The sequence below is a fragment of the Carassius carassius genome, chromosome 7, assembly GCF_963082965.1.
Source record: "Carassius carassius chromosome 7, fCarCar2.1, whole genome shotgun sequence".
Taxonomy (NCBI): domain Eukaryota; kingdom Metazoa; phylum Chordata; class Actinopteri; order Cypriniformes; family Cyprinidae; genus Carassius; species Carassius carassius.
Window position 1 is genome coordinate 4,219,170 of NC_081761.1, and position 72,089 is coordinate 4,291,258.

The window sequence follows — 72,089 nt, forward strand, 5'->3', positions numbered from 1 at the left end:
CGTCTGTATGCATTTTGTCCACTGCTTCCTCTTTATCTTTACAAACGTGTATAAGCTTTTGTTTGGGGGGCTTTGGTTGGGGGCGATTAGACAGCCAAAGGAGAAAGACAGCTGTTTCTTCAAGAGGTACACTTGGAAATAATGTCAGAAGACTTATTTAGGACTAGTTAGGTGCAAGTATTTTTGCAAAGTCAGACAGCTCAGTAATTTATTATTTTGTTTTGTTTGCTTGTTTGTTTTATTATTTTTTTATGATTATTTTTTATTCTTTTATTTTATTTTTGGCATTCCTGTGTTTTGTTATGTTTTGTTTCATGTTATTAGGTGACCCTCAACATGTATCTGGGGTATTTTTCACTCCAAAATCTGAAGAAAATATTATGACTAATAATTATGAAATAATAATAATACAAAATTCATACGTTTTATTTAAACTTAATAGTCTACTTATAGTCTACAGTTTAAATATATGTAATAATAACTGTCGGTCACACTTTATTTTAGGGTCCAATTCTCACTATTAACTAACCATTAACTATGACTTTTTCCTCAATTAACCCCTTATTTGCTGCTTATTAATAGTTTATAAGGTAGTTGTTAAGTTTAGGGTATCCGGTAGGATTATGGATGTCATGCATTATATGTACTTTATAAGCACTAATAAACAGCCAATATGTTTATAATAGACATGCTAATAAGCAAGTAGTTATTAGTGTGAATTGGACCGTATACTAAAGTGTTACCTTTTGTTTATTTTTATTTTTTTTTACAAGAATTGTCACAATACAAAATGTATGCAACATTTTGTGTGCTACATATCATTTTTTTATACGACCCATACATTTCTGGACAGTCTCCATGAGCTTCCCCTAACTATCCGTCATGTGTCTTTTTCTAAAAGACTTTTCCCTGCATCCCAGTTCAACCCCCTTCTCCCATTTCCTCATGGAGCCCATTGACAATGTGTGACCAAGGGAATCTGGGCGTTCTTGGGCAATGGGAGTCCCCATGACCAGGCACAAAGCCCCCTGTCAGTTACCTTTTCACCTTTGGCTGGTGAAAAGGAGGCCCTGAACAATAGGGCCCGCTCAGCTGGAGATGGTGGAGTCTCATGGGTTTGGGAACTCGCTCACTCTCAGCTCATTTCCTCTTTGACTCTCCATGTTCATTTGAGGCCACCTCAAGGTGCATTTGTTCACCCCCTCCTTCTGATAACACAGAAGCAGCCTTGCCTGTTATTGCCTTGCAGCCTTTTAAAAGAAAAGTTGCTAGAGAGACAGACAGACAATGTGTCAAGGGGGGTACTTGAAGAAGCCTACATTCTCCTGTGGGAGTACTTCCTATTAGCCCACAATGGTCCATACATTATAAAGTGGCTTTGTATGGAAGCTATTTCCATGTTAAGTAAACTTGTTGTATTGGTTTCTTTCATCCTCTATCACTGCTAGATCAGATTTAACTGCGGATCAGACTTTTGTTTGCATTTTCTCTTTTATATAACAACTTTTACTTAACTGTTGTGTTTGTCATATTGCCTATTATATTTAAGAATTAAACAATATGTAATTAGATTTCTCAACCTGACATCAGAGCATTATGCATATGATTTCCCATTGACTATGTTGATATTATTGCTGCTTAGGTAATCATTCACTATGCATTTCTGGTTCAAATGTAGTATTTCTGGTCATAATTCAAGAAATAAACATGGTACTGTTGTTAGCTTCTCATGCCACTAGAGAGCAGCAATAGGCCCAATGATTTAATTTATTTATTTTATTGTATTTTTTATTGTATTTTTTTTTCATTTCCATTGAGTTTATTAATAATAATAATAATAATAATAATTAGAAGAAGAAGAAGAATACATTTAATTAATTTAATTGATCTTTATTTTGTTGTTTACGTTTTAATTTAAGGCACAATCAGCATGTGCACTTTGAATTGTGGATTAAAGGCAAGGGGAAAATGTAAATGCATACATGGGTGACCAGAACAACTTCATAAAGGTAGATTGTTCGATTTTTAAGGACATACAAAGTTGAACTCATTGTAATCTTCCCCACTTACAAATGTTGGTCAGCAAAACAAAACAAAAAAAAACAAAACAAAAGAAAGTGTTAAAGTTATAAACCTAAGTGTCAACAGTGGTTGAGCAACGGATAAGCTCTCCTGTGAAAATGTTTAGGCTGTGAAAGCATGAGGCAGTGTTCTCTGTAGTGATATCTGATTCGCGAAAGAATCTTTTGAATGAACAGATTCATTTGAATGATTCTGTTGAACCGATTAACAAACCCTACCGTAAGAGATGACTTTGAGTACGAGTTTTGGTTTCGAAAAACGACCTTGACATAAACTTTTTTTTTAAATAGACACAGATTTCTCACCTGAAAGTCGGTGAATAATTTGCACAAACTGCGCCACATTGGGGATACCCTATAAAGCGTTTGTGATAAAAGGGTTTGTGATAAACAGCTAATTTAGGCTACTCTAAGAATACACGCAAATGTCCCAGTAAGACGCAGGAACCGTTGAAAAATTACTCAAAATAATTGTCGAGTCGGCTCTTTGAACTGGTTGATTGAACCAAATCTTTCGAGTGAACTGATTCGCTCAAATGAATCAGTCGTTGGTGTGTTAGTGTTCGTGACACACACACACACGCACACACACACAGGGAGTGAATGTTGAGTCCTGTAGAGCCAATGAGCTGGGACCGGATACGATATATCCTCTGGGACAACAGCTACTCTGTTCACCCCCTTCACTTCCACATGACGCCATTTACAGCATAAACCCGACCTCCTCTCCGGAAAGAAGAAAAAATAAGAGCTGAAAAACTTGAAAGCAGCACAGTGTGTGCCATGCAGCCAATCATTCGACTTGCGAGCCGCAACCCGTCTTCTTGAAAAGTCTTGAGCATTTTTTTTCAGTAAACTCCGCTGATTTTGTTGGATTCTGGAACTTATTTTCTTTTGGTGTAATTAGCGGTTTTAACAGAGTAAATTAAACTACACTGCGTTCTACTTGGAATAAAATTCTGATGTTACCGTTTCGCGCGAGTTGTGCGGAAAAGTAGCGAATACGAGGACGCGCGAGTGTTTGCCATCATCGGGATTTTTGTGAATGAATCAACAAATGAATTGAGGACTAACCAAAGAGAAATTCCTACTAGTAGGATATACTCTTCACAACACAAATAGGGGGTTGAGGTGGTGAGATCACGGTAAGTGACGTGTATTACAACTTTTTTTTAAGTGGATTTGACAGGCTTTTATTTTAGTTTCGTTTTTTGCTTATGTTTTTTAGTCGTGCATTTATATTATAGTTGTTCGTGTTCTGCATGACTTTTTCCAGTGCTCATGCATGCTCCGCGCCATTCTTGCAGCTGTGCAAATAGTTGCCATACGGATCTGTTCTCTACGTACTTACTTTGCCTTACTTTTCATTTAGTTAAATTCGCTAATCTCTATTGAAAAACGTTATCTACAGCTGCACGATTGTTTTGAAAAAACCCATTCAACGACTCCCAAAAGATTTAAAAGCTTTACACATTTTCATTTTTTTCGCAATTATTTAAAGTTGCCATTAGACATTTACAAGCATAATCAAGACTTACAGGATTTTTCGCTTTCCTTCAATAAGAACTAACACGACGTTTCATTAATTATTTTACTACTAATAATAAAAACTTTGGCTCCTGTTGCAAAGGGGAAAAATGGTTCTGTACTTTATGCCAGGTTCAACCAAGTTAAGTATTGTCATAAAGTATGCATGCTGATAACCCAGATCAGAAGTTTAAATAGCAGTGAGGAGATAAACAGATGTTTAACAGACATTTTGTTGATGGGGCCTCTCTATGGAAAGAGAGATTGTGCATTGATATGGTAATTTGGGGTAGTGTTATTTAGATTGAACTCAACTGGTCCTGAGGGTCTAGCCTGAAATATATGGTTTCATGTTTTTTTTTTTTTTACATCAACATTTATAAATGTTTTGCATGTACGTTTTTGTCATTAGAGCTCCGCCCCCGTTGATAACGTCATAATAAAATTGTGGACGTCATGTTACTCCTATGCATGCCAGCTGCTAGATATTAAAATTGGCGATTTGAAATGAAAACTTTACTATTTTACTTTAACAACAATACTATGAAAATGTGTTACAGTGAATGTAAACTTTGATATCAAAACACTATGATGGCCTAATTCACGTACCAGACCGCCATCTCTGTCTAGCCTATAGGCCTATATAAGTTGTGCAATACTTGCATTTTCTTACTTTTTAAAAATTGCATTTGCTTATGATTTTGGATCATTGCGACTAAAATAATAGCTTGTACCACAAAGCAAAGTGAAGCTGGGTGTACTTTTTATTTTTTCTAAACCATATTTTACAAATAAGTTTTAATGTGCTCTGCAAGAACTGAACAGTGGCAATGGTATTTGCAATGTTAAAATAAACACACACACAAAATCAATTATTTGTATTTCAGTACACATTGTACTTTATAATTCCCCAAAAGCTGTTTGCATAAATGTACAGATAAGTGAAACACTGTCATTTATAAGATTTGTGTATATAAGAGCACACTGGTCTCAAACATTTAATGAGGATAGATGTTGGTAGATTTTATTCTGCAAAAAGATTCGTATTTATTGTTGATCTGATAATGTTCAGCACCTGAGATACTGTAGAGAAAAAGTGAACTTGAGTCTACTAGATGTTCCATGAACTTGATAGCTGCAGGTGGCCTGCCCCATTAATGATCAGCCTTCTAGGGCTGTAGAGGTGGGAAGTAGTTGGGAGATTTGCATTAAGGAGCCTGCCTTCTGCCTTGCCTTTTTGCCTAGTTGTATGATTTACATATGGTTAGTTTATGGGATTTTACTTCCCTGTACGCCCTCGTTTAACTATCTGCCTTTCCCATAGGACTTCAGATGTGTTCAATGCCAGCCGGAGAGTTCCCACTTCAGAGTAAAGATGGAGACAAGAGCTCAAAATGGCGGCAGCGGCTCCTCTGGCTTGCTGCGAGCTTTGCGTGACACTGGCAGACCCCAGACTGGGGACTCGGAGCCTTGGGAAGGTCAGGTGCTCTCCCTGGACCAGATAAGAACCATCCGCAGCAGCAATGAGTACACAGAGGGCCCAACTGTGGCGCCTCGTCCACCGGCCTCCCAGCAGAAAACAGACTCGCAATCTTCTAGCCCGACTTCCACCAACTCCATTGAGCTCTCTGAGCATAGAAACTCCCCCAGGGTTCAACGAGCCGGACAGCAGATTCCTCAACAAGCCCCTCAGTCACCAAGGAGCGGCGTGAGCAGATCCACCAGTGGCACCAGTGAGGGGTCACACAGCACTGCCAGGGCCAGCACAGGCAGCACCTCATCGGAGCAAAGACTTTTGGGAAACGAAGGCGGGACGAGCGATCGGGTGGTGAGGGCACAGCCTAAACGTTCAGAGCTGAAGCAGGAGGAACTGAAGCCCTTGGCCCCAAGCCCGGGCCAAGCCGGCAACATCAAGCACTCGAATCGCTGCGAGGACTGCGGCCGCTGCAAGTGCGAAGGGTGCACCTGTCCTCGTACCCTGCCATCCTGTTGGATGTGCGGCCGCAGGTGCCTTTGCTCGGCGACAACAGCAATGGACTACGCCACCTGTGTCTGCTGCGTCAAGGGTCTCTTCTACCACTGCTCCAGCGACGATGAGGATGTGTGCGCGGACAAGCCCTTCTCTTGCACCCAGTCACACTGCTGCATGCGGTGGACGGCCATAAGCGTCCTGGCACTTTTCCTGCCCTGCCTGTTTTGCTACCTTCCGGCAAAGGGCTGCGTGGCATTGTGCCAGGCGTGCTACAACTGCACCAGTCGGCCAGGATGCCACTGCAAGAACAAAGGCGTTGAGAAATAAACAAGGCTTGGTTCCTGGAGTAGCACTGGGAAGATAACCTTATCTGGGACTATCTCGAGAGCAGTGGAAAAATATTCGCAAATTGTTGTAGTTTTGGCACTGTAGACCAAGAGGTGACATTGGATTGGCAAAAACTGGTTTGAAGTGGTTTGTTTGTCTGTTAGTTTTTTTTGCTTTTCTCTTATCCACGTTCTCTCTTTCTGTTTCACTCTTTAAGGGGCTGGAGTTTGTCGCAACATCCTTCCAATGTTCTTTTCATTTTAAACTGAAGTCCAGAATGTTAGCCCTATTGACATTCAGTAATATGACTGATAAAGGTGACAGACTCCTCTAACTAACTGTTTGTGAATAGTATCTGCAAAGTATGTAAATTAGCAAATGAGCTCTTTTTCCAAGAGATTTTATTTTTGTACATATAATATTTCAACTGTGAAAAGCATTGTGCCAAACCAGTGGCACCTTGACAGATCCATATATATGATGCATATATAAAATGTGTATAGGGCTCTACATTAGTTTTGAATGTTTATCAATCACTCTTTTGATATTTTGCCTTATAGAAAAGAAACCTTACACGAATTATCCCTACAACTATACTTGTAAATTGTACAGTGACCCTAAGAAAAACTTTATTTTCTAATTTCAACACATTGTTTAGTGTAAAAATATTTATTTGAAGTTTTAATTATTTTATAAAGTAATATTTATTTTGAGAGGCATCTTTATAGGCATCACCCCAACTTTGAGAAACAAAACCTCCTCTGTTGTTGCTGCAAAACAAGGGTGTCAAATCTGATGCATATGTTCACTATAAAATAGAAAATATATTAACGTTTTGAAATTAAACAATGCATTTTTCTGTGTTCTTTCTGGCCTGCTGTTGACCTTGTTTTTAGCCTTTGAGCACAAAGGCCCATTTCAGAAGATCTACTGTGTTTTCAATCGTCTTTGTTTACCCAATGGATCTTCTGTCGGGGTTGCATTTCACTTAGCGTTTATGATGAAAGCGATGATGTTCGCAGAGCTTCAGTTTCGAGGTCATCTGAAAATAAAGCAAGGAAAGTGATAGTGTACAATCGCGAATCAGCAAAATAGGTGCGTTACGGAGAGATTCTATCGATGAGATCTTCCTGCACAAAGGAGATCAAATGAAGTTTAATATAGCTCACTAGAAATGCAACATTTAGTACTGGTGACTGTTATTTCATGGATGATCTTCCTTTAACCAGGACCATTTGGAGATATGGATAGGCATAATCTCGACTGGAAAATTGCAGAACTGTGTTAGTTTGTGTTGTTCTGGTTGACCAAGAAAACTAGACAAAACTGTAGTCATGGAATAGTCACACTAAATTAAGTTATCAAGTTATGATTACCAATAATTAACACCAGTACATGGAACTCCAAATTGCTTGCCTGATAAAACCACCCAAACAAACTGATCTCAGATCAAGATAGACCCCAGTTCCTTTACAAAAAAGCCCTGATCTCGAGCCAGACCTTCAGGGGTAACTTCCAGCCTGCGCTGCCAGCAGCGGATACTGGCTGCATTTACTTCCATGGGAAACATCTGGCACTGGTTTAATCATTGAAGTATGCAAACCACTAGTTGACATCAGGAGGATCAGAGATTGTTTCTGTTGGCAAGTCGTTGTTTGCAACTCTCCCTCCAATCCTCACTTGTGTTATGGAAACTGCACTGTGGGAATATTAAGAGTAGATATGGTATATGCAAGATGCCATATCAATTCAGCTTTTGAGGAAATTTTCATTCTGAGTTGCTTGTATACATTTGTGTAAGTTGCCATCTTTAACCTTTTTGTATTAAGATACTTGATTGCTAAAACATCGCAGATAACCCCGTTTGAATTTTCACAACTTTATTTGAATATGGCATGAGAAAAATCACTTCAAAATCAAAACTAAATATGACTTTAAAGTTCTCAAATTCAGGTCCCAGATTTTACATTCCAAATAAAGTGACATACATTTGAACCAAAAGTCTAACTTGTATGTGCAAATATATGGTTAATTTCAGTTTAAGTGGTTTTCGGAGTACAAACCATCAGTTGGGAATCTTTAAAACTAAAGCAATTTAAAATGTCAAGGTCATGGCATTGATTTTTTTATACAGCAAATGTTTTTAAAATAATACATATTGATCTTGCAATGCATGCACGCCTCCTTTTGTATAGTCACAAAGTAAAAGGCCGTTACTTTTTTCCCATTTTCTTTTCTGTGACATGATATGCGCTACTGGCATCCGCACTGTTGGTTCAGCGTGTTGCCGCATGTTTGTTATTTTGCTGAGGGTTTGAGTGACAGACAGCCAGCTTTCACCCCTTGGTAGGGATGAGCCCCCTTCCCCATTTAGGCGGCAAAAGATGGAAAAACAAAACCGTCCCGATCGCTCGAGTGCGTCGTTTTCCGGCTTGCCTCCCACCCATTGTTTTAAGCTGTGAATGGCAGGGAAGCGACGGGGGGTTGGTTTGCTCAAGAAAGCCCTGCAAAGGGTTAAAGACATTACTTTAAATGACAATGGGCCAACAGTTTACCCCCACATTCGAACCCTTGTGTATTCACCATCTTTTCAATGGTCTGCAGTTATTTCACCGCCTCTTAAGCCTCTTCAACTACCTGCTTGGTATTCTCACAGGGCAACCTTTAAGTGCGAGTGTGTGTGTGTGACAGCACGCACGCGCATGTTTTCTGCTTTGCGTGCGAGTGTTTAGCAGCCGCTAAATGTGTTGTTATGGGTGCAGGCAGCACAAAAGAAGGATAGATGGGAAAAATGACACCCTTTTGAAAGAACTGCAATTGCATGCCAAGTTCAAGAGAAATAGAGAAATATAGATTTCTCCATTGAGCAGAAAAATGGGTCAGATAAAGGCTGGGAGGGTTGACCTCAATAAACAGACAACAGATGGGACGGAACTTACTTTGTCTCAAAAATTAAAACTAGTATTATATGTTCACCTAGACCGGAACATCTAGTGATTGGAATGAATTAGACCAATGGGAAGTTACTTCATTTGTCGTTGAAGACATTATGTACCCGCCTATTGATGTTTGGTATGTTTTGAAAGGGTATTGATTACTTCCATCCTCATTCTAAATTTAACAGTGTCAACGAGGACAAGCTACACAGGCAAAGAGAGATAACCCTGACTGGTTACCACAGGACTAAACAGGCAAACAAAAGTGCAAGAAAAAAAACTGATACCGTTTAAAGGTATAGTTCAGCCAAAAATGTATTTACCTTAAGAAAAAAAAAAAATCACCATCAACAGGCTGTCAAAATATGGTGCATGATATTAAAAACAACATATTCATGTTTGGAGACGAAAAAAAAACTGAAAATGGAAAAAACATTGTTAAAAAAAAAAAGTTAAGGGGAAAACCGTTCGTAAAATTTATCCTGTTGTTGAACACAAATAAATCTAAACTCTAACCAAGAAATATATATATATAATCTTTTTCATTAACACACCCTCAGTTCCGGAGAGACACCCCCATTAAGCAAGAGCAAGAGAGTCTGTAAAAAGAGAGTGCGCATTTGTGCAGAAAAAGAGTGAGAGAGAGAGAGAGAGAGTGAGAGAGAGAGTAGGCAGCAGAGCAATTGGAAAAGCCCCCAGAGCGTCTCTTTGTTGGTTTTAGCTGGGCCGCGGTGCTCATGCCCTGTTCTGAAGCCCAGATCTATTCAGTCTGCTCATCAAGGCAGAATGCTCAACAGGAAGGAAGGAAGCGGTCCTTTCTTTATACGCCCATTGTCTGACCACCGGGCTTAAGCAATCAAACAGCAATGTGCCGAGAGAGAGAGAGAGAGAGAGAGAGAGAGCAGGATGAGGTGCTTGTGGGGGCAGGGAACGAGAGCCCATGGTCTGTGTTCCATCCTGAAGTTTTTATCTGCGTCTCTGGCAGTCAGCGGCTTCCCGATTTCTTCACAGTCACAATCTGTATGCATTTTAAAACATGTTCTGATTATGATTAAAGACAACATTGGCTTTGTGCACATTTTGAACTTAGGGATGGAAACATGCTTTACACAAGTATGCAGACGTTGCACATGTTCTCAAGATAGAGGGATTCAAGTGCTTGCACCAAATGAAAGTGTTATTATTAAGCAAATTTTCTTACGTTATATCTTTTTATATATATATATATATATATATATACATACCAGGATTTGACTTAAAAAGGAAACTGACTGTAGAAGAAGACAGTTCATGCTAATGTGCGCTATAGTGCCCCTAGTGTGACGCTGAGAATGCAATGCACTCGTGTGGTCTGGCACTATATTTCATACCTTTTTGTAAAATGAAAGACAATATTAGACATTTGCGGTAAAATCAGAAATAATACAGACTTTATGAGTGTCACAATCTTACCTGTTAAATGTGATTCCTCCACTGTAAACTTATACTGCGACATTCTGCAGCATTCTCTCGCTCTCTCTTGCTACAAACTCAAACTACATTCTAAACCTCGTCCTGACATTCCTGTCAGAATGAGCCTTCAGCTTTACCCAAAGGCAGGGGAAGATTACATTTCCGAGAGAAAGAGGGATGAAATTCCATAATTGCATGGTCCTTTCTCTTCCACCCTCCTCCTGCACCTTCCCACCCTTTATCATTTCAACAACAAGCACCAGATCTTTCCATAACTTAACATGAAATAAATGAATCATGAAATGCAATAATTCATAGTTTTATTTTAAAATGGCACTATTCGGAAATTACATTATACTATTAATATTTTGACTTCAAAATAAATGCAGGCTTACGATATTAATAACCTGTGTTGCTTAATTGTGTAGAATTGACAAGTTGTTCATTTAATATTGAAATAAGTCAAAGTTTTATAATATTTTATATACAAATTCTCAGAATTTTTTATGAGTTCTGACAGTATACACTTTGAGGAGAAATATATAATTTTTCAAAGCAATTTTATCACCTGGTAGAATATAAAATAAGAACAAATAATACATTAATGTAATTTAATTTATCTAAATAAAATAAACAATGCAATTCAATACAACAGACTTACACTGAAGTCATATAGAAATCAGAATATTTTTTTGTTGAGCTGTACCAATAAGCAATCACCTAGAAACCACCCAGAACACCATAACAACCAGCATTTTAGTGGTGATTTTGCATTCACATTTTCTTGCTTAAGTGTCAACTATATTACATAATATAGTCCTCATGGGAACTTCAAGCTTTAAATTGTTCAGTTTAATCGCAATCTTAAATTCAGTTTCAAATCACGACCAGCATGTAGGTACACTGACATTCACACACACACACAGGATATGGACACGATTCAGCGACGAGAAAGCACCTAACAAGTGTGTTTCTGCAAAGCTTGTCTGCCATTTCCTGTGGAAACTAACCACACAATCCATCCACAGACAAACACGGCAATGAATAGACCACACATCGCATTGCATGCAGTGGCCCCAGAAAGTATTTGGACACTTAACATTAAAGTCACACTTAAAAAATGTCATTGCATTAGAACAAAGTTCTCTAAACAATACTTTCTGAGCCACTTTGTTCTTTGTCTCAAGGTGAATTTAAGTGCATGTGTTAAGTTCACACAAGTGAAATTTATTATGTTAATGTTTCACAACCATAGAGTGTCACAATGTGTTTTGCCTTAATTTCAAACAGTGGATCTATTGTTAAATCATTCAAAACCCGTCAAAAGCGTGCTTGTGCAATCTTTCTTCCTCTTGTTTTGATGTTATCCAATGCAAAGCCATTCACAAATTTTAAGGCTGACACGAGTGTGCAAATATTTTTTTTTTTTTGGCCACTGTATAAGCTGACTTTAAAATCACTGAGAAAGAAAAGATAAATCTGCTTTAAAATAATTGCAATGCGTTAAAAATGCATATGTGAAAACTTTAATGCTAAATCTTTTTGCAAGCAATTATTATGCATTAATGTTTCATTTTGCTTCAATCTTGTTTTCACCTAAGAAGGTTCATCTTTGCACATGCACTCACTTGCATTCATATTTCTGCACATAAAAAAAGCATGCACACACAAAGAAAACCTCAAAATGAGCATGCACGGACACATGGCCGTGCACCGGAATCATCATGAATCCAGGGCATATCAATTATCTCTCTATAAAAGAGAAAAGAGCGGAACCAGCTCAGGAAAAAGGTGAACGCTGGGACAGCGGGAGAAGAAATGAAAGAAGCCTCTTTAACTTATGTAATAGGCGTCACTGCGCATTAGGACTGTGGAGAACTTCCTAAATGAACAATCCAGCCTGAAGGCAAAAGGAAGGAGGGATGGGGAGGCTGGGGGGAGAAAAGACGGATAGAAGGGCTTGTGGTCTTGCCTTGGGGTTAATTGAGTTAGAGGACATGAAGGAGCCCTGGAAAAGGCCTGCATGGTCATTAGGGTTGGTTGGGGTACAGGACTAATTAGAGAGGAACACAGACAGTCAGAGGCTGGAAGCCCAGCAGGTTTCTGGAGAGCGGGATCACGGATTGAGGAACGTCTGGAATGAGCGAGTCGAGGAATTTTTGTTTGCTGATCTGTTTACTGGTCCTTAAAGGAGGTAATTTTTGATTGCATCTGAGAGATATGATGAAATATGAAATGTTGTTAGTGCTATTCTCTTTAATACACATTAAAAGAACTCAACTACAATGGATTAAAACCTCTCTGATCCCCTTAGAGACTGAAAACACTGAAAACAAGTCAGTGAATACTCTAGCAATGCTGTACTATACAACTCCACATGCAAAAGCTCACTTTAAATGCCCAAAGACTACCCAGAACACCTTAGGAACATGCTAAAAATCACGCAAAATACATGAGCAACACCCTAAAAACTCCATAGCAATGGACTAAAAACAATGCATGCCAATGTTCACCCGAAACAGAATGGTTAGAAACCATTCAAAACTACTCAGAAACTGAATAGAAATATGTTAAAACCACCTAGCAATATCCTAGTAACCACCAAGTACACCCTAGCAACCACATAGCAATGTGATGAAAAAAGCCCAGAATGTCCTAACAACTGCACAGCACAGAAAAACATTGCTGATATTTTCTTCAGAAAGTTTAAGCATGTCGTTCTGTATGTTGTCGGGGTATCAGAGTGAGGAGAAAGCCAGCACCTCGGCTGATGTAAACAGTGTACTGGGCGTGAAGCCACACGTCTGCTGGATGGATGAGGTTGTTAGCCAAAGTGTAATCAAAGTACAACACCAACACAACAGGAAAAGCAAATGCTACACATGACTCCAACCGCAAACACGACAAATGTTCACGAGGCCCTGCCGACCTGCAGCACGTTGACACAGTAACACATGACAAATCGCAACAAATTATATTGTGTCAATTTTATTGACACATTTCTCTGAACGTGCTAAGAGGAAACTCTTACTCACAGGTTACTCTATAATTGCTCAGGAGACTTAAACACATTTATTGTTTCATGTAAGTGTCATGAATCAGATGTTAATGTTTTGTTTTGTTTTGTTTTTGGAGGAGGGGTTGTTATCATAAAATAAATATATAGTTTTATAAAACTAGATTTGTATACATTTTCTTTTTTTTTACAATTTTATGTAATTTAATAATATTAATAATGTGCTTTATTTATTTATATATATATATATATATATATATATATATATATATATATATATATATATGTATATATATGTGTGTGTGTGTGTGTGTGTGTGTGTGTGTGTGTGTGTGTGTGTAATTTTATATAATATATTATCAAGTCTTTTTTTGTCTCTTTCACCAGATCTTTTTCTCATAGAAGGATATCACACTCAACCTTAAAGTCTAATTTTGCTATGAATTTTATCTCATTACTTCCTGAGAAATAAAATATGGATATGCAAATGCTCATTTTCATTGCATACAAAAATCTCAAATGAGCTCTCTGAACTCTGTGATTATTTAGCATTCTTTTTTTTATAATTTCAGACAACATTCAAGATTGCTCAAAATCCCACTACAGGAAATAAAAGTCACAAATGAGATTCCAAAAATCCCAGTTGTTTCTTCTAGCCAGTAATGAGGCTCAAAGGAAACTGAGGCCTTTTTGGATTCTTTGACTTTTCTCAGAATAGCATTTTCTAAGTGTTCTAAGTGCGTGCGAGTAATAAAGTCTAAGATGGGATCATTTACCGTGGGTCGTCCATACAAGAGGTGAACGACTGCAGAAGCTCACAAGACCCCAAATGACACATCGTATAATTAATGACCGACTGTAAATACCCCCTCCCAGCTGAACCCATTCACTCACTCCCAACAACCAGCCAGCGGCACACAATGGTGTCCACAAGAGCAGGACTAACAACAGCATTTAACATAAACCCTTCAACAGGAACAGAGTGCTTCAGCAAATCATTAACCAGCCCGTCTCCGTCGCGATGCTACCGGGATAGGATGTGCTCTACAGCTGGTCTGAAAGCAGTAGCCATCTCTTTTGCACACTTCTGCACTATCGACCCCCTCCCTCACCCCTGATTAGCACAGTCTCCATCTGTTTCTAAACAGCAGCGACAGTTTTTGGATCCCTTTTTCCAAGTAAAGGCGCGCCTTTTTATACATTCATTTGGGCCAGACACAATTTGACTCATTCACTGATGAACAAAGTTGTTGGTGGGGTGTCACATCTAAACCTTTTATTGCCACTTTAAAGTGTTAAAATAGTCCTGCATGGGCCTTTGTACCAACTTTTCATGTTTGTCCTTATCTTCACAAGAAAAAAAAGGGCTCTGATGTTTAAACAAGGTTGTTAAGTTTATAGGTTCAGACCCGAGAGCCAGGGCGCCAACTGCATCATAAACGACAACTTTATCTCGCACAAAAAACTTTAAATAACGCTTTTTTTCTTCTTTATGTGAGTCATGGTTGCTTAAGAATAATGATGCCCATAGGGGAAAAAAATCACACATGAGAATATCTCAAACTATTCTCAGATCCTAAAGGAACATTTCTCATTACATTATTCCTAGATCAAATGATGTGAGCTATGAATTCACATTAATTTTATAGCATTATACACCTACTTTCTCCCGACAATTATATATATATTTTTTTTAAAGAAAATAAGTATTTCTTCTTCTTCTACTGCTATTTACTATATCTCAGCAAGGCTTATTTGTTTATATAAAGTTTATCATTATCTATTATTTTGATCATTATTATTTTTGTAATTGTGTGTGTGTGTGGTTATTATTATACTTATTTTATTGTTAACCTGGGTGTAGGGAGTTAGAAAAGTAATATCACACAAAACGATGCAGTAAGATTCATGTCCGTGGTATAAATGGTTGTGGGACAAGTTAGGTACTGAATTTAATAGTTAGCTTTCAGGTGTTTTTCAAAACACTAAACAGCAATAGTAATAGTGGTACTAACTAGCACTAACTATAAACTGCAACTCGAAATACAAGCTACAAACATGAAGCTTAGCTTGCAAAAACATTTGCATGAATGCAAATCTACTAGCTATGAAATCTGTTAGGGATGTAGGACACATGCTGAGATATGCAAACACAACCTCAGAGTACGAAACCCCTCTTTCAGTTTGAGATCACTGTTCTGTCTCTACCAAGTGAGCGTAAGTCACAACGGCTGCGTACAAGTACCCTTTAAAAAGAGCCATTGAGACACGAGTTATAAACTCGAGGTACACAAACCTGCAAGCCAAACATGGTCACATAACCACCACTGTCAGAAATTACCTTTTTAAAGCAATGTTGAGTGATTTGCTCAGACTAAGAGAAGGCGTATGTTTAGTATAAAACAGGTTGTGTTAAATGTGAGTTGGGCAGCTGCGATAATGAAAATATCCTTCATCACAAGGGCAATAAAAATGGGTCAGGCCACATTTCTTTAACAAACACAGAGACAGACAGCCACCCAGTCATTCAGCGAGTAATACACACACAGATTTTCTTCCAAATGTTTCCCCATACAAAGTTACTTTCCATAAAGTATTGCACTAAGCTTTTTTTCTTAAACGGATTTCCCATGATCTAAACTAAATTCAATTAAAGCTCCATAAATCTCGGAAACTGGGATTAAACTCAAACACATGATTAATGGATCTATTTTATTAGTGGTTTCTCCGAACAGCTGTGGATCCCTCTGTCAGCCAAAGTTTAATAATTGTGTTTGCTAAGACAAGCATCGCTATTACTATTGTTCATAGGGTCAGGGATTTGAACCAGTCCCTAAGTATTATGCATTTCTGAGTATTAAACTTCAGCCTGTAACTGTCTGCAACTGAGTGTTGCATATATTGTGAAGCTTCTTGGGAAGGTGTGCTGTAACTTAAACAATAATAAAATAAAAAAATTAAGAAAAAAAAACCTTTTCCATGTCTTACGATATAAAACACCCAAGCAACCATAAAGCAGTGTGCATAAAACTGCTCAAAACACCTTAGCAGCTGCATCGCAATGCATTAAGAAATAATTCAGCAACACCTTACACCCTAACAACTGCATAGTAACACACTAATAATTACTCAAAACACCTTAGCAACACCCTAAAAACTGCATAGCAATGCACTAATAACAACTCAAAACACCTTAAAAACTGCATAGCAATTCACTGATAATCACTCAGAATGTCTTAGCAACACCCTAACAACTGCATAGCAACGCACTATTAAACACCCAGGACACCTTAGCAACACCTTAGCAAGAGCACAGCAATGCACTAAGAATAATTCAAAACATCTTAGCAACACCCTAACAGCTGAATATATAAATATAAAATATTTTCGTATCACGAAATTTCGTATTCACAATATTGTGGATTTCCTGAAATCATTCAAGAAAAAAAAATAATAATGAATAAAAATATAAGTTAAACCTCATCTTGCATCATTTTTTAATGGTTCTGACTTGACGAGAAAAAAAAAAGAAAGAAAACCCCACTCTAATGTATATGAGGGTGTAACAAAAACCAGATGCAGCAGCAGCAGGAAGAGCAGAGCAGAGCAGTCTGGGATAAGGGATTAGAGAGTGTCACACCATTCACCACTGCAAGAGAGGACCTGTTAGTGGATTGGAAACATGTCCTCATTCAATAGGTGGAAGGATACTGGGTGGAGACCGATATGTTGGGGGTATAAAACCAAGCATCAATCCAAAATCAAGCGTAACACAATTATTTACCAAACAAAAAGGTTGTATTACTATAGTGACTCTCATATGACTGTTAGTGTCTACACTTATTTCAAATCAATATGTATTTACCTTAGCAAATGGTACATCTCTGATTGCAAAACAAACACAACACACACAAAAGTGGATTAAAAATTAGATTTTAATATGAATAATAATTTTGGTGAACAGTTTTGGATACTGAATGAAATAGAAGTACATTTATTATTTCTCATGTCTGCCATGTTGAATTTTTGTTTCACCGAGCTTGTTGCAACCATGCTGAACTTGACTTTCTAATGAATGTCCGGAAGATTTTCTTTTTCTCTCTCTCTCTCTCTCTCTCTCTCTCTCTCTCTCTCTCTCTCTCTCTCTCTCTCTCTCTCTCTCTCTCATTTTTACATAAAAGGTAAATGAAGTGTGCAATGTTTGTTTGCATTTCAATGCAACTTTTAATTCAGTGTCCATTTCCTGCTGAGTTAACTTAATCTATTCAACCTGTCAGTCTAACTGTCACCCTTATTGCTTTTGTATATAATATCTAAGCAGATTAAAAAAACTAAATTAATGAATTAATTAAAATGCAGAGGTGGGTAGAGTACCCAAAAACTGTACTCAAGTAAAAGTAAAAGTACTTCTAGAAATATTTACTCAAGTAAAAGTAAAAGTACTAGTCTTGAATAGTTACTTGAGTAAGAGTAAAAGAGTATTGGATAAAAAATCTACTCAAGTACTTAGTTACTAGTTACTTTGGGTCATATATACTGAGCCTATTTTTATTTAGATATATAGATAAAATGTATGTAATGTATGTGTGCGTGTATAAATGTATATATTTCATCAGCCTTTACTCCAATTTATGTAATTTATTATAAAACCCTGTCTGTTTACTTAAGTAACAGATATAGGTGTCATGCCATAACATATTTTTAATACGGCTGACTTTATATTAAATGTGAATTTAACATTGAAAGTTAATGTGATATAAATATTGCTACTAATCTTTCATTGTTCAGAAAGAGAGCAAATAACATTTACATTATTAAAGATAGTTTTCACTGACAGTCTAGATTTCAATCACTCTCAGAAACTCCCATTAAAATCACTGAAACTGTTAACACTGTGAAATCAATATCTTAATTAAAGATTCATACACACATCTGCACTTTGTTGTTTCTGACGAGAGAATTCGCCAGAAAGAGGTATTCGGTCAGTGAGTGAGTGAAGGAAGCACCGGCATTTTAGCGATGACTCATCGGAACACCTTTGATTGGCCAATGCTTTAATAAGCTCAAAAGAATCGTGTGTGATTGGTTATAATGCGCAGCGCTGTATAAACGCATCTGTCTCTGGCTAAGCGCCAGCAAGCAATCACAGATCTGAATTTAGCAGCTGATAATATGACTCGCTTAACGTACTTGCACCAGTGTGATTGTATTCAAATTAATAAAATCTTAATCGGCTATTTTTTGTCTTTTGGAAGCTGCATTCAACTTGACTCCCCTCTGTTATAAGCCACACACGTACAACAAACTAATGTCACAGTGGTATCGTGTACTGTAATCGAATGTAGCCCAAGTTATTACCTGTTAAACAGTAGACAGCACACGCGGTGTTCATCTAATAAGGATCTCCATCGCTAGCAAATAATAACCTTTGCAGATTTCAATTCAGTGCAGTTCCAGCCACGTTTTCAACGCTCTTTCTGTTCTTAAACGTTATAACTCTGAGTGAACCGCTTCAGACGCTCAGCGCGTGCGGCAGGGAACTGAACGACTCATTCAAACTGATTCATGAACCAATTCACTCGTTTGCCAATTGGTTTGATCAAGCCTTTGAACAGAATTGACTCAAAAGAATAAATCATTCGCGAATGGGCATCGCTCATTGTCCAGAGAAAAGTAGACGGCGCGTTTGGATCAAACTGAAGCATTTATAACATTTATTGCATTAAGATAAAGTAACGAGAGGAGCGTCGCCCACAGTAACGAAGTAAAAGTACAGATTTCCCCCCAAAATTTACTCAAGAGTATAAAGTACCCATCTTTAAATATACTCCGAAAAGTATTCGTTACCCCAAAAAATTACTCAAGTAAATGTAACGAAGTAAATGTAACTCGTTACTACCCACCTCTGTTAAAATGACCGCTTAAACTATAGAAAGAGGAAAATAAATTGTAATTTAATTAAATCTGAAATTTTAATGCGAGCCAGGTTTCCTTGTTTGGCTAAATAGCACAGTCACTGATTGGCATGAAGTTACATGCAAAAAATAGAATAAAATAAAATAACAGTTTAATGTCTCAACTGTTGAGTCTATCAAAACGAGTTTCCTACCTGCATTTCTGACCTGTTGAAAGTACCTGCATCAAATTCTTTCACTCACACTCCTCAGTTATTTCCATACTACCACAAGAAATCTGGTCTTAATGAAAATGACTACATATTATGCCAGAGGCTCTACAAATCAAGCAAGCAATTAAAAAACCCTTAATGTTGATGTTGTCTGGATCTGCTAAACCTCATAATTTCATCACAGGAAACTGACACAACCCACGCACACTATAACAGCTCTTGCTGAAGGGCATGGCATTGTCTTTTCTCGTGATAGTGACAACAATTTTTTTTTTCATAAAATGTACAATCAAATTCTGATGCAATAATAGCAAAATGTAAATAGAAATGTAATTTCTATGATCCTCAGAGGTGCAATATGTGACTGATTGGACAATAAAGCCAGGACAACACACAACCATGCACAGCACAAAAAAGTGACGTTTCGAGTGGTTTCCTGTAATGTTATTATATCAAACCAGCAATTTCCGAGAGGATTTGGGGCTGCTTCTCTAGGTCCTCAGGCACCAGGGAGGTCCTGCCAATATGGTCTGCGGGGAAAGCTGGTCCGAGTATCTGCACACATGAAAACATTCCTCTGTTGATTTATTTTTAGACCTAATCTCAAACAGATTTCTACGTTGAGCAAGTCGACTGGGACCAAGAGCGGCTGCACCCAATCCGTGGAACCATGGCCCCTCTGAAAATTAATGTTATTCTGTTTTCCTTCTGGGGATTTGAATTCTGTCACTTTCCGCTCGTTTAGTGGTAAGCCAGCTAAGCCTGAAAAAGCTGTATTTTAAGGGACAAGCAAGCAAAAGATTTGTTTGTGACACTGAGAAAAGATTACTGGCATGTTGGAATGTGTAAAGTACTTTATTATTCCCACAACCCCATGAAATATCCTTTCACAGCCTAGTGTCCGATTGTTTAACACACAGGACAGTAAATTTCTTCAGACACAATAACAACATTTTAATAAAGAAAACGGTTCTTGCTTGTGCAAAATGTGCCGGTACTGTTCTAGGGTCTTCTGGGTGGTCGCTCAGGGATTCCTCACTGATCCAAGCCCACCTTCGAGCCACTGTGATATTCTGATCCTTAGATATGCCTTGGGTCCCTGCTTCAAAGAAAGGAAGTGGGACTTTTTACCTTGTTTTATCATCCTCCAAACAAAAATCGTAAAATCATCCTCTCCTTGACAAGCCACACAATTTGAGGTAGCATGCATGCCTATAGCTCAAACAGTGCAATATGAGTTATGCACAAAAGTTTAATACTTGGGGCTAAAGATTTGTTCACATAAGTTTGAGCAAGCAACATTAATAATAATTGGCAGTCAGAAGTGCTAAATACGACCCCAGCTACCCTATGTCCTTTGCCCCTCCAGGCTAACCTTGTCAGCCTCCCAGACTTGGAGGCAAAGCTGTGTCAGAACAGCACTCATGCCTCCAACTAGAGGAAATTGATCTCTCAAGTCTGTCACACAACTATGAAGGGGCCAGGGGCTCAAGTGTCAGGTTACCGGAGGCAGGTGCAAATCCACCACTGGGGCCACGAATGGCAAGTGAGGTGAGGAAGCGTGACTTTCCTGGTTAACATTCCCTGCTAAGTATCCTTAAACCTAGTCAAACCCCCTAAACCCCTACTGGTGCGGCATTTCCACTCGGTCGGCCCTGCAGAAATAAAGTCGTTAATAGTATGAAACATGGCCAACATGCCTTGGATTTCTCCAGCTCCGGTATACCTGAAGAAGGAGAAAAAAAGGACCCTCTCCTGCCAAAGGTATCGTCTGCGAAATTAGCACAGGTGCAAGGTTTCGCACAACAAAGGGCTCTTTGTGAGTAGCCATGATCATGTTTTGTGACTAAGTTTCAATTTAGGAAAGAAAATGTAATATCTTAGAGAACAAACATGGTTAGTTTGAAAAGCATGGTTGCATTATCTGGGTAGTGTTAGACTGCAGTTAACACCGGTTGTTAAGAAATAAGTCCCGGATTACAATGTCATCCGCACATTTGGGAACAGAAGCATGGACATTTCTGGAGAGAAGCCAATCCAAACAGAATTCCTTTTGCTTGGCGTTCCAGCTTGATTACTACTGAAGGTAGGGTCAGGTGGTAAGGTTTACTGCGCAAATATAGTTACACAAATGGCAAGACATTTAAAGTGCATAAGTGTGGTTCTTTCCCCGACAAATGGTGCCTGTCAGCATTAGATTTGGGCATTTAACAGGACTGTCTTTAATTTCTGTTGTTTTTACACTATGCTATGATCAATAGGCGTGCAGCTAATTCAGCCAACAAGTGGTAAGTGTTCAATGTTTCTCCGCATTGACACACATGGACCAGAGTTCCACGATGTGGCTGCTTCTAACAGCTGTCTGCAGCCAAAATAGAAAGTCCCTGTGGCGAGACAGCCCCATACGCTCAGGCTGGAAAACCTCTCAACAACATCCTGTGGTCACCTGGACACTATGACCCAGAATAAAGAACTCTTTAGAAAGTGGCCCTAGCAGCAGAGTCCTGCCTGAGGGCCCCTAAGGAGGAGAAAACCTGCTATTCGGTGCGTGGAAAATGAGGAAGGCTTTGTAAATAACATCCCTGGAATCCCTGAGCATGCTTTCTTTGGAGTGCAATCCCCCCTACCAAAAAGGCTGAAGGGGAAGAATCTGATCACAGGCAGTCTTGGGTTGTCACCTGTCTGGGAAGTCAGGGGGATGAATGAAGACTTAACAGAAAATTAAAGAGAAGGAAGAGGGAGTAAAAGAGAGAGAGAGAGTCAGAGATGGAGAGATAGAGAGAGAAAACCTCCCAGGTACTCTGGTACTTAATTACTTCTCAGAGGATAAATATTTCTTTAGTTACAGGGGTAGAGAGACAAAGAATGAAGAGCTGTTCCAGGAATGATTATCTTTCCGTTTCAGGTGTTTTTGAACATATTAAGAGCTCTCATGTTACTGCCGGATAGCTTCCAGAAAAAATAAATAAATAAATAAATAAATAAAACACACTACTGTATGTAAGTGGAGATTAGAACAACAAACTGGCCAAATGCAGATACATAGCCCTTTGAGGCTCAATTTGCAAGGAATTGCTCATCCAAAAATTTTAAATCATCCACATTGCTGAATAAAGCTTGATTCAACTGCGACAATATTTGCCTCTCTAAAAATGAAAGCATAGCGCCTGGTGGTCCTGTCTGTTTAACACCGTCACAAACCAAGTGAGCATCTATGATTAAATTTAAAGAACAACATTCTCACCGTCTGTTCATGCTAGCAGGCCCCCGTGAGGGACAGGCATTCATATGGAAACTGTATACAATTATTTACAATCCAAACCTATTCAGACTTGGGTGGAAACCATGTGTTGGCCCCCCATGGTTTAAAGCTTCCCCTTCCTGTCCACACTAATAGCCTATACATCGTAATATGTACCTCAGAGACTGTTGGCTGGGCTGTTATTGGCCTTTATGAAAGTAAAATGAACAAGGCGGATAGGAAACTATAGTGGGCTGCCGGTTTGCAGAGGTCCAACCTCATTGTGGTTTTTTTTGTGCAGGTTGGAAACATTACTCTTTGTGAGATGTTTCACGTCTTGCCATTTCATTTGTTACAGCAAAGATTGTATTTGTGATAGTCAGCAATCTTCGCAGCACGTATTAATATGTTGCATGTTTTAAAGAATATAAGACGTTTACAATTTTTGTAAATGGTGCAAGAGTTGCTGAAAAAGTCAATGCAAAGGTTTTTAGGGTAGATGTCAAGGCTTGCTAAATAGTTGCCAAGTCATTCTTGGCGGTTGCTCTTAGGTTCTATGGTGTGTGTTTTTTAGCATTTTGCAATGTACTTCATGGTGCTCCTGGTGGTTTCAATTGTGTTGAATAGGTTGCCAGAGCACTGCTAGATGGTTGCTAATAACGTGCTATGTGGTTTTTAGTGTATTGCCATGCAATTGCAAGGAGGGTTGTACACTATTCAGAAATGAATTGAGAAATGCTTTTAAAACTCCAGTTCTAATCCTAAATTGAAACTGAATTTGAATTCATGTGACAAACTGAATACAGAATTACAAATGTCATGTTTAAATGTAATTCATAAAATTCAAAGAAATCCATTCAAGTAGATATCCAAGTTTCCAAGGAGTTATAAATGACGGCATGTCAAAGAATAAAAAACTACAAAAAAGAAAAAAAGAAAAAAAAGACAATGGCCGAAGGACTATAAGAGCTATGTTAAGATTCTCCTCTCTGTGAGAGACTTTACTTTTTTTGTGCTGTGAGCTAATACAAGGTCCTCAGGGATCAGAAAGTGTGCTGAACCATCTTTACAGGACAAAAGGAATTCAGAATTATAAAAAAAATGGACCAGAGCAAACCTTTTCTCTCCTCTTCAACTCCCTGCACTTCTTTGGACGTTCCGAATCGGCTGCCCTAAAACGGGGACACCAGATGCCGGAACAAACCGGCCGCTTCATTCTCACAATGCTACAGATTGTTGGTGCCCATTGCTTCAGAAGAGAAGGAAAAGGATTGGGAGAGGGGGGCATTGGGTGGCAGAGACAGGACTCTGCCAAGTGGTAAGGCTGCCAAGTGTTGGTCTGGTGATGGGCGGAGCTTGTCACAAAAGGTGGGCAGGGACATGGTTCCAGTGTGGAGAATAATGCTGATTTTCAGAAGGCCTGTAGAGGCCATTGGTGGCATTTGGGCGCATCTTATGAATGTCCACAACAACATAGTTTCAGACTAAAGGGATGTGTAATCTTTTGCAATAACTGCTATTAGAAATGTGTTGCATGGAAGCATTACTGTTACCGATGCTCACATACTTTAGGATTTGGGATTTTAATAACTTCCTAACCCTAAGTATTGAACTTTAACTTGGGAGTAGCCACAAAAAGTAGTTGCAAGATATTTAGCCAAGTTCAGGTTCAGTACGTTAAATCACTCTCTCTTTGTACATTACAGTGATGGCGCATAACACGAAAGCTAATTCCTCTGAGTGAATCTGAAAGGTGTAAGCCCAGACCTGCTGTACAGTGGGACTTATGCAAACGGAGGTCCTGTTCTCTTCCACCCTGCCCTCCCTCCCCAGCTGCCGTTCAAACCTCTCCATGCTTAGGAAGTTACTTATTAAGAACCAGCGTCAGCATGCAGTGCCAAGCTCCTTTTTTCTACTCTGCCGCTTTGGCTTCTTTTCCCGTTTCAATACCCACTGTCGTTGTCTTGTGTTTTTTTGGGTTAGGAGGGGCGGTTGAGGGGGGAGTGCATGCCTGGAATGTTAGTAAGCGTCCTATTCACTCTAGGGGAGTGTTGTAGAGCAAAAAAGAAAATGAACGGAAAAAAGCAAGAGAGAGTTGGAGAAAGACAGAGCGAGGGAGGACAAAATGCCCACAACAGACTTGATGTTGATCGCATTAATGCATTGGAGTGCTGGGTATGGTGTAAATGATTGAAAGTGCTTCCAGAACTTTTGCCGTTGGCGTTGACAAAGCCGGCTCTGTTTCCTCCCACTGCACTGCAACCCCCTCCCCCGAATGCGCATACACACACACACAGACACACTTGATGGTTGTTTTCTCTTCAATGTTTTTTTTTCAGGAGGGAATGGATGCGGTGCACAGTGAGGGAATAGAGCCAGGGTCTGTCCGCCAGGGATCGAGCCAGGGGCCTCAGTCAGGGGAGGGTATGTTGGGGGACCTTTTTCGAGATGCTGAAGAGTGAGCAAATGAGGCATGGATGGGTCAGATGGGTTGAGAGAGGAACCGGGCTTGCCGAGAAGGAGGGGAGATTACAGGTCAGGGCAAAGAGTTGGAATAAATTAAGTTCCACCGCGGTACAGAATGGTACATTGTTAGCACCAACAGACAGACAGCGAACAAACAATCTTAGCTTTGTGTCCGGTACTGGCAGAAGGCAACCTCTCTCTTTTTCCCCTGATTTCATTCTGGATGAATCCACTTTGGGATCCCGCTATCTGTGGCTGCATTTTAGCGTTATAGAAGAACCAGCTAAACGAGGAAGAGAGAGAGTGAAAAAAATAATAATAAAAACTTTTCATTAAAGTGCAACGATCTGGATCATCAAAATTATATTTAGTATAATTATATATATCTAGTGGTGTTGGCAAAGGCAGCATCATTCTGACTGTCATATGACCAAATTAGACTCTTAACCATGAATATCAAAGGGGTTGGTTTACCCTGAAATGAATTCATCCTTATGTTGTTCCAAACCTGTATGACTTGTGTGGAAAAGAAGATATTTTGATGATTGTTGAAGTCCAAACAACTTTGGAACCCAATGGCAAAAAATATCTTCTTTTGATGTCTCAGAACATCTTTCTATCAACTCTTTTGCATGTTTTGTAAGTTTTGCACTACAAATGCATTGGAACTGTACAAAAATCAAGCACTAAATCTTAAAATACAATGCAGTGAAGTGTATTGTTAACATATCATTAGATTTGCATGGCGTATGCACGCAAACCGCAGCTTTGGTTTCTGAAAACTGAAAATGATGTAAGCTACAGCCAGTTATTGTACACTGTAATTTTTTCCATCCTCTAAAATGATAACCATCAGCGCCACAGCTGCTTTTGCATATCCTATGCAAAATGCACACCAACTGTTACGCCACGCATGTTTGCATGGTTGCTTTCCCGACCAGTACCTTTGACACACCAATTCATTTGCATTATGGAAAATAACTCGGTGGAATCAGGGTCCTCAAACAAATGACACTTCAAGGCTGTATTTGTGTGTGTGTGTGTGTGTGTGTGTGTGTGTGTGTGTGTGTGTGTGTGTGTGTGTGTGTGTGTGTGTGGACTTTGCTATCCCTTCTGTATAAACACATTGTGTCCTTGGGTGCAGACTACATGCTTTGTCTAGGTTCAGGGCAAATGTCTTCACCACATGGAGTCAATATCATTTACTGGAGTCTGTTACTCAGGCAAGTTGTGTAAAAGTTCATTTCCGCCCACCGATTAAAATGTTTTATTTGCGAGATTACAGCTCACAGTTCTGATTTTATAACTCACGTTTGCTCGTTATGAAGTTAGAATTGCAAGTTTAGATCTTGCATAACTTTGTAATACGCTATTTATAAATTTGTCGTATGATATTTCAACTTTATATCATACGACTTTTAATGTATTACTTTACAACTGCAATTTACTTCTCACAATTCTAAGGGGGGAAAAATCTGAATAGCGATTTATAACATCAGAGTGGTGAGATATAAACTTGCAGATGTGAGAAATAAAGTCATAATTGCGAGATAAAAACTCAGCATTCTGACTTTTTTTTCAGAAATGCATGATATAAACACAAGTGTGAGTTATTAAGTCAGGATTGTTTCTTGCAGTTGATGTCTTTTCTCAGAATTGTGAGATATAAACCCGCAATTGCAAGTTTTGAAATCCAGTTCTGAGAAATAACAAGACTATTTTCTTACAATTGTGAGTATATATCTCACAATTCTGCATTTATAAATCGCAGTTGCTTGTTGTAAAGTCAGAATTGTGAGATATAAACAACGCAATTTTGAGAAAAAAAGCTTCCATAAAGCAGAGATCCTTCTTAGAGGAAAAAACTTAAACAACAGTGCTATCCAAGTGTGCACGAAAGACGGCCACATTTTATGTTATATTGTTCCTGTCATTTCCTGCTGAGAAAGATGTTGTAATCATTGAGAGAAAGCAAACAAATATTTGTATGCATTTATTAAGTTTTCATCTTCGTGCAAATCAGTGGATTTATTTTGTGGTCGATCCACAGGTTTATGAGTCCACATTTCATAAAATCGTTTTGGATGTACAATGTGCAAATGGAGTCTTGACAATGGTATTTCCAAACAAGTCTTCACTATATTTTTTTTCTCAAATGCACATCTGGTTAACACATATGTTCCATGTTCATTTGTTGCACAGATGAGGCCCTCTGCGTAGCACGTGACAGATGCAAGTCTGAACGCAAATCACAGTTCACACATTATTTATTGCAACCAGCCGCTGGCATACTTTTGCATTGAACTCACTCACATGTGCTTAACATGCATGAATACAGCACACGCAGTTCCCACACTGATTATAGGAAATCTACTAATAAAATTCCCAAAAGAGAAAATCGTACAATAATAAATGTCTCAAAATCAAAAGATGCCAGATGCCAAGTCTCTAGAGAACATTCCAATAGACAGTAATAGATAAAGTACTTGCTCATAAAAACAAGAAATTAAACATTTCTAATTATCCGTAAATGTATAAATATCATATTCATGGGGAAATTATTTTAATTGTTTACTCATCCTCATATTATTCCAAACTGTGTGACTTTTGTTAGTCTGTTTAACAGAAAAATAGACGATTAGACAAATGTTCAAGGCACTCTTTTCTATTAAGATCACACGGTTGGCGTAGTTCAAATGCCCATCAGACAATTTTACATGATTCTGACCCTATGACCCCTCCAGGGTTTAGGAAAAAAATAAAGAAATTCTTTACTTTTTTTTATGCAAAATACATTCATACAGTAATTATCTGCAAAATCTTATGATACACTCTTAAAAATAGGGATGTTTTTTTTTTTCTTTTTATAGTGCTTTTCATGATGCAAATCATTGCAAAGCAGCTTTACAGAAAGGTTTCTACATTATATTTAGTAATAGTTTATCAGTGGTCACTATCTCAAGTTGATGTCCATATAGCAGAAATGTACGGTAAAAATCAAGCAGTTAAACCATTTAGGGGCTTAAAAGTAAGTAGCAATATTTTGTAACTGATACAGAACTTAATAGGTAGCCAACGCAGAGAATGTAAAATTGGGGTAGTAAAGGACTACAGCAGCTGTATTTTGGACTACCTGTAGCTGGTTTATTGAACCTCTAGCGATGCCACTGAAGAACCTTTTTTGGTTCCCCAAAGAACCTGTCAGTCAACAGTAAAATAAAAAGAATTTAAGAGCTTTTTTCCACCATAAAGAGCCTTTTGTCCAATGGGAAGGATCTATGAATGTTAAAGGTTCTTCATGGAACCATCAATGTCTTAAAGTTATTTCAACATAAACTCTGTAGCCTATTTTCCTGTCATTAATCTTGTTGGAAGTAATTAATCTGAACGATATGCTCCTTTTATCTTGACGTTGGTGGAGATGCTGTTATAAAACTGATAACCCTTTAGCCCTTTTTAGGGCATTTCCCTTGTCTATTGTCCTAGACTTGCATAGCCCAAGGGAATGCTATTGTGCAGGCGAGTTCAATAAAGAAAAATCCTGCTGTTAACCTTATTCCAACCCCAGTGTGATGAGCACTCTCAGGTCATCGCTGGTGTGTAACTAACCTTTGAGCTAAACAGGCAGATTTTTATCAAAAACAATGTGTGACCAATGTATTGCTCCTCTTCTTTGACTTGGTGAAATAACTTCCATTGATCATCTGATAAGCATGTGGTTGTGTTTCCCAATTAGACGCTACAAGCTTTTCTTCATTAAGGGGCTGTCAACCTTTTGACCTCAGCAGTACATATGCTGATGCCTTTCTCACCAAAAGCACATGTTGTACTAGAACACATCCTTAAGCAGCTCTGAGCTCTGGGTTTTGTAAGAAGCAATAAAAAGTGGGTTTGTAATCTCATGATCCAGAAAGACTTACAAGTAACTGAATATGGGAATCTTGAATATATTTGTATATTGTAGTAATATAGTAATACTTTTATTTAGTCCGTATTTTAAGTCTGTATATTCATTAAGAGTCAGTAAAGACATCTAAAATGTTTCAACAGATTTATATTTTAAATAAATGGCAGTGCTTTTGAACATTGAATTTATCAGAATCCCGAAAAAAAAAAAATATATCACAGGTTCCACAAACATATGAGGCAGAACAACTGCTTTCAAATGGATAATAATAATAATAATAATAATAATAATAATAATAATAATAATAATAATGTTTCTTGAGCAGCAAATCATCATATTAGAATGATTTCTAAAGGATCATGTGAAACTAAAGACTGGAGTAATGATGCTAAAAATTCAGCTTTGCATCACAAGAATAAATTAATTCATTAAAATAGAAAAATATGAGGAAAAAAATGCATTGAATGTCAGTAAAACCTGTTTGAAATGCCCCGGGGGAGGAGGGGGCAGAAACCGTGGGAAGGCAGATGGAGGAAGTTGAAAGTGAAAATCCAAATCGAGTGAACGGCTGCGCTTGGAGCTTCTACAAACACACAAACTATACAGTCATAAGGAGGGTGAATTATACAGAACGTAACTTTTAACTGTTCTACCAAGAAGTTATTTTCAGTGGCTGGTAACTAGAAAGCATAGATTTTGTCTGACAGATAGTGATAGTGAATTGGTGGGTTTTTTGTTAAATGTGAGCCAAAATCATCACAATAAAAAGAAACAAAGGCTTCAGACATTTCAAACTGTGTGCATTGAATTTATTTAATACACAAATTTGAGTTGAATTACAGAAATAATTGAAATTTTCCACAACATTTTTATATATAGAGATGCACCTGCATGTGGAAGTTAATTTTCCAAGTCATTTCTGCAAAAGGTCCAGTTCAACGAGATCTAGGTCTCTTCCCAAACAATACAACTGTTTGGAGGAAGCCGGGGTGGATATAGCTCAATGACAACAGGCTGTGCATGTCTGTGTGTCTGAAGGGTCACAGAGACCCCTCTATGACCAGTCAGCCTGGAGAGCAGGTGGTCCTTATCATCGTCTTTCCAGTTTGACTGGGACACTCGCCACATTGTGCTCCGCCAAGTTTATAAGCAGCACCTGTGGGATTGCTGGCCCCCCGGCTCAAACATGTGGTGGTGGAGTAGATCTTAGGGGGAAGTTTCACAAATATGTTTTGGAGCAGTTTTGCTTCAGCTGAACTGTAACTAAATGAAATGAACAATAACTCAAACAAAAAAAACTATATTGAGTGTAATCTAAAACTAATGTATCACTACAATCAGCAATATGTTATTTTAAATGTATGCATTTATTCATTAATTTTTCTTAAATTGTATTTACTTAAATTTAAATTATTTATTGAAATAATTTCGTTAATTGGTTTATTGTGGCCCATAGAACACATTCTCAACACATTCAAAGATTTGGAAGCATCATCATGAGTGTTTGCACATCCTTGCATAATTACATAATTTGCATATGACACCTCTCTCATGTTCGCATTCATGGTCACAGTAACAAATCTCGAGTCTCTAACTTCCATTAAACTGGAAGTTCTAATGCAGTAGCTTCAGAAATGTCAATTATAACATTATTATATTATATATAAAAATAAAATTTTGCTTTACAAATTGCATTCAGGCACATATCTGAATGCAATGGCATGTGAAATTGCATAGCAATTTTGCATAGCAAGAACGTTTTGCATGCACGTGTTTGCACAGTGTATGTTTCAAGCATAAAATGTTCTTTATATGTTCATCCATATATGAACATTTGCTGAAAATTAGGTCATCCAAGATGTAAATGAGTTTCTTCATCAGAAGAGATTTGGAGAAATATAGCATTACATCACTTGGTCACCCATGGATCCTCTGCAGTGAATGGGTGCCGTCAGAATGCGAGTCCAAACAGCTGATAAAAAAATCATCACAATTATCCACTTGACTTCAGTCTATCAAATGTCACGTTACATTTGACGTTTTCACAATGTGACGAAGAAAATATATGTATTTGTAAGAAACACATCTATCATTCTAATTTTAAACCATCACTTCTGGCCATTAATCCTGAGTCCATAATAAATAAATTAAATAATAATAATAATAATAATGCATATTTGTAAAAACATATTTGATTACAACTGACTGTTTTCACTTGTAAACAGGGCTTGATCTTTGCATATTTCCCTATTGATTCAGATGAGACAACTTTTTTCACTGGAGAAAGCATTATTATGGATATAGGACTTATATGTTGGCCCGAAGCGACAATTTAATGTTGAAATATTTTAATGATGGATCATCTTCTTTTTTTTTTCGGCATGAGGGAGGGTATTTTCACATTTTCAGCACTGTTTTCATTTTTACTATAAAAAAAAATTGTGGATTTAATCAACTTTGGTCTGACCTTTTAATCACAGTCTGCCTTTGTAGATACCAACCATACCGATATGCTTCCTAATCATCTATCATCTCAAAGTGTTTAGATGCTAAAGAGCTAATTTTCTCCGAAAAGTATTTTTCATACTTCATATCATCGCAACACTTTAAATGTCACACTGTACGACTCTTCTGTTGATCCAAACGTGCCTCGCTTGTTCACCTCAGCTCTCTGATAAGTGGAAAACTGAGTTGAGGAAATTAAGCCCAAGTTGATTTTGGGTATTTTAGCACCTCCATATAATTGGTGTTCATCTGGTACCATAATTATGCTCAGGAAAGGACAAAAATAGTCATACTTGTCAAATTATTAATGGCCCTATAAGTGCGAAGATAAAAGTTCCCCTGTTCAGACTGTGTTTATTAAGAAAACAGAGGTGGGTTGTGAAGGGCTTAGCCACCAACACCACGGCGGTACAAGCGAGCCTTTGCCACGCGTTATGTTCTGCCTCATAAATATTGTTACAAGCCAATGATCAGCATTCAACTTTTAGGTTTCCTGTGTTATTTCAAACTTTAAAAATAAGTTAAATTCAGCATCAGAATGTAGGTTTGTTGAAAATGTATATTTTTCGATTTCACAAGGGTGTGAAACTGAATGACGTTCATCAAACAAGGGCTAGACAATATTTTGAATATTCACAACATATTTATATTTATTAAAAAGTCAGTTGCAAAAACTTTTGATAAGTTTGATTAATTCATTGATAAGTTAATTCTGTCAGATTGAATGTTCAATTAACACTCATTTAACAACAGAAAATGATCCTGGAAATCTCAGTGAGGCAAAATAAAATAAAATAAAATGTGTAGAAAAAAAGTCAAAATGCTGGACATCTTTAAACAGATATCTTTATGTCATATTTAAAGCTACATATCTAAAGCTGCATGATCATTTTTACCATCTAAAATTATATTATATTATTATATTAGAGAACAAATTAAAAAAAAAACAATAACAAGAAGTCACTAGCGACTGATCTATAATCAGTATTTCCTTTCACACTACTCACACAGTCTTTTTTGTGTCTCTAAAGAGTTGCAAACTGAGTTGTGGGGAAGTGTGAGTCAATAAAGAGGGTAAACGGAATGGTTTTCATGTGTGTTTGTGAAATATCACACCCGATAAAAAAGCAATTCATAAACTTTCTGGGAAATGAATGTAGATGTTGGTCATAATAAAGCTTACCACTGGAGCTCTGTGTCAGCAAGAGTCAATACACTGAAATACAACATATTTCAGTCAATTAATAAAACATTTTTATATTATATTATATTATTAAATGTATTATATATATGTATATAATAATGTGTGTGTGTGGGGGTCAAATGAAAATTGTACCCTAAAAGTATCAATATTAAGGCCTCATTAATTCCCTAAAACAGTTTAGTCAGTACTATGCTGATTCAAATTGCAAGTGTTTCCTTTAATAAAAAAAAAAACAATACTTACAAAAAGCACAAAAAAAAAAAAAATCAGCAACAATTAAAAGCTTCCAGGCAGCATTGGGTGAGCACACAAATGATGTTGACTCTTTTTGCATGTGCTGAACTAACCAAACTGTTGCCATTACACTGCTTACAAACAAAGAAAGAGCTACAGGATTGTGGTTTTTACTGTGGATTTGGTCTCCGCCAGTGATTCATTGTTCCTGAGAACATATACAACACCGCAAGTTGTTATACAGCCTTGGACACGTTCCACAATGATGTCAGACAATATTCATTTATCTTCTTTGTCAATACAATAATGCCTGGCGAGTGGGAGGTTTGTGGCAAAGGTTGGCCAGGTGGCGTCTTCTAAACAGAGTGTAAATGTTTACAGACGTTATGGCCTGTTCGCTTAGCATTACTAGCGAACGTACACTAAACAACACAACTGCTTATTTATTATTCTATTATGAGATTATTTCATGTCCTATTTTGTCCTAAAGTTGACCCAGCTCGACCCAAGTGCCTTCGAATCCCCAGAAGTCGGAGAGAACTAATTGAAGAGAGACAGGGAAAGTTGTTTTTCTTGGGACAGCTGCACCGAGCTGGTCTGCACTGTCTGTATCAGATGTCCCCCCACACATCCTAATACAAATATTGTGCAGCAGTTGCCATGGTCATGACCAGGCAACAGCTGGCAGGATTCAGTTCACCTAGAACCTGTTCCCGTTGGCGTGAGTCCAGACGCTCCGAGCTGGAGCTACTTACCGCTGAATAGGAGATGCCACAGAATATTTGTTCTGCGTTTCATTTTTTCCCTCCTGTTTTTCTCGTCCGCCGCCTCTAGATGTCTGCTGCTAATTTTATTTCTTCTGAGACCAATCATTATATGATTATATTTTTGCTATACTACCAAATTTTTTGTTTATTTGTTTTTCTAATGCACTTATTTAGGAAGAAAAAAACAAACAATATAAATAACAATCTAAATAAAAATATGAATAAATAATAAAACTAAAATATGGCAACTTCCACTTAATAAGATAGATAGATAGATAGATAGATAGATAGATAGATAGATAGATAGATAGATAGATAGATAGATAGATAGATAGATAGATAGATAGATAGAATATATTACTACATTAATTAGAATATATAGTTCATTAAGTGCAAATTTTCTTTTCTTTTTAATTATTTTTTCTCAGGCTCCTATGTTTATTCTCAGTTATTTCACTTTAATGGCAATGAAATATACCTATTTATTGCCATTAACGTGAAATTACTGAACCTACACACAGGATAATAAATCTGATAAAAGTCTGATAAAACTGCTCAATTTAGAAGAATGTTTTAAACGGCACTAAGGGGCTTTTGCTTCTTTTGCATCTGAACTCTTCATATTATATATATAATGAACACAGTTAATGGAACAGTGTTTATATATATATATATACATATACCGTATTTTCCGGACTATAAGTCACACTTTTTTTCATAGTTTGGCTGGTCCTGCAACTTATAGTCAGGTGCGACTTATTTATCAAAATTAATTTGACATGAACCGAGATAAATGAACCAAGAGAAAACATTACTGTCTACAGCCGCGAGAGGGCGCTCTATGCTGCTCATTGCTCCTGTAGTCTACCACTGAAATCATAGAGCACCCTCTCGCGGCTGTAGACGGTAATGTTTCCTCTTGGTTCTTGGTTCTAAATAAATGCGACTTATAGTCCAGTGCGACTTATATACGTTTTTTTCCTCATCATGAAGTATGTTTGGACTGATGCGACTTATAGTCCGAAAAATACGGTATATACATTTACTATTTTAAATATTTATGTATTTATTTAATATTTATATATATATATTTAGTCAATGTTTTGTGTGTTTAGCAATAATAATAATCATCATCATCATAATTCAACTATTCACAGTTGCAAATAGCAACTTATATAAATTCTTTAAAGGCACAATATGCAATTTTTTCGCCGCTAGAGGGCGTGTATTCAAAACAAAAGGGAAAAAAGGCGTAGTTTGATGATGCTGTGACTGATGTCGTCTTCATCCCCACAGCCAATGCAATCCGATGGGACAGAAATCATGTGCATGGATGAGGTAATGATTTTTTGTTAACATAGTAGAATGAAGCAGGGTGAGGCTGAGAGCCATCGAAGTGAAATAAGGCCACTGAACGAGCACATCACACAGCTCGAAAGCAGCAAGATTTTATTATGCCACAGTCGACCGCTTCCGCTTCTTCCGGGACGGTCCGTGTCACTAGTTAAAATTGCTTATTTTTCTGGATTTAAACATTCTTCGAAACATTTGGGAGCAAAAAGTGAAAAAAGTCAGCAAAATGTATAAAACTGTTCTAGTGTTTTTTTTTATATTTTAATAAAAACATCGTACATATTGTGCCTTTAGCTAACCAACTAACAACACTGAACAATGTTACATTTGAACCAAACATGTACACTTTTTTTTTTTTTTCACCAGATACTCATCATTCTCCTTCTCTGTCTGAAAAGTGTCCAAGTAATGAAAGTATTTGAGGAGGTGCACGCACGTTCCTCTCCACAGCGCGCAGGGTTCAGGTTATGGTTATCGGAAGGAATCTACGAAAAAAGCAGAGCCAAGCGCAACTGCTCATCATCAGGACAGATTAGCATTGTCAAGCGGGGGTGTACCAGGAAGTGAGGGGAAGAAAGAAAGAAAGAAAGAGAGAGAATGGCTGGCAAGCTGGCTCCACTGCTAACTCAACACCACTGAGGCCTTTCCTCGCTCCTGAGGGAGTGCAAGCACGCGTCTTCTTTTACAGCCTCTTCTGTGCCATTACACGTGCATATCCTCCCAGAAAATATGCGGGCATTACACCCATCTCTCATTCAGCCCTGCTTTATTTTCACACTGCTCTCGTAGCATAATATTTTGTTCCATTTCTGTTGCTCAAGAGGTTATTGGTCCACTTTATCGCTGCATGAGTACATGCCATAAAGTTGCAATTCATTCATCAACAGGAGTTAAAAACACTTTGGCTCGATTTAAGATGTTTTATACTTTATCTGTAACTAGTGGATTCTTATCTATAGATTTTTTTTCCTTTTAATTTGTTGAATTACTGTTTTTCTTGACAGAATTTGGCACTCCAAGTACAGTCACTAACATATTTTTTTATGGCATACTTGTGTAAATCTACTAAAAAGTAGCCTAATAATGAGTGATTATTTTGTACCATCTCATAAAAAGTCTACTTGCAAAGTGATCAAGCACCGCACCAGCGTTAAAATGAGCCATTTTCTCTAAAGACCTAAACATGACCTGAAATGAAGTCGTAATTAAGGAAAAGTAAGGCTTTCTTAAATTTTAAGGCTATTGAAATGTTGTAGCCTACCTTTAGGGCAACAATAAGTTAAGAAATCATAAGTTAATTTCTCAGGAAATCGCAAACACTTTGAGGCTAAATTATTACATTAGTAACGGTCTCAACCAATGGTGTGTGTTTGGGGCGGGGCTAACTATTAGCCTAACAAATGACAGACGGAAGTGTTTGATGAAGGTACAGACGTTGAAATAACACACTTTACCTTTGAACAACGTAGCTGATGTTCTCGCATCATTAATACAGTTACACTGTGAAATATTATAATTTGAAATACAATTATTACGGTCATGTCAAGGCTGATTTTTAGCATCATTACTCCAGTCTTCAGTGTCACGTGGTCGTTCAGAAATCATTATCCTGATTTGCTGCTTAATAAATACTTATTTTTATCTGTTAAAATCAGTGTACTATTTCTGTGGAAACTGCCCTACTCCTCCCCTTCCTTGTGTAACATTATAAATGTATTTCCTGTCACTTTTGATTAACTTAATGCATGCTTGCTGAATAAAAGTATTCATTTATTAAAAAAAATAAATGACTGACCCCAAACTTTTGAACAGTAGTGTGTACTAATAAGCCATTATAAACAGACCAACCTCCGGAACTCCAAATCTTTGATCACATTTCACACCAAACTGCAGAAATCTTGCCAAAGTGACAGGATGAACCTCAGGTCAGAGTTGTAAAAGCTCTGGCTCTGGGAAGTGGCCTCTACAGTCTCCTGTCGAGCGCTGGAAGCTTAGAAACACACATAAGCAAAGCTTCGCATAGCAACAAGTCGAGTCTTTAACATTAGCAGAGCTGAGGTGATTTATTTAATCCAACAGCTGCTTTGCCTGTGATGTCGACCTAAGCAGATCTATCCAAAAACTGTAAAACAATAAATTTTTATTTGTTTGCAAAATAGCACGTTCCTCAATAGCTTTGAAAAAAGTGCTGGTGTAACATATGGCCGGCGTATTTTTAGACATATGTCTGACAGAGCACATTATGGAACTACTGTAAACATGGACTTTGAGGCACAAGTTTAACAAATCTGGTGGGAAATATGATTCATAATAGGTGATGAGTCCAAAACTCCTCATGTGCCCTTAACGTTTTAGATATAAATGGAAATTAAGTTCTTCATGCATCTCTGGAGATCCTTGGAGTAAAATTGAACTTTCCTGATCTCATACTGAAAGCAGGCATACTGCCAAACGGTTTGCGGTTTTCTGTCAATGATCTAGAAAAGGCATGGATGTCCTTGCCAGAAAAACAAGTGAAAGCCAAGCCACTGTGGTGCTTTTCTTGCCCACTTGAAAGGCAGTGGATCTGCTCTTCATCTCCACCCCGGTGTTCCCGGAGACTTCGAGAAGGCATGAAGGTGTCAGGGTTTTAGAAAACTACATCTACACAGCAACGCATTTAACGTGGTTTACTATTTAATTTGTTCCTTAACCTACGTTCTGTTATTCATCAAGATGATAGGTTTTGTTTTCAGCCTGTTTTTCATTGAACGTGCCGTTGAATGAGTCTCAACGAAAGCCTCTTGCGAGAAGCGTGTTGAAAAACACAGGTGGAAGTTTTTCGAAGCATCTGACAGGCCGTTGACAACGTACAAGAGAGGTGTGGCACCGTGCCATGCTGGCCCCGGGCGGCACTTACTCTCAACCCATCAACTGTGCATTCAACACACACACACAGAGAGAGAGAGACAGAAAGAGAGAGAGGGAGAGGCATTCGTTAAAGGGACAGTTCACTCAAAATTGAGTAAAATAATAATTGAGCGAAATATGCCTTTAAAGAAAAAAAAAATATATGCAACAACAACAAAATGAAACAATCAAATAGATAGTCAAATAAAAAATTTGAAAAAAAAAATTGAAAAGAAAATTATATATATAAAGGAATTAAAGTCATGTTGGTGGCTTTTTTACTTTTATATAAATAAATATAAATAATTCTTAAAAATACGTTTTTTTATACAATTTTTTCATGGCGTTTTTATTTACGCACATAACTAGCATTAGAATGCAGCAACTAACCAATAAGAGCAAGTATGTAATATTTAACATTTTTTATGGAAGAAAAACAATGATACATGATCAAAAATATAATTTTTAAAAGGGCATTTTTATTTTACTTTATGCAAATGAGCAGCATTACAAGGCAGCAACTACCAATGAGAGCAAGTAGCTTTGCTTGATGGCAACCAACTTTACATCAATCTTGACCAAAGGGAAGAGATGTGACAAAGCTGCATTACTTGGTCAGTTTGTCACTATAAATCACTTCAAACATCCATTAACCCTATGAGAGCAAGCATCGATGTGTTCAAATTTTCTGTGACTGCCTTTTTTTTTTTTTTTTAATCAATGAATTTTCCTGCATTGAAATTGCAGTGTAGAGTGGGAGTCATCCCTACAATGCCTCTACACTATAAGTAAAGGGAGCAATGTGACCAAACTAGATAGATTTGTTAATTTTGCTTTGTTGCATATCACTAAGACCCAGCAATTCAGAGTGAACAGAAAAAAAACGTGCAGTCTGTGAGTGCAGGTTGAGACCCGGCCCCTGACATTCCTATCTGTACCTGTGCATGCTGAGGAGTGAGTGGAGGTGTGCCGGAGCTTAAGAGAGCCACTATTTACCCGCTGGACCGGAAAGCCTCAAGGAGGAGGAGGAGAGGCCAGTGGGTGCACTGCTCGGTTTGGACGTGGCCAGGAAAAAAAAAAAAAAAAAATTTAATTGCTGCCACCAGCAATTGTCAGCATGGCCCTTGCGCTTTCTGACACACATACACTGCAGTTCACTTATATTCATTCTCGCTCTTTTTTTTTTAATTGGATACATGTGACAGGATTTGCTCTCTATTGCTCCTGCTGGGGGAAATAAACAGAGGCATTAATAAATACCAGACAAACAAACAAAAATGTACTTATGATACTGCTGGATTTTGGATGTGGCATCAAGATGACAGCATATTTCTTTAAACAGCAGTACCAATATATTATTTGACCTACCTTAGAGAAACTAACTTTTCATGGGGAGTAATATTTCTAACCATATAAACACATTTTATGTCTCATTTCAATCAAGTCTCTGCATAATTATATACACTAAAATATTTAGCATATTTTATTCAAGAACATCAAATAATCTATTCCAAATAAATAATTAAATCACTAAATTTGATAATAATTAGAAAATAAAAAATGTGCATCTAACAAACTTTAACTAATGGAAGAAAAAAACATTTAATTATTTATTACATTAATCACAAGAGCAATTAAAAAATTAACATGTAAAAAAATATATATAAAATTTAGTTTTTTATTAAATTAAATCACAAATCCCAAGAGCAATTATAAAATTACTATTTACTCATCTTCTCTGTAAGTGCTGCATTGCAGAAGGATATGGACTAACAGTTTAACAAATATTATTTCTATTATTATAATATTATTAAGCATAATATTTTTTGTATTTTCCAACCAAACAATGAATTAAAGACTGATAATTACAGTGGCATTATAAAAGCTTTAATAAATCACTTTTAGTGAGAATAAAGTCAACATTAAATGGCATTCACAACCCATATTCCACATGACATTTTGGATTGAAATGACATAAACAGTGGCTAGGAATGAAAATGCATGTTAAGAACAAAATGTCCAAAGAAATGTATCTTAGACTTCAAATTTTATTGGCATTATGCAAGACAAGAGAATAAACATAGCACACAATCATCTCTGGCAATCAGAGAAAATTCAAAATCATTATTCCAACAAAGGTTGCTTTGTTTGGGTTACATACATTTCATAAATGTAAGTTATCTTTTGTTTCCTAAGTTTTTATTTTATTTTATTTTTTACTGGATTAATTGTTTAAACTGCTGTAACCAAGTTGCATGCATTGTTTTTTTTATTATATATCTGATATTGCTAAGAGGTTTGTGATTAATAGAAACAAATGACAGTTGCATTCAGGCATTCAAGTAACTAAAGTCATCTAGGCAGGTCACAGCTAGGAAAAAACCAATAACCATTAAAAAAAAAACAGGTGCAAAAGGCAAATATATATTTTAGGATAAGTACAAATTCCGTTTCCAGTTTGAAACACATCAATGAAATTTCTTAATCATTTACTATAAAGTTAAGCGAGACACAACTTAAGAAGAAGAGAAACTGTGCATCTGTACTTTACATCGCCGTTAGCTAAGTTACGCATTATATTCTATCTAAACTTGGTATATTTTTACTGCAATGCAATCAAATATGCCAATGCCTTCGATGCAACGAAGCAAAGAGAATTAAACTAGTCTAGTTTCATCCGTCTAAGTCTGCTAAACTAGTTTGGTAAAAGACATTGCATAGGATGTCTTGGCTGCATATTTCCAACCCAAATACACAAATTCATTACTCCGCATGCAGTGTATGGAAAGATGAACCATAAAGGGACTTTTTTTTTGTCTTGTCCAAATCTAGTATTCAACCAGAAGTTTATGGGCTGAGGCCAACTGGGAGTTATGATGTAAAAACTGGATATTAAGAGCTGATTTGCACTCGTTCAGAATGCAGAAAAACCTTCTGCTTTTACCGAGTTCAGTTCAGAACGTTTGGCAGAGACACTCATTTGATTTTTTCTCTTCTTCCTCTTCCCCTCAGTGGGATCCAGTCCAGTTCATTTGATGGGTTGCAAATCATCAAGGAATTTCACATTAGGAAGGAATGTTTTGGTGAGGCGACCTTGAAAGAGAGAGTGAATGAGAGTGAAGCTTGTTTTCTGGAGGTTTGCCACCATGGCCTTCATTGTGCAAACTCCATATAAGCAAGGTTATGAGAGCCATTATCAATGAAGCAAATTACATCCGGCTTGTGTGGCCAAGGGAACAAAAGCAAAATCAGTTCTTGTGCTGTTTTAGAACAAATTCAAGCCAACATGCTACATTACTAAAAGGTTCCTCCACCATATAAGGTGAAACCTTTTTTAGAGACAAAAAGTCTTTGTTGCGAAGACTACTTTCTGATGTAGAAATAAGTTTGCATGAAAAGCGACTCGTTTTAAACAAAAGTTCCCCCTTAAAATTGTCATTTTGGTCCAACCCAAATAGTTTTTATAACCATAAAATGTATATTCAACTAACTGTTATAATTTTTTTTACATTTTAATGACCAAAAACATTATCAGCATCACACATTTTGCATGCATCTACAATGGCAACGTTTGCAGTAAATAATCATGATAATCTTTTTCAATTTGACACAAATTGTAGTTTTGACTGCATAAGTACAAACATTCAATCCTGCTTTCAAAGTTATTACAAAAATGTTCAAATATGTTCGTCTAGTTTATGAGAAATATTGATTCGCACTAAGACAGACTAAATAAATGAATAAACTTTTTTTTTTTCAGTCATTTGAGACCAACAACATACACACTGAGGTAACATATGACATATCTCCAATATCAAAAGATATTTTTTAGGTTATATCGCCCAGTCCTAGTCCCATATCATTTCCCAGAATGATTTAAATGCACACATTTTGCCTTCTATTTTCCTGCTTGGTTATTATGCATATTGGGTAATTCCTGAACAGAAAGGAAGTGTTCCTTCTCAAGGCAACATTCAACAAATAACATGACAGCCACAGTAATTAGGTTGAAAAAAAAAAAAAATCCTATAAAATGAAGCGATCGGGTAAGTGTCGAGTTGAAGTCTTGAGTAAGAGCAGCCAAATATTTAACCACATTTAGCAAAAACAAGTCAGATACTACTGTAACAGTAGAAACATAAGTGCATGCTGGTTCATCAACCTATAGACTGGTATCAAAGCATAGAAAATGCAGTTCTTGCATACAAGTATGATGTATCTTTTAATGCATGCACAATATATTTATTTTTTAAATGCATTTCTGTTTTGACAGAACAATGGTCGATAGGGGAAAGACTTATAAAAAATTGTATTTGTAAAAAACAAAATAAATAATTTAAATAAATAAATGAATACAATTTTTATCAAGTGATTTGACAGCAATTACACACACATTGAGATCTAAGAAAAAGTTGGTTTTGCTATTTGGTTCGCAAAGACTGCAATGCACCTTTAATAATCAGGTATAATTAAATATAACAAAACCTAGTCATTTCTTTTCTATATACAACGCTTGACCAGTTTTTGGTTGTAAAAGTTGTTGCATCATTTGGAAAAGAATGGGACATGGGTAAATAATTACATTTCTATTTTTTGACAGAATCACGATTTTGGTTTGTGTTGTGTTTGTGATTCCATCCTCACCTCTAGTACAGGAGGAAGAAGCGGGTTCGGAGTGAAGACACCGTGCTTTCTGACATGTTACGCACTTTCAGGTAGTTCACGAACCCTCTGAAGAACAGCAGGAGTCCTGGAGTGCATGACAGACAGGTCATAGGTCAATAACTAGATGCTCTAAAAAAAATATGTGAGTGGCCCTTCCCACTCACATCCATCAGACACAGACACCAGAAACAGAAAAGTAATAGTACACCGTGCTGGTCTTAGCATACAGCACTAATTCAAAATTCCTAAAGTGAATATATTGCAGTATTTAGGTTACTACAGCCATATTATTTCACACAATTATAAGATTTCCAAAAGCCAACAAGACTATTGTTCATTAATATTATCTGATATAATTAACATAAAGCATTTAGGTCTTAATGCATTTATTTATTAATGAAAAACGATGTATCTGGAAGTGCATTTTGAATCGTGTCGTTATGTAGTCAGTCAACCAGCAGATGGCGCTAGAGTACTGCAGAAGAATGACATAAACTTCTCAGTGACTATTTTAGAGTGATAGTTCACCCAAACAATTAAAACTCTCTGTCATCATTTACTCCCCCTCAAGCTGTTCCAAACCTGTTGGGGTTTCTTTCCTCCGGTGAGCACAAAATAATTTATTTAAATAGTGCTGTTAACCAAACATGTGCCGCTAGCCATTGACTTGCATAAATACTATGAAAAAAAAGTACCATGGAAGTCAATAGCTACCTTAACATTATCGAGTTTAACAGAAGAAAGTTGCACAGGTTGAGTAAATAATGTCAAATGTATAATTTTCGGTTGAACTATCTCTTTAACACACATTCGGATATTATCAGATCATCAAACCACAAAAAGCCCTACTTAACATAAAATGAAAACAACTTACCAAGAACCAGGAAAATCCACCAGAGCCAGTACTGCCCATTGAAGTATCCATTAAAGTAATCTGAAAACTGTGAAGAGGAATAATACCAATGAGCATCGAGTTTAATAATGATTCAATTCATATTCATAAAACAATGCTCCACTCGCTCAAAGATAGGTTTTTGTAATAATTTTATTGTGTGGGTTCTGAGTTAATCGATTCATTACTAAGAGACTCACCCTCACAATGAGGATCCATTTGATAAGAGAGAGGCCAAAGCCACAGATGGCACCATATCGGCCAGCAATGGTGTTGGTCAAACAGAAAGACAAGCAGAACCCAATCCAGTTGAACAGAAAGGCCACTGGTTACACAAAACGAGAGAGAATAAGGCATTAATGAAGAATGCACATGTAAATATATTCAGTACCTATTCTGTATTTTTATGTGCATACCCAAAACATCTTGAAAAACTGCTTACATGTGTCCCAAAGATGGGGATGTTCTGTTAATGAAAGCGTGACTGATCATTTATTAAACATGACTGGACTATGATCGACTGTTATACTACTGACTGACAACTGTGTATAGAAATACATCACACAGCGCTAAAACAAAATCAACATGCAATGACAAACAAACACGCAGAGGCTGTGACTGTATCTGAAATCACATACACATAAGTCACATGATAATGACAACATGGCAGACACAGTATCCAGATTATATTCATGCTACACACATACAGTTATAGACCAGACTTTAATACCTCCTCAAGAGACTATGTGATTTCAGATGCAGCCAATGTTTCTAATGGCATTCACTTGCACACTACACGTATATCTATGCATATCTTTCATAAAAATAAAAAATAAAAGTATGTTTAGCATTATGCATTTTGAAATGCTAAATCTTTAACTGGTCATGTGCATAAAGGGCTGATGAAACCGAGTCGAGTCATTTTGTCATAGTAGTGTATCATTCTAATCATGCACATGTGTGTAAAAGACAAGCATTCTGCATTACTTACTGAAAAAGGCCAGCATAAAGATTCCATCGTTTCCCACCCTCAGCTGATCAGCGTCACTGAAGTCATCCCGAACCGGAAAATCATCATCCTTTTTAACAAGAAGATGAATACGGAGAAACATTTAGGAAGCAACATCAACTGGATCAGAATTCACCATGGTTGTGATGCAACCTCAGTGTTTACACACCAGCAACAGCACCAGCTACATTAACAACTAGATACAAAGATGTTAGCCACTAACAGACAGGGTCATGTACCTACAGCAGGTACAGTAGCACAAGCTGACTGTTTAATAAAGGGTCAGAGAGGTGGAAAATGGTTATGAAAGAATGTAACTCCAAACTTAATTCATTAAAACCTTGACAAATTATTGCAATTTTCTTCGTTGAATTTTCTGAAAGAGATCACTTTATAAAAACCACTTAGAAAAATAACAGCAGCATGGTGATATAACTCATACTTCCATACTAGCCTTATTAGTTTCCCTTCAGGAAACACTTTCACTCAAGTACACTAGCAGCAGAGACAGGCCCTTCAGAGCAACCGGAGCTTAAGCATCTAGTTCAAGGGCTTGCTTCAATAGATCTTGTGTATTTCAATTATCTTACTGTTTTGTTTGAAAAGGGAAACGTTCATCAGAAAATGAAAATGCTGTCTTCTACTCCACCTTGTTCCAAATCTATATGCTAAATAATTAGTTTGCATAATGTACTTTTTTTTCTATACAGTGAAAATGAATAATGACCAACTGTTATGCTAATAAAATAAAGCATATTTTATTTAATTTAGAAAATAAATAAATAAAAATCACCAAACATATCATAACAGCCTCAAACTATAGTCTGTGGGGGGAAACAAATAAAAAAATAGACATTAAATAAACAAAAAAAAAATGTAAATAAATAAATGATTACAATATAACAATAAAAAATTAAATAAATAATATTTTGATTTAAATACATTAACAGTACAGTGCTACAAAAAGAATAGGAAAATAAGAAAATGGAAACTAAATATAATAGTTTATATTTAACACATTTTAAATTCATACATAAAAATACACAGCTGTGTTTTAAGTTTTAGGATCATTTTAGGGGAGGACCATTGAACCCATATGATCATAATTTGGGGTCCATGGCACCTAAATGATTGAGAACCCCTGGTCTATTCAACTTTTATCAGATATTTCAAAATACTTCTAAAGCAGCTTTTAAAAGCAGCTTTAACATCATTCATCATTTGGCTTAGACATAAGTGCGTGCCTCATCTAAAAAAAGATGTCTGTCTTTTCAGCAAACAACATTTGAATGCAGGACTATTCCCTGGAAGTTACTGAACTGGACTGCTCTGTAGCCGTTCACTTTTACACAGCATCAACATGTTTGTGTTCCACGGGTTTGGAATGACACGAGGCTGAGAGAATGTGTGAACTGCTCCTTTATGTTCCAGCCTACGCCTCTGGTAACCCAGTCCGGCTCCACACTGATACCGCAGCACACAACAGAGCTGCTGAGGTTGTATAACAAGTAAAAGTCTTGAATAATGCTCCAATTCATTCTTTGTTTCTGAAGTGATTTCATAACAGAGCTCCAGCATTGGGTGCTTTGCTCTCTTTCTCTCTCTGAATGTCCTCAATTTGCAATTGCAGGATGAAGCAACTTTCAAATAAACAAACAAGAGAAATAAATAAAAGTTGGTAATAATTATAATATTTTAGTGTTGAAAGAAGTCTTGTGCTTACCAAGGCTTCATTTATTTGATCAACAATATAGTAAAAAAAATAATTAATAATAATAATATTGTGAAATATTATTACAATTCAAAAGAACTGTTTTCTATATATAATTTAAAATGTCTCTGAAGCTGTTTTTTCAGCACCATTAATCCAGTCTTCAGTATCACGTGATCCTTCAGAAATCATTCCAATATGCTGATTATTATTCATCATTATTAGTGTTTATTTAAGGTTCTTACCGTTTTTGCTGCTTAATATTTCTGTGATATGTTACTCGATGAATACAAAGCTTAAAAGAACGGCATTTATTTGAAATAAAAATCTTTTGTAATGTTATAAATGTTTTTACTGTCCCTTTTTAACAATAATGTGTTGCTTATCTCAAACATCTGAATGGTAGTGTATCAGGGTTTCCACAAATATATGAAGCAGAACAACTGTTTTAACATTAATAAATATTTCTTGGACAGCGATTAGAATGATTTCTGAAGGATGAAACTAATAGCTAATAGTAAGTTAGTACAGTATTTCAAATATAAAAAAAACGCATTGGGACTCGCTGTGTGAAGGTCACTGCAAAAGAGACTCAGAAAAAGGGAGTTAGTTCTGAGAAAAGCATTGTTTGTTTACAGATGCCAGATGGTTTGTCATTCTGTTATCTAACGCAATGACATTCAGACCATCTTAAGAGTGTCCAAATACTTTTCGGGGACACGTTACATAAGACTTCTTGATCTGAGCTCAGAGAAACCAGAGTATCTGTGGGATTCTCTTTCTAGGTCATGGCTTTCATGGCACACCACATCCTCAAAAAGGCTCTCCTTATGTTACTACTAAAAGCTAATCACACATGATTTTAAGAGATGTCCCGTTTCATTTTAGTCAACGTTAAATCATAGCAGCATTACTTCAGAAATGTATTTCCTTTGAGGGAATTTTCTGTACTGAAGCTGCAGTGGAAAATAGAGCGAATCGAGGTTCTGCAGAATGTGTGGGTGCGTAGGCCGATGAGATACTCACTCGTGGAATGACCTCCACCGCTGAAGCAGCCATGGCTGCCGCTTTGGCCTTCTCTGCCTCATCGTAAGTGGGCAGAGACGTGGCAACGCTGTATGGGGGAGGAACGGGGAAGTCCCCCGGAAATGTGCTCTCTGAAAAGCAATAGAAAACACAGGTTAGCCATACACCACACATTTCTAGCTATGAGTCTACAAAACAATGAGTCTTCCTAAACCTAAGTCATGCATCATGATTACTATAGCCCATATTTAGAGATCTGAATAAACCCCAAAACACATAACTAGCCATCAGACTTACGAGTTTGCCTTTGGTAAAACATGCATAAGAACCAACAGACTTGCACTGAGCCATACCTACTGTAGAGACCAAAACACAACACTTGAAGGTCAGCTCTTTAGACTTGGGTCAATAACTAGAGACTTAGCATCTACACAACAATGCAATCATTTCAGACTTAGATTTTAATGTTAATCTTAAAGTAACAACTCACTTTTTTTGAAAATAGGCTCATTTTCCAACTCCCCTAGAGTTAAACAGTTGAGTTTTACCATTTTCGAATCCATTCTGCCGTTCTCCGGGTCTGGCGGTAGCACTTTTAGCTTAGCTTAGCATAGATCATTGAATCTGATTAGACCATTAGCATCTCGCTCAAAAATGTACTAAGAGTTTCTATATTTTTTTCCTATTTAAAACTTGATTCTTCTGTAGTTACATCATATGATCATATTACCCCAATTTTACAGTCTCTGCACTGGCTACCTATTAAGTTCCGTATCAGTTACAAATTATCATTACTTACTTATAAGGCCCTAAATGGTTTAGCTCCTGCGTACCTAACTAGCCTTCTACCACGCTACAACCCATCACGCACCCTAAGGTCACAAAACGCTGGACTTTTGGTAGTTCCTAGGATAGCAAAGTCCACTAAAGGAGGTAAAGCTTTTTCACATTTGGCTCCCAAACTCTGGAATAGCCTTCCTGATAATGTTCGGGGTTCAGACACACTCTCTCTGTTTAAATCTAGATTAAAAACGCATCTCTTTCGCCAAGCATACGAATAATGTATCTTTTAAATTGTGAGTGTAGTTGCATCTGATCAAATGTGCATTTTTATTCTTTAGCTTGGGTTAAACTAATTTTACTTTGTTGGATCAGCAGCTATGCTAATGATGTCTCTATTTTGTTTCTATGTTTTGCCACGGGACTAGGATTTACACAAGCTCCAGTCTGGATCAAGAACACCTGAGAAGAGATGATGCTGACCCTCAGAGGACCCCAGATGATCCTAACCTTGAATCAACAAACAGAACTAATAATTATTGCTACATGTGTGACTGCATCATATAATAACTATTAATTTATAATATTGATAGTTCATCGTCTAGCTGACTACGTCTTGTATTATTATTATTATTTTTTATTTTTTCTAAAATCCTGTCAAACGTGCACAAACTACTAGCTACTACTAAATATTGTAGAAACATAATTTTCTGTAAAGTTGCTTTGTAACGATTTGTATTGTAAAAGCGCTATACAAATAAACTTGAATTGAATTGAATTGAATGTACTAAGACCAACGGAAAATGAAAAGTTGCGATTTTCTAGAAAAAATATAGGAACTCTTAGTTCATTTTTGACAGAGATGCGAACGGTCTAATCAGATTCAATGATCTATGCTAAGCTAAGCTATGAGGTGAATCACAACATTAATAACTTTGATTTGAAGCAAAAAAAAAAATATCAAAAACTTTTCGAAAATCAGACAAAAAGGTACAAGTGCACTTTAGCAGCTTAAATGAGGAAAAGAACTACAATCACAAGACATAAATTAAAAACAATGGAGAAATATAAAAATACCCATTTCAAGTTTCAATATATTTATTGTAAAATATGCATATATATGCAAATAATTTAGTGTTTTAAGATATAAGGACTCAATAGCATCATTTGTGAAATTTACTTTACTCACAATTACGTACAAAAAAAGCGACAAAAGTCCATTTATGTTATTCTGCAAGCTTAAGATTATTTTTTTCTTTCTACATGTTATCTTAAGGGTTTTTCCATTGTTTTAGTTTAACATTATAATACCATTTATATTTTTACTTTTTTATAATTTAAATGAGAAACCAATCCAATGTATAGTTGACATTTTAATACTATAGAAATGCACTAAAGGTTTTTCAGTTAGAGTTTCATGTTGATTATTTTCATATAAAACTGCGGCATGCAGTTTCATCAGACAATGGTATAAACATCATTCAATGTAAATTGCAATAATCCTAATTAGTAATCACAATTACAATTTCAAGGGAATAATCGACAATTAGGATTTTTGTAATAATTGTGCAGCACTAATGGCCCTCACAGTATTAATGCTTTATGAGTTATTGTTAAAAATCACTTTCCCTATGCAGAAAATGAATTACATTTTTCTTCTGGAACCAGACTGTTGCACTCTATCATCAGTGTTGAAAACAGCTGTGCTGCATAAAATATTTGTTGAAATCGTGATCCCAAAAAAAAATTTATTTGATGCATAGAATCTTTAAAAGAATAGCATTTATTTGAAAGCTAAATCTATATATGTGTCTATTGTCATTTTTATTCAATCTAATTCATCAATCAGCTGAATAAAATTCTTAATTTATTTGAAAGAATTAATCCTACTGACATTAAACCTTTGAACAGTAACCAACGGCAATGATGTCATTGTAATATTTTCATAATGAATTGGAAAGAAATCCACATTGTGTCCATATTTTCATCCACAATGACTAAAAGTAAAACGTTAGGTTTTTCCAGGTGTCTGTACCTGGTGCAGCTGTTGCTCCGAGCGCCACGCTGGTATAAGGAGGAGGCGGAGCTTCCATATCCACGATGTCTGCGACAGCGGCCCGGGAGGATGTGGACGGTTCTGTGCCAGAGGCCCCTTCAGAGGGATCGTCCTCATTGTGCAACTGAGGAAGGATAGAATAACAAATGTTCAGACTGAAGAATCTTGTCGTTTCATTTAAGACCAATCTGACATGGTCTTGTGTCTTGCGTTGGCTTAACTGACACCATGATGTACTCGATGAAGGGAGGATATCTTCTAACACTGCAAGGAACATGTCAACAACTTGAGTCAACAACTAGGTCTCTTGGGTCGCGTAACCTTACTGTCCTCGCCCTACGATGAACAAAACAATCTGTGAGGCTAAACTTCATGAGTGAAGTGTTGAAAGAAGCACTGAATAAAACATTTAGTATTAAAAAAAACAGTCTTGAATCTCAATCTGCACAAAGTGACCTGAAAATGTCTTCCGAGAACTGAGGCCTCACGGTAACATGACAGTTTAAGATTGTAGGGAACGCACTTGGCACATCAGAGGATGCACGGTTGTTTGCCAACAAAGTTAGCTAACGGATTCACACAGTAACAGGAGAGCGGCGCAATGCAAACCACAAGACCGAGGTGCCTTCATCTGCACCTGTTTGATGTGTCGATAGAAAGCAATCGTCCAAACAGACATAAGCGATTCACCAGGGTGAAATTAGTCTGTTTCACATTTTGGGCAGTTAGTAGTAATCCTCATAGTAGTTCTGTCACAAAACCAAAACTTCTGTAGTTCACAAAAGCATTCATATCAATATTACCGAATTATAATTTTAATGGTAACTTAAAAATTAAAACATGAATTAACAAAATAGCTACTTCATCTCTAAATATCAATAAATGCCTGGAATATTCCTATAAAACAGCTCTGAATACAAATAGTTTTAAACAAATTAGTTCTGAAATTATGGGTAAGGCAATGGCATGGTTTTGAAAATAAATTTTAGGCATTGGCTCATTTCTAATTAATTAAATAAATGAATAAATAAATGAAAAAACCTATGTAATATTCCTTAGACATACAGGAAATTTGGTTTTTCTGATTTCAAAAGGAATATATTATAAAATAAAGTAGTAAACATAAACAAATGGCTGAAATTTTCCACAATGTAAAAAATCTAAAGTTGATAAAAACTTTTTGAGTTTTCTCAACTTGTTGTTTTCAGTTTATACAACAAAACGTTGAGAGAACTCAAAAATCTCCCACAAGAACAAGTAGAGAAAACTCACATCTCCTAAAGCTGGCTGCCTTGAACTTTAAAGGTAAGGTCTTCATTATTATTATAATTTTTTTTTTAAACATTGCATCAAATAGTACTGAATAAATGTATTTTTTTAATTATTATTTCATAATAAAATCATTATTTTATGCTTAGCAGCCAGAGACAGAGTAGCGTAAGGCAAAGCCATAGTTTTGAAAACATATGATTTTTATGTTCTGGCTAAATCATTTATTACAAAAAATATAAAAATAAAAATAAACAAAATAAAACACATACTTCAAGTCTAAAAGTAATTATAAATTACTAAATATCAAAGTATATTATATTATATTATATTATATTATATTATATTATATTATATTATATTATATTATATTATATTATATTATATTATATTATATACTGTATTATTATTCAAATCATATGACATGCATTTACTAGGCTAGATCATCAAAATGCAATTAGTTTGTGAATGTTATTTTTCAAACTACTGGTCATGCTACTAATAAATAAAACATGGTAAATGCAGAAAATAAATATATAACTTGTGCTTACAGCTCACAGACTATCCTACAAGACTTAAAAAATAAAAAATAAACAAATCAGAAAGCTGCTGCAGACCTTCATAGCCCTGATATCACCAATATAACGATAAATAACAGTTCTCTCTTTCAAAGTATAAAGTCATGACAATATTTTACTACACCACGCCTCCTGATAATATCTAAGGCCTCCTGACAGGATTAGAGATTCGGTGAGAGACAAAGTTCATATAAGAAAGATTACACTGTAACATCAGGGCCAAATCAAGGACAGCAAGAACGCCAATGGTGAACTGTGCTCTCACTTTGCACTGAGCACAACCGACAGACAAACTGGACTGACATTACATAAACACAACCACTGCACAGGGACAAAGCAAGCACATCCAGTGGTTTGCAATGGACTGTTAGAAGCACTATCATACTTAAGATAAACGGTACATCTTTGTGTTATGACTAAGACTGCACAGAATTTTGTTTGCTAAAAACTTCCCTCCCTAAAAAGCCCTCACTTGACAATGTCATTTAAGCTTTTCTCAGCAGAAATATTTGGACCGATTATTAAAATTTCACTTTTGTTAACAAGTAACATACAAAAAAAAGAGAGAAAGAGATGCATTGGGATATATTGGTACAATATCAATTTAGATATTTATATTAAATAAATTTATTTATCGGTAGACATCGAATCTATAGCAGCTAAAACTTGATATTTAATTGTGCATTTTCCCAATTTTTACATTTAGACTATATTTGCCAACTAACACTCACTTTAGGGTTGTGCCGATAGACGACGATCGTCAGAGATATCGACATAAGCAGAATTCGATATTACGATATTAGGCTCATTTTCCTGTATTAGATTATAATAATAATAACTATTATTTTTATTTTTATTAGGCTGCTTATTATAATTCGGCTTTTAAACTGCCCAGCTATTTCACTTAATTTCACTGCCCGCATTTCACACACACACCTCGCATGCACGCGCAGGAGGATTAGCGCATGTAGTCGGTGAAGTTGTAACGCTTTGACTCGGATAATTCGTTAAATCCATGAAATGAAAGCGATAGAAAACGACGAGATGGTGTCCCACACATTTAATGGCTGGTATACTGCAACACGCTCTTCTCATACATGAGAGATTAACTCTTTCTTGGTGTCACAAATAAAGTAAAGACAAAATAATTAACAAGGCGGCAGAGCGAATTTATCATCCATAGTGCATGGTTCTCACGTAGTCCTTTTCTTAAAGACTGATCACTTAACTTATAAAACACACTATGTGGTGATGACGTAGAAGGACTACGTGAGAACCAGTTCAATCTGCCGCCTTGTTATTATTTTCATGCACACCGCACTATAATGTGATGCATGCAAAATACATAGTTTTGGCCGTTACAAAGTCTCCATCCACAAACAGACGTACATCGTCTGCAGATATAAGGTATTTCATTGCACTTTAACAAGTAATCTAAACGGCCTATATACTGTATGTGCAATATATTAAACGAGCCTTTACTAACTGAGTTTAATGCCACAGTTATGTTAGAATGCATCTCATTCTTGTTTCTGTGACGGTGCGTCAGACTCGTCATGAGGCACTCGGTCCGGAGCGCTGTATGACTGATGCATCAGTTCAATTCAACTTTACTACAAATATATCAACTTACCTGTTTTAAATACTTTATATTTAAATGTTCGTTTATGCCCAATATAAGTGTTTAACTGTTGGACTTTAAATGAAATCTGCTATTGATTTTCACCGTTGACTGATTTTGCAGAACATTTAGACTGATAACTTCCCAGCGCAGAAGCGGACGTGCGATATGACAGTTGCGTCCGACTATGTATGAACTAGCTGTTTTAAATACAGTATTTTTATATTTAACGTTAGTTAAATCAGTCTGTATGTTTGAAAGTATTTTTTTTTTATTATTGGTGACTCCATAGGCTCTCTCTCGTGCACCTACGCGGTTTAAAACACCAAATAGTTCTGCTATGACAAGAACAAAGAGTCTCTCTCCTGCTCCACCCATGTTTGATAATATTGTGTATCGTCGATCTCCATATCGCCCAACACAAACTCACTTAGTCCGTTTTTAACCTAATTCTTAACAGTTTTACTAAATAACTAATGTAACATTTAGCAGAAATTAATCTCAATCTTAATATTTTGAATACTGTAAATTATAATGTTATGATGCCCAAATGTATTTCAAATGATTTCAGTTTTTAAATGTAATTTAAAAATGTATGTATTGAGACAAAATAGAACAGAGTTTAGATTAGCCATTTATCATTATGAGCAATAACATTAAATAACATTAAAAATAATTATTGATTCATCATGTTGGCCAGCATTTTAATGTTGGTTTATCCATAACAAATATTTACATTTCATACTGACATATTATATTACTGTTTATTATTTTATTTTATTTAAAAAGTCAAAAAAAAAAAAACCTGGTTGAACATGTTGGCCAGCATTTAAATATCACTACATTCAAAAAAATAATTAATTAATAAAAAAAAAATTTCCGTTGCATAAAATTGCAGTTCTGCGGTGTGCTGACTAATGACGAGTTCAGAGCAACATAAATAAGTGGGAGACAATGATATCATGGTACAAGCGTATTAAAAATGGATGAAGATGAAGAAGAGCTTGTGCAGAGCTGAGCTATGAAATAATGCAGGAAGAGACTTCTGAGAACGGTTCATGTGGTGAAACCACAACCACCCTAAATATCGATTTACCTTGAAATGGAAAAAGCAGCTCTGCTTATTTGTGGACACATCTATAAGAAGTGCTATTCTGCGGTGGTTGCTATAGCAACATTCGAACATGCAGCGAGCTCAAAAAAGTTTGTGACCAAGCGAGCTGTTTTTTTTTTTGGTGTGTGTTTTTTTTTCTCTCTCTTCCTAGAAACGATGAAAAGGCTTTGAAAACACACAGAGGCCTGCTGGATGAACTAAACACTCCAGGAACTTGCAATTGTTGTGCTCTTCTTTGAAAATGAAAATATACATCAGAAAGTTCTCCTTGTTATTGACCAAGACCTCCAGAACAGAAAAGAACAGGGTTATTGATGGAGTATATGCAATAATATTAAGGCTATATATGATATTTTAGCAATATTCCCTTTTAGATAAACATTTACCAACAACCTCTGAAGCTCAAATCCAAAGTCTACAATCTGTGCTGTAGTGTGTATAAATACTGTGGTATTTACATAGCACTACACTCCAAAAAGCATGTTATAAGCATGAGAATTCTTTGTAAGGGATATAATTTGTATTTTCTGTATATAAAAGAACATTATATTCTGGGGTACTTCACATAACCCTTCCCAGCTGAGCAGTGAGCCAGCAGATTTCCATAAGAAACAGAAGGCCCTGGATCCAGATCACTTATGGTCCAGGCCTGCTCTGTTGTTGAGGATGGAAAACACACACTCACACACAAACCTGTGATTATACCACACAGCTGTTGTATATGATACAGTAGAAGGTTTTGACTACAAAACCTAACCAAGTGTCATCCAAGAGGACAGGACATTTGCATCCAACGCCACAAAATGCATGTCAGCGTTCCACACCTCAATGTACTAATAACAACACCCAAACATGATTAAAATGCTTTAAATTGTTTTCAAGCATACCAAACATAGCTGAGATCCCTTCAAAGATAATAAACATGCCTATCATACCTCAAAATAATGATCTAATGGTTCAAAATACATTTTAATGTTTAAATGTTCCATGTGGAGGGCCAAAATGCAAGTAAAAAGTCTCCATGTGGACTTTTAGCAGACAACTCAAATTGCACTGGAACACCACTGATGCTTTAAAATGTGTTATAACGATTGCTTTACCTATCTATTTACACAAAAAATTTTAAGAGCCCCCAAACATATGAAAATGTATTTAACGTTCATGTCATTTTTAAAAAAGTTCCATGATTACCTGTGGCCACTCAAACTGTGTTGGAACGCCCCAGTGTTGCCCTAAAATGTAATTTTCATATACGTCTATTCAAAATACATGTGAACGCCCCTGAAAGAGTAAAATGTTCTGAGTTTACATGTGACAAGTTAGAACGCACTCAAACTTCAACGTCACAATGCACCCAACGTCACATACATGTCCATATCGCTTCAATGCATTTGAACCCCAACATTTTAAAAGATTCTGTGTGTACCTGTGAAACCCTCAAGAGTGAACGTCATAAAGCGCCAAACGTTCCATACTTTTCTGTGACGTGTCAAACTGTATTTGAACGACCCAAAAGAGTGCACCTGACTGCGCTGGAACGCACTAGCAATGTCTGAACGTCCTATTGAACATCTGTAACGCCTTTTTATCGCGACAAAACATCTTAGCCTTAGTACAGTATGTTCTCGGAAAAAAACAAATGTGTGGTAAAACTGTATCCATTGTTTTTATTATTTTTTGTATTAACAAACATTGTAACTAGTGGTACCATGTCTATAATAGGCTGCCAGGTCTCCAGATGGTACGGAACTGGTCAAATAAGACGCGTTCCTGAGCTACATTTCGTTGCGTTCTTGCGTCTCCACTAATCGTACACACATATCAGATAAACGTTTATCAGAGACACTGTTTTATTTATAGAGGAAGGGAGAATGGCATTTTTTTAAAGTTAGGACGACAATATAAAAAGAGTTCAGCTTTGCAAAGTTTCCATTCATTAGCACGCCGTTTAGCGGATCTGAACGCCAGAACGCGTTGTGTGTGTGTGTGTGTGTGTGTGTGTGTGTGTGTGTGTGTGTGTGTGTGTGTGTGTGTGTGAACTGACGCGCACTCTGTGAAGCTGTGATGATGCGGAAGTCATGAATGATTAAAGGAATCGGACAAAAATCAGTTATCATCAGCAGCTCGGGTGTATAAAGTCTATTGTATAACACGGGGTGTTTGATCGTCTTATATAACGATGGCTGAGTTAGACTTACCACTTGGTAGCGGCTCGCCGCCTGGTCCATTTTCATATACTGCCAGCCCAGCCAGCGGCGAATAAAAACAGTTTATCCTTGACTAATTCAAATTAAAGACAGCCCTCGATCGTACTTGCGATCATATGACTCGGATCAGTCATATACAGAGACGGTAGTGGCTTTTCCCATTCACACAATAGCCATGATTTAACGCGAACACCGATGCAGATACAGTCACGTCCTAAAGCGAGTGGGAGGGAGGAGATGTACATGACGCAAGCGTGACGTCGCAAAGTGCGCGTCAAACTCTTTTTATTTAATAATATACAGAATTCGACACATATAATTGTATTTGAAAAAAAAAATGGTTATAAGTGCTACAAGTAGCTGTAATATTCTCACCAGGTATACCCAAATGTTTCATTTTCATGCAAGATAGGCTATATGGATGTGAGGACTGAAAAAAACACGTTGATTTGATAGCTTTTTATTTTTATTTATTTACTTATTTTTCAGTTTACTGAATGGAGTTTTTGGAAATATAAAATGGGCCATCATTGTAAGGTCAGGCCTATAAAATTATCACGTACGATATATATATAATGTAATTTGAGCTCTGTGTGTTTTTTTTTTTTTTTTTTTTAAATGGACAAAAGTTTACATCCTTTTCCACTTGAATATTTGTTCTTGAAATGTACTTGCTCCTCAAGGTGACCTGACTATAAATGTTGTGTAAACATCGTCCTATGTAATTTTGAGCATATACTGATGGCACCGTCCCCATGTGGATCTGTCTGATCCTTCAGAGTCAATAACTATCAGATTGCAGTTCTGAAATCAAGTATGCACACCTCCATCTACTGGACAAATAATGCAAAAATATTAATTTATTTTGAAATATGGCTAAGAATATATGCAATATAATAATAATAATAATGATCATTATTATTATTATTATTATTATTATTATTATTATATATTTGAAATTCTAACAAAATTATTTGAAAGTCAGCAAAATATCAGATATCATGTACAAAACTATTTGGGGTTATTTAGAGAAAGCTGGATAAAAAGTAAACAAGCATACAAATATAAAATACATTCTATCTATAACTAGAGTATTATATTTTATTAATACATTTATTTATTATAAATATTATTTATATATTTATATATTATATATTTTTTTAAGTTTAAGTTAATCTGATATATCTAATGTGTTTTATATAAAAATGTCTGAAGAACAATAGAACAGAATAATGTGACAGTCACAATATTAAATGAACCATAGATTTAGCCTATAAATATGTTATTTAACTAAATATTTTTCAAAGTGGGCTATTTAATATAATCACCTCATCATGTGTAAAAACATTATGTTCAGATAATATTTAGTTATGTAGTGGTATGATTCAAAAGATAAATATAGCGGAGGAGTGAAGCACTCTCTCCACCTTCAATACCACGACTGAGGTGCTCTTGAGCAAGGCACTAAACTTCTCCCTGGGTGCTGCAGCATAAATGGCTATCCACTGCTCCAGGTGTGTGTGTGTGTGTGTGTGTGTGTGTGTGTGTGTGTGTGTGTGTGTGTGTGTGTGTGTGTGTGTGTGTGTGTGTGTGTGTGTGTGTGTTCACTGCTGTTTGTGTGCACTTTGGATGGGTTAAATGCAGAGCATGAATTCCAAGTATGGGTCACTATACTTGGCTGAGTGTCACGTTACTTTCACTTTTTGTCTTCAGGGCATATCAGGACACAACTCTGTATAATGACATGGGTATGAAACAGGTATTACAAGGAGAGGGTGAGTTATGAGGACTTAACCCATGTCCCCATTTTTTAAAACACTTATAAATCATACAGAATGAGTTTTTTTGAGAAAGTAAAAATGCACAAAGTTTCCTGTGAGGGTTAGGGTAAGGGGTAGGGTTGGTGTAGAGTGATAGAATATACAGTTTCTACAGTATAAAAACCCACTGTCCCCACTTTTCACAAAAACAAACGTGTGAGTGTGTGTGTTTTCAAAGAAGGAACACGAAACAGCTCAGCTCATGGCTTTTAGCACTCTGTTGATGTGATTTCTTTCACAGGCACTAGAGGGCCACCTTATGCAGGACCATAAACATGACTGCCTGTTGTCATGCAATAAAGCTGTGACGGATCCAGCAGTCTAATAAACGAACAATACCTCATTGACTACCATTTCCACTAGTCTGTTTCCAATAAAATAAAAACACTAATACTAATCACACACACACACACACACACACATTCTTTTTCTTCTACACACACACACACACACACACACACACACACACACACGCGTGTGTGTGTGTGTGTGTGTGTGTGTGTGTAGAAGAAAAAGAATGCTTTGAAGTGTATAAATCCCAGATACTGGGGTAAAGGTGAAGACAAAAAGTGAAAGTGACACTACATACAGCCAAGTATAGTGACCTATACTTGGAATTCATGCTCTGCATTTAACCCATCCAAAGTGCACACACACCGTGAACACACACCCGGAGCAGTGGAGAGCCATTTATGCTGCGGCGCCCGGGGGAAGTTGGGGGTTCGGTGCCTTGCTCAAGGGCATCTCAGTCGTGGTATTGAAGGTGGAGAGAGCACTGTACATTCACTCCCCCCACCCACAATTCCTGCTGGCCCGGGACTCGAACTCACAACCTTTGAATTACGAGTCCGAATCTAACCATTACAATAGACAATGATATAAAACTAAATAAATAAAATAGTATATGAAATACATGCTATGTGCAATGAAATATATAGAATATACAATGTGTGAAGTAAACTATACCACATGAACCAAATAAAAATACAGAGTACCCTGAAAGTGATTCTAAAATAGAATATATATTGTTTAAAGTTATATATATTTAAAATAATAATAATAATAATAACAATAATAATGTAATTTAATGTTGTTCAGTTATAATGCATAATATAATAACTATCTGGCAAAATATTTTAGACAATAAAGTAATAAAGAGTATTAGAAATAATATATATTGACCTAAATTATTTTTCCTGAACATTTCTATGAAGTGTTGTTTTGCATGGTCTTGCTTTATTTTGTGTCTAAATATATTGGCCTACATAAGCACAGGGAGATTTGCAGGAGTGTCAGGTTGCCCCTCCTCTGTGCTGCTGTGTGTATAAAATCAAACTCCTGTCAGAGAGACGGTGAGACTGTCTCACTCATACCCCATTGCAGGTACGCAGTGAGAGGCCAAGTAATCTTCAAACTACTTTCCCGGCAAAAATCTAAATTCTAAAGCAAAATGGTGAGTAGAATATTATTTGTTAATAGTTAATTCTACTGTGAATGTTTCTTTGCCTGTAAGTAAACATATTACATCATGCACATATTGGGTCACACAGAGTTAAGAATATATGCATGTGTTTGATCTACTTCATTGAGTGTAATGAACTTTAATAACATATTAGCAAAGATAACTGGGAATGGAAAATAATTACTCTTGATGACTCATAGTACAGTTGCAGCAAAATAATGTGTGTAACCTTTGAAATAATTATGTTCAAATGTTTATACAACACACAGTATAAAACTACTTCTAGAAGAAATAAGCAACTTGACTTTTGTCTGAAAATCTTACTAGCCTCAGTCTCTTCATATAACTGAATGTAGTCTGTCTCTTTAAAATTGGCTACTGAAATTGATGCTTAATGTTTCATTTGACTTTTATATGCCATTTTATTTTTATAGCTAGCTGTGTGACTATACTTTACCACCAGTTCATATTTACAGTATGGAAACTACTGAGAGCTTTAAGTCTTAAGTAGTGTGGTTATGGTTGTGTTTGTGATTTTACTGAGTGCTGATGTGGCTTTCAGCATGTCTGTGTGTGTCCCACGATCCAGATAAAGTCACTAAGCTGTCCACACTGGTTGAAAATAAGTGAAATAATAATACGAGAAAAGTGCATCTTACTCAAAGAGTAAAATTGAGCAATAATGAGCTAGAAATGTTGTTTTTGATATTAAGATGACATCACTCGGTAGGCTGGGTTAAATCTAGGCCTATAGTCAATAGTTTGTGAATCTTCTAGAATCTCAAGGTTTGATTAAACGTGTGAAAAGTTGAATGCCAAGGCTCATTTAAAACCAACCTGCTATGCTGAAATGGATTCTTTGCCAACTCACCCCCCAGTATACAACTAAAACAGAGTGTTTTTGCGTGGAAAATAAATTAAAACCACATGTGTAGGAGTTTGTTTGTGCTAAATTCCAAGGACAAATGGTTCTCGCATTCTAAAGGTCCCAAATCACACCCCTGAGGCCTTTGTGTTTGTCTTTTGGGTGCTGTGGCTGCCACCACGACCTTTAGAAACATTTCATAAGAGACGTTATTGATTGTCATCAGCCTTAATATTTTACAAGCTGGATGAATGAAAAGCATTTCTTTTTTCTTCTTCATGAGGTAATGCCACAGTAAAGTTAACAATTAACAAACTTTAGTCTATGTCTATATCTCCCCTTACACTTTGTAACCATGAGTCACTTATTAGCTTTTTTTTAAATCATTAAACAAGAACAAGTTTTAAATGTGGGAAAAAAAGTTCAAAATCACTTATGTAGATTAGTGAATTTGTGCATTTTAAGATCATTATTTCCTTTTTAAGTCAACATAAATTGTCAAAATGTGTTATGAATGTAGGCTAAATGCTAAAACTATACAGGGTCAGTTTTGTTGTTATAATTCTACAGAAATAATTATTATTTGTAATCATTCACCAAAATGTAATAGCTTGCTCCACCCTTTTAAAATAATTTTCTTTTTTTTTCACTGACAATACCTTGGGCACGTTGGTTATTATGTTAACAAATAGGCAAGCAGCTATTTGGGCGTTGTTTTAGTAAACTCCTATTCAAATCTGTCTCTGTTCTGATCAATCCAAACAGTTCCCAAAAAAATAAAAATCCCATTTTCAATGTTTACGCTATCAAAATATGTTGCATTGTAAGAGTAAAATGGATTGCAAATACTGTTTAATGTGTAATTCTGTGCCACTATGGAATTGCAAAAATAATTATTGTCTCCAAACAGGTTTCCCAAACACATTTATGGCATATTTAAGTCCTAATGCGGTTGTCTGTGGCCATACATTTAACTTTCAGTATATAAATTGAGAGAATACGAAATTTTTGAGACAGCAGGATCTGCAAAGTAAAAAACTAAATAAAACGCACACAAAAAATCTGGAGGACAAGATATCAACTCATTGTGGGGTCAAAAGATGAGCAAAAAGGGCTCATGGGTTGGTGTTGAAAGGTTTGGTGAGGGAAGAAGAGCTAGTGGGGAAACATGACTTAACAACCCATAAATAACTTCTAACCTGGCTGCCATGCCCAAACTAGGCAGTCCCATGTGCCTGTGTAATGCACCATCCCCCTCCCCACTGACTCACTAATAGACAGAGAGGGACGGAGAGTAAAAATAGGGCCCAATCCCAGGAGAATGAATTCAGAGAAGAGTCATGCCCACAGAGGAGAAGCTGAGTCTGGATATTTCTTCTCAGGCTGATGTAGGCCACCTCTCTGGAGTTCAGACACAGATTTAGAGGATGTATCATTACAGAGCACTTTTATTGAAACCGCCCACGACTCATCTTTTGCATTGGTGTCTTCAATGCTTTGAATATAACGGCATAATGGCAGTACATTTTTGCATTTGGCAGATACTTTTATCCAACGTCATTTGCATTTTATCAGTCTATGTCCTGAGAATCAAACCCATGAGTAGAGATACAGAATCATACCTTCACATACTGTATATAGAATATGTCATGGAATATCTGATTCTGGAAATCTACTACTTTATTCTTATTGGCCAATCACAATATTCTGTCATCAAATCTTTTGAATGACAGCCAGTGCTTCTTGTATTTCTTCTTGCATGATAAAATCATTTTAACTGAAATCCGTTAACCCATTTATTTATTATATGATGTGTCTTATGGCTAAATAATCACTTTGCATCAGGGTCCTGATCATTTTTTTTTTTTTTTTTTTACTTCTTGACTGTACATTATATGTTTTTGGAGAATGGTTGGAAATGTATTTTTCATTTTGCAAAAGTACATTTCCAGACTTCAGTGTCACATAATCCTTTAGAAATCATTCTAATATGATGCTGATTTGGTGCTCAAGAAACATTTCTTATTATTATCAGTGTCAAAAACAATTGTGCATCATATTTTTGTGGAAAGAATTTGGAGGCTTTTGTACTCACTTTTGTTTAGTTTAATCCATCCTTGCTTAATCTAAATGTTTTTTTTTATTGTTTTTTTTTTAAATGCTGTAAATTTTGAATAGTTGTTTATATACACATGTATTACGTTTATAAGACAAATGTTCCATTTGATCTTCTCATCTCCCTTATTTGTCTTTTCCCTCCATTTATTTTTACACTCTTTCAACCCATACCCTTATAGTACACATACTATAAATTCCACATTAGGGTGTACCTCGGTCTCTCCTCTGATATAAACCTGTCGGGGCTGTTGTCCACACCTCAAGCCTTTTATGCTTCTTCAGACTTGCAGGGGAGTGTGTGAAGAGCAAGGAAAATAGTGTTTGTGGAAGGTTTCTTGTTTATGTGTGAAATGGCTATGATGGTTAGTAGGTCTGTCTGCCATATGTGGCAACTGTCACATCATAAACGCTTCCCAGGACAAGTCTTTCAGGCAACTCCCTTTCCAAACAAACAGAGGTGTTTAACATGCTGAATTCTAGCCTGGCTCCAACTCTGTTATCTCAGGGTTGTCATCTAGATAATAACAAAACGACAAACATGTTTCAGGGCTTTGAGTGATTCAGCCAACACCTTTTCTCTGTCCTGTCAGCTGCAGTCATCCGTGACTGACGTCCTGTAATGGACCAACCGCTGACTAAAGAACTTTTTTTTTTGCTTCTGCCCCCTGGTGGGCAAAACGAAAGCTTGAAAAGCAGCGACTTATTTTGAATTTGTTATATTGTTATATGCCGTTAAAATCCTGCTGTTGATATTATTATTTTAAACAATTAGTTACTTGTTTGTTTTTACATTTTTGCATCTTTAGATACAGAAAAGAAAAGAGAGGAAATGTCATGTGTATATTAAGAAAGTAAATATAGAGTTGATTTTAATTTTATATTGAATTCAATGTTCTATAAAGGTAACGGAATGTTAAGTATATTATTCTGGCAAAGTTCTGTTGAAGTTATGAATACATGTTCTTCTAGTACTACTCTCAATAGCATGTTAGAATTTAATATTGTTCGCAAAATGTTAGCACAAAATCATTATTTATATATCATTAGAACATTTATATGTTTTAGTAAGATGTTTGTCTAACATTTTTTACATGTTGCTGTATGTTTCAGAATGATCAAAATTAACATTCCATAATGTCTGCAAAATGATAAAATAGGATGTTCTGTTAACATTCCCACAAAAATAAAAAAAAATACAATGTGTACATTTTGAATATTCAGAGGATATTCTGAAATAACGTTTTCATAAGTGAACATTCTTAGAATGTTTTTTTGTTAGCTGGGTAGTTGTAGAAGGAAAACTGGAAATTACTGTCACCTAATATCTTATGCAATGCCATGCAGCTCAGTTGCTAATAATCTACTTCCTCTCCACAGCGTGAGTGTATCTCTGTCCACGTTGGCCAGGCTGGTGTCCAGATGGGGAACACCTGCTGGGAGCTGTACTGTCTGGAACACGGTATCCAGCCTGACGGCCAGATGCCCAGCCACAAACCAGTGGGTGGCCATGATGACTCCTTCACCACCTTCTTCAGTGAGACCGGAGCTGGCAAATATGTACCCCGTGCCATCTTTGTAGACCTTGAGCCAACAGTCATTGGTAAATATCGTAATGGTGTTTGATTTGTATTTGTCACGTAAATGAACGTAAATGAGTAAAATCATTGTAGCCATATATGCTGGCACATTGCAATTATAATCAAAAAGGGATGGCACACTGTAATAATGCTCTCACAACATTTACTAAACAGGATGGACAATGTGTCAACAGTTTATTCTTCATCATATAATTAGCATGTAATCATTTAGTAGTTGTTTTTATCCAAATAAAAAAAGACAATTCGAAGCAATTAAACCAACAAAATGGTAACAAAACACCTTTGACAAGCCCCAACTACACTAGTCATAGTACACATAGCAAGGTTAAATTTAAGTCAGATAATTTGTAATATAATGATAATCTGTAAACTGTTTTAAATTATTTTACATGATTAATTAATTATTACTATTATTATTTTATTATAATACTTATTATTTTAATTGTTAAATTAAATACAACTGTTTATTATTAGTAGTATAAGTATGAATCACATTACTTTGACAAAATCTGTTTTTAAATTACTGAGAATTAAATGTTACTCATTTTTTAGGGGTCAGATCAGTGTTAATTAATATTTTGATTTAGCTTTTATTTTAATTCATTTTATTTTAGCTTAAGTTTTAATAATTTTGGAAACTGATATAGTTTATTTATTCTCACAACAGTCAGTGATATTGTATACGGTATATGTATACTTTTGTAATTTGTATAAAAATAATTTAAATGTAAGTTGTTTGAAATTAAGATTTTTAATAATAAATTATTTTCATACTCTTATTTATTATAACGCAACATTTGTTAATAATCTGTGGGACAGAGGTCAGGATCAGTCTTATTTTAGTATGTGGTTATAGTATTTTTATTTTGCATTAGATTTTTCATTTTCATTTTAATGTTAGTTTAAATTTTAGTTATGTCTATCAAAGTTTTTTAATATTTCTATTTATCTTTATTTTCATTTCAATTGGCTGCCAAGGAAACATTTCACATTTTTTTCATTTATCATCTGATATTTTCATTCTAGTTTCCAGCTTTATTTAAATTACTAATGGTTTTCAATGGTTTATTTTTAATTTATTTTTAGTTAACAGTGACCTCACCAGTCAGTATTTGGTTTTATGTTGTGTTATCCTGTTATTCTTTCAGACGAGGTCCGCACAGGCACCTATCGCCAGCTGTTTCATCCCGAGCAGCTCATCTCAGGTAAAGAGGATGCAGCGAATAACTACGCCCGTGGGCACTACACCATTGGCAAGGAGATCATTGACTCCGTACTGGACCGCATACGCAAACTGGTAATTAGTCTAACATTTACTTAGCAAAAGAGCTCAAAATAACAGAATCTGAAACGCACATGTTCTCCCTTCTCCCACACAGGCTGACCAGTGCACAGGGCTGCAAGGTTTCCTGGTCTTCCACAGTTTTGGTGGAGGCACGGGCTCAGGCTTCACCTCCCTTCTGATGGAGCGTCTCTCTGTTGACTTCGGAAAGAAGTCCAAGCTGGAGTTTGCCATTTATCCAGCTCCACAGGTGTCTACGGCTGTGGTGGAGCCGTACAACTCCATCCTGACCACTCACACCACCCTGGAGCACTCCGACTGTGCCTTCATGGTGGACAACGAGGCCATCTACGACATCTGCAGGAGGAACCTGGATATCGAGCGTCCGTCCTACACCAACCTCAACCGGCTCATCAGCCAGATCGTTTCCTCCATCACCGCCTCTCTGCGCTTCGACGGTGCCTTGAACGTCGACCTAACAGAGTTCCAGACCAACTTGGTGCCCTACCCTCGTATCCACTTCCCCCTGGCCACCTACGCTCCAGTCATCTCCGCTGAGAAGGCTTACCACGAGCAGCTCTCGGTGGCTGAGATCACCAACTCCTGTTTCGAGCCCAGCAACCAGATGGTGAAGTGCGATCCTCGGCATGGAAAGTACATGGCCTGCTGTTTGCTGTACAGGGGTGACGTGGTGCCAAAAGACGTCAACGTCGCCATCGCAGCCATCAAGACCAAGAGAAGCATCCAGTTTGTGGATTGGTGTCCCACTGGCTTCAAGGTGGGCATCAACTATCAGCCCCCAACGGTGGTTCCTGGAGGAGACTTGGCCAAGGTGCAGCGAGCCGTGTGCATGCTCAGCAACACCACCGCCATCGCCGAGGCCTGGGCTCGTCTCGACCACAAGTTTGACCTGATGTATGCCAAGAGAGCCTTCGTGCACTGGTATGTGGGTGAAGGCATGGAAGAGGGAGAGTTCTCTGAGGCCAGAGAAGACATGGCAGCTCTGGAGAAGGATTATGAAGAAGTGGGCATCGATTCATTTGAAGAAGACGAGGAAGGGGAAGAGTTCTAAAGGGAAAGTGTTGTTGTTTTTTTTACAAAATAAAAGCCAAATAAAAGAAAGGTTTTAACTGTGTTGTTGTTGTGGCTCTTTTCAGAATTTGGTGACTTTGTCACATATAGGCATTTTCTAAAATATATCTGTCCAAAGACCCTTTGTTTAAAAACCCTGGTTATGAAGACATTATTATTATTATTATTAATCATATTAATAATGGAGATATGTATATTTAATATTAGTAATTATTAGTAATTATCATGTTAATATTTAGGCCTAGAAATTACATTATAAACAATTATATAATATTAAAAATCTATAAATGAATTATTAATAATTTGTTTATATGCTAATATTAACAATACTATTTTAATTTATTTCATAATTGTCAAATTAAAATAGTGTGTATACTATTTTGAACTGTAAACCATGCAAACGTTTTTTTTCTACTAGAAAAGCCTTAATATGAGAATATAAACAACAATAAATTAAATGAGAAACATTTACACAAATGTTTTATACCTAATCACGTTAGACATTTTTATAGTCCTCCTACATAAATTCATACTCACATGTGTTTTCATGTGTGCATTACAAATAATTACATAATTTTAAATTAATTACATAATATTAAAATATAACATTGTAATTATTTAATAATATTAACAATTATATTTATGAAACTAAACTGTAAATGACAGTATAATAAATTATAGACCACAATAAAGATTATTTATTTATTTATTTATTTATTTTTTACTTAGATTTATTGCAATAACGCAATTATAAGCAATAAGCAGTTTTTTTTTTCTAATCCGGGGATGTGCCGGCATTGTAAGGGTTAAATCGTCAGTCGTAAGTATGCGTCACGGTGACGTTTTCTTTGTACACGGAAGAAACCGGAGAAATCAGCGGAGGACAGGGAGAGCGTCTCATAGGGTAAACCAAGACTTTAATCCTTCTCTTAGACCCATATTAAATGGCTCGATTACAACAACAAACAATGAACAAAGAACATACTCTAAATCTGAATGTAACGGGTCTCGCTCGGTGAATTCAATGCTGTGTAACAAACCAGCTGTTCTCGAAGACGTCACGTTTACTGCGGACACGAATTCACGGTAAACCCGTTTCACCGTCGAGCAACTCTATCAAGTTAAATCTGTAACATTTTCGAGCGCAACAGCCCACGTCATAAAGGTAAAATATAAGGAGCCAATCAGAATGCTCCCTTCTACACAGTGAATAATTTATTTTAGTGGAAAACTGGACAACGATAGTGGCTTATGTCAACAGTGTTTAGTCGAGTTGACTTGTTGGTCTAAATTGGCTAATAAATATTTCTAATAATAATAATTTAATTGATATGCTTTAGTGTCTTTTTCATGTCACTTAACATAAATCAAGACAATAAAAAAAGAGTATATTGTTTTTTTATAACCAGAGTGACACTGAAGATTTCCTAAGGACCACATACAGTTGAATAATACAATATTCCACAATAACATACTATGATAAAATAATAATTCATTCTACTTATGTAGCTAAAGAAAAATTTAGTTAAAGTACCGGTTATGTAGTTAAAAGAGAGAGAGAGAGAGAGAGAGAGAGACACTTAAATATCTTTTATAGTTGGACTTGTTAATCACTTTCTATAGAACTATAGAAATTCATACGTTCATTTATCATGTGTACATTTTAACATTGTATAATTATTATTTAAAAAATAATGATAATAAAATTTTATACTAACTTCTAATTTACAGAAATCAAGAAAGAGGATATGCTAAACCCTGTTACAGATAATATGATATTGAAAACTTCTCAATTTCTCAATTCTCAACATTCCCATGAGGTCATAGAGTTCTTTATTAAGAATGCAATATTTATTCCAAAATATGCTGAAATTAAAACAAATTGTTACCAACGCGGATGTCATTGATTTGCAGTGGACCAAAACAAAAATGCAAAATACTAAATCCATTCTGAATATGTAAAGGAATAAAAACCGAATAAATGAACAAGGAATAGAATAAATTCTATGTAAGTAATCAAGTCTTGATCTGACAGTGCCTCTCCTTCATCCATGGTGGATCTAAAGCAATGCTTCAGAGAAGATGGGTCAAGCTCTGTGTATCTGCTCGCGCAGTGCCTTCACCTTCGACAACAAGAGATACTACTTCATCCAGAAACTAGATGAAGGGTAAGACTAGACCGCTAGACCATTCAGTCCTTAAAGGGTTAGTTCACCCAAAAATGTAAATTATGTCATGAATGACTCACCCTCATGTTGTTCCAAACCCGTAAGACCTGTGTGTGCGGTATACTGTCCATGTCCAGAAAGGTGAGAAAAACATCTTCAAAGTTATCCATGTGACATCAGCGGGTCAGTTAGAATTTTTTTGAAGCATCGAAAATACATCTTGGTCCAAAAATAACAAAAAAAAAAAAAAAAAGACTTTATTCAGCATTGTCTTCTCTTCTGGGTCTGTTGTGAGCGAGTTCACGATGCTGCAGTGACGCTGCTGACGTGTTATCTTTGTTATTGGGCGCACCAGAAAACACGTCAGCAACCTCGTACGTCAACAGTGCCGTGAATGCAAAAAATTCTTACTGACCCTCTGATGTCACATGGACTACTTTGAAGATGTTTTTCTTACCTTTCTGGACATGGACAGTATACCGTACAGACAGTTTCAATGGAGGGACTGAGAGCTCTCGGACTAAATCTAAAATATCTTAAACTGTGTTCCGAAGATAAATGGAGGTCTTAATGGTTTGGAACAACATGAGGGTGAGTCATTCATGACATAATTTTAATTTTTGGGTGAACTAACCCTTTAACATTTGAAAGCTTACTGGAATTATGTGAGTCCAGCGATGGAAAAATATGTTAGAATATTGTTTTACCATTTAGTATTAGATATATTTAACTTACACTTTTATCCATAGCTACTTACAAATAAGAAACATCATGTGCAGTTTCTCACATTCATTCACATTAGTTCACAAGCAGAAAAGAAAGAAAGATTTGTATGTAAACAGATATATGTTCTAGATATGAATTAGTGAAGTATTTGTAGAAGAAGTGTGTCTTTGGTTGTTTCTTAGAGGTTTTGATGGTTTCAGCACATCAGGTGGATGATGGGAGATTATTCTACCTAGGCCTGTCACGATAACAACTTTTTGTTGTGTGATGTATTGCCCCAGAAATAATTGTGATAAGCGATAATATTGTCATTTTAAAGACCATTTCATGCCACTGAACATATAATCATATTGTAACAGCAAAATAAAGGCCTACACACTTCCAAATGACAACAAACTTTATTTTTTTTAAGAATATTTAGATCATGGAAATGAAGTATCAAAATACTAGATACCTTAAAAAAAAACAGAATAAATAGTAAATAAACATTTTCTAACGAAAAGTGCAAAGTAACAAGTAGAAAAAAAAAGAAAAATGCACAAAGATCTACAGATTTGTCCCTGCCCTTCTTTTCTCTGTAAATTAAGGGTGCACACCATTGCTCACTCCTAGCAGTCGGATGTCCATATGTAAAAGACACAGGTCCCTAAACAAGACCATATTTTGTAGAAGCATTGTTTTAAATCTGAACTAGCACCTCATGACTATGCCATGTTATGTACAAGAAGATGCAAAAGACACTAATGTACTAAATATGGTGACATTAAGTTTTAAGTAAGTATAATGGGTGATATATTGCGTCACCAAAGATGATTGATGTATATTGTTTATTGCAACAGGCCTAATTCTACCAAAGAAGAACAAAGAGAGTAAAGGTTTTGGGAAGTGGCTTGTTTGAAGGAAAGGCCATGCGGGACTACATTTGCATTTTCACTCAAGCATTTTTGCAGATGCTTTTATCTTAAGAGACTTGCAAAAAAGAAACAAAACAATTGGTCGAAGAGCTATCAATTGTTGCAATATACAATGACAGGTTCATTAAACAAAAAGATTAAGAAATATGGATAGTTATGCGTGTCAGTTTTCATAATAGTTTTCTCAAGTCAAATGTATTAGATAAAGCATAAGAAATAATTGTCTTTCATCTTAACGTCATACTTTGCTGCTTCTAGAGGTTTCAGCTATGTGGATCTGTTAGAAGGTGCACATGACGGCCGCTTCTACGCTCTGAAGCGGATCCTTTGCCATGACCGCGAGGGCCGCAAGGAGGCTCAGAACGAGGTGGAGATGCACCGCCTTTTCAACCATCCCAACATCCTCAGCCTGACCTCACACACCTTCATGGAGCGCGGCGGGAAGTGTGAGGCCTGGCTGTTGCTCCCATACATCAGTGTAAGCGGGCCCTGTTCTGCTTTTCTGTTCCAGACCTCTAACAAGTCCAAGAGTCCAGTGACGTCCGAGATGTGCACTATGTCATTTAACTGAATTGTTTCCGTGCAGAAGGGAAGTCTGTGGGCTGTTCTGGAGAAGCTGCGGGATAAGGGGAGCTCTATGCCTGAGAGCCGCATACTACACATTCTGCATGGCATCTGTGAAGGCCTCAGAGCTATTCACGAAAAAGGCTATGCACACAGGTAGCTACTGAGAGTAAAATTCAATTTAAACCCAAATTTGGTCAATAGTGTTATTAGTTTTGTCTTCGGTCTGCATTGAAGGTGAATTTTGGGAAGAAGAAGAACCTGTTGCTTAATAGTAATTAATGTAATTGGTGACACTTTGCATTTGCCAACTGCATTAGTTAACATGAACTTACAATTAACAATAGTTTCTAAAATAGCAGCAACAACATTTATGATAAAATGTGCAGTGTTCAATAAGTAGTACATTCATAAAAATAATCATCACCTGCAAGCTACCTGAAAAACTCTAGGCCAAAAGCTGCTATAAACACAAAAGATGCTTACCCCAAATGTTGATTTCATTTAGTTAATAAAAGTTTATTAATAAATAAAATATATTTATGGAA

At 36.5% G+C, this 72,089-nt stretch overlaps 4 protein-coding genes across 6 annotated transcripts in view; 3 read left to right on the forward strand and 1 right to left on the reverse strand.

Annotated features, from left to right (window-relative positions):
* Positions 1 to 2,705: 2,705 nt before the first annotated feature.
* LOC132143372 (protein sprouty homolog 2-like) lies at positions 2,706 to 6,772 on the forward strand. 2 transcript variants are annotated; one of them, XM_059553531.1, is made up of 2 exons: positions 2,706 to 3,226; positions 4,941 to 6,772. In XM_059553531.1, the coding sequence occupies exon 2, from the start codon at positions 4,984 to 4,986 to the stop codon at positions 5,905 to 5,907; it is 924 nt and encodes a 307-aa protein (XP_059409514.1). In that variant the 5' UTR covers positions 2,706 to 3,226; positions 4,941 to 4,983; the 3' UTR covers positions 5,908 to 6,772. The 2 variants fall into 2 exon arrangements, with proteins under 2 accessions (XP_059409514.1, XP_059409513.1); XM_059553530.1 differs by having other exon boundaries at positions 2,708 to 3,226; positions 4,933 to 6,772.
* A 33,260-nt stretch (positions 6,773 to 40,032) lies between these two features.
* Positions 40,033 to 57,167, reverse strand: LOC132143373 (NEDD4 family-interacting protein 2-like). Its single transcript, XM_059553532.1, has 8 exons — positions 56,924 to 57,167; positions 50,123 to 50,267; positions 47,308 to 47,438; positions 44,553 to 44,640; positions 43,762 to 43,886; positions 43,544 to 43,610; positions 42,649 to 42,754; positions 40,033 to 41,097 (listed from the first exon to the last, which is right to left on the reverse strand). The coding sequence occupies exons 1-7, from the start codon at positions 56,957 to 56,959 to the stop codon at positions 42,651 to 42,653; spliced, it is 696 nt and encodes a 231-aa protein (XP_059409515.1). The 5' UTR covers positions 56,960 to 57,167; the 3' UTR covers positions 40,033 to 41,097; positions 42,649 to 42,650.
* Positions 57,168 to 60,073: 2,906 nt separating this feature from the next.
* tuba8l2 (tubulin, alpha 8 like 2) lies at positions 60,074 to 67,207 on the forward strand. Its single transcript, XM_059553533.1, has 4 exons — positions 60,074 to 60,205; positions 64,575 to 64,797; positions 65,944 to 66,092; positions 66,175 to 67,207. The coding sequence occupies exons 1-4, from the start codon at positions 60,203 to 60,205 to the stop codon at positions 67,147 to 67,149; spliced, it is 1,350 nt and encodes a 449-aa protein (XP_059409516.1). The 5' UTR covers positions 60,074 to 60,202; the 3' UTR covers positions 67,150 to 67,207.
* Positions 67,208 to 67,974: 767 nt separating this feature from the next.
* LOC132143375 (serine/threonine-protein kinase 16-like) overlaps positions 67,975 to 72,089 on the forward strand; it is a 9,052-nt gene continuing 4,937 nt past the window's right edge. The window contains exons 1-4 of one of the 2 annotated variants that reach the window (XM_059553536.1): positions 67,975 to 68,073; positions 69,205 to 69,337; positions 71,236 to 71,455; positions 71,564 to 71,697. In XM_059553536.1, the coding sequence (XP_059409519.1) occupies positions 69,252 to 69,337; positions 71,236 to 71,455; positions 71,564 to 71,697 (440 nt within the window). In that variant the 5' untranslated portion in view covers positions 67,975 to 68,073; positions 69,205 to 69,251. Of the gene's footprint in view, positions 68,074 to 68,100; positions 68,256 to 69,204; positions 69,338 to 71,235; positions 71,456 to 71,563; positions 71,698 to 72,089 lie in introns of those variants that run through there. The other variant, XM_059553535.1, reaches the window with a different exon arrangement.

What these genes read in the sequence shown, in the direction of transcription:
- LOC132143372 (XM_059553531.1), top strand. Translation starts at nt 4,984, where the DNA reads ATGGAGACAAGAGCTCAAAATGGCGGCAGCGGCTCCTCTGGCTTGCTG.
- LOC132143373 (XM_059553532.1), bottom strand. Translation starts at nt 56,959, where the DNA reads ATGAAAATGGACCAGGCGGCGAGCCGCTACCAAGTG. An exon ending in CGGCGAGCCGCTACCAAGTG is followed by an intron (nt 50,268 to 56,923) that starts GTAAGTCTAACT and finishes ATCCTTCCTCAG; the next exon opens with TTGCACAATGAGGACGATCC. An exon ending in CTTTATGCTGGCCTTTTTCA is followed by an intron (nt 43,887 to 44,552) that starts GTAAGTAATGCA and finishes TTGTGTAACCAG; the next exon opens with TGGCCTTTCTGTTCAACTGG.
- tuba8l2 (XM_059553533.1), top strand. An exon ending in CCTTGAGCCAACAGTCATTG is followed by an intron (nt 64,798 to 65,943) that starts GTAAATATCGTA and finishes TTATTCTTTCAG; the next exon opens with ACGAGGTCCGCACAGGCACC. An exon ending in TGGACCGCATACGCAAACTG is followed by an intron (nt 66,093 to 66,174) that starts GTAATTAGTCTA and finishes TCTCCCACACAG; the next exon opens with GCTGACCAGTGCACAGGGCT.